The following is a 72,089-nucleotide window of genomic DNA, read 5'->3' as shown; positions in this document are numbered from 1 at the left end:
CAGTCTAATTATGAAATTCAGATATTAATTATACAATTCATGATACACTTATACAATGACATTTATTCAACATACATGCATGTATATATATATATACACACACACACACATATATATATCTGCGTCAAAGAGACATTTTTTAACTGCCAAAATGAACATTTTGGACAGCAAGTAGTAATTTCTTTTATGAGGATCTAAGTCAGATTCAACCACAATCAGTGATATTAAAGAATGCTCTGCCTATTTAAAGTTGGCTTTCTGAGAAGAAACAAAAAGAGACATAAAACACATAACTGAGATTTTCTTGCAGCTGAAATAGAATTAAATCCAGGACTGCTACTGGTGTCACATCTTCTAAACAAAGTGAAAGACATCTATGTTCTGTCACACCACACCGCAGTGGAACTGAAAAGAGTACCAAATTTATTCTCTTTCAAAGGAAAAGCTGAGTCATGGTTGTGTTCACTCAGGAAGGGCTCTGTCTGGGAAAGAGCTGATGCAAATGCAAGCTGGAGTGGTTTCCTACGGCTGAAAGGCTTCTTACAGAGAGTGTAGGGAAGTGAACTTGAGCTGGTGTGAATATAGATGAGCTTTTAGATATTTCCCCGCTGGCCTGACTGATGGCCAGCATCAGTCTAGTATGTCACGGCTTAGCAGAAGAGACTGTCTCCCAGGTGAGGATGCTGCAAGAAACTTGTACTACAGATGCATAACAATTTCAGATGCTGAAGTCCCTGATGGGTCAAAGGGCCGTGAAGGAAAGGAGCACTGTGTGCGCTGGTGGATCACTGACGTGTGCGGCTGTTGGTATCGGCCTTGTGCTCCCCGCAGCTGGGCATGAGCCTTGCCCCGGCTGAGCGGGGCTGCGGGAGCTGCTCGGGTGACACGGGCACGAAGGTGCGAGCGATTCCTGACGGGAGGTGTCCTGCTGGCGTGTGGCTCCTCGCTGACTCCCCATACGAGCATCGCCATTCCTCTGCAAATACACACAGGCATGCAGAGCCATGCTGCCAGCAACATGCCCTCAGCTTTACTGCAGTGCATAAAGGTTTTATGTGCTTTATCCATAAATCTCTCTTTGTTAGTTCTCTCTCTTTTCAGTTCTCTGTGGGGGAAGACTGCCTAGCAGTCATGCTGCAGAAGACTTGTAGCAATACAATGAAGTAAAATTCCTGTCTCTTTGAGAAGCTGGTTATTTCAGTATTTTTAAAGTAGCAAAACATTTTCCTACACAATCTTTTAGTTTGGGGAGTTTCACCTGTAGATAGAGCGGGTATACTGTACTATGTCTGCATTGGATACCACACAAAAAGAAAGAAGGGTTCAGATCTGAATCTTGGTTGAAATGGCAGGAACTTGAGCTGACATTTCAGCAACTAATTATGAAAACCCTGTCCTTTTTTATTTTTTTTAACTGGATTAAATTTCTGATGGTATTACACTGTGAAACTTGATTGGCAAATTGATAAAATAAGTAGAGAAATATGAATTTTCATAACAGGAACAAAGACTCCATATTAAAGATGAAGTTAGAGAATGAGTTGGAAAAAAGACTGTTTCCAGTTCAATAAGACTTTGATTTATTTTGGTGTGATTTATTACCTGGATAAATTTGATGCCTGATATTAAACTCACCTATTCACCATACTATAAATACAGACACAAAACTCTCTTTCTTTTGCTTCCTGTTAGCTGTCAGTTGCACACGGATTGCCACATTCATAAAAATTCTCAGATCTGTGCTTCAGCTATGTAATTTGTGGGGCCTTCTCCCAAACAGGAGCACAGCACTTTAACATGCAGGGATATGAAAACACCACAGATGTGGCAGATGTTGCTGAAGAAGACAAGACGATTATCAATTGCATTTTCCAAGAACACCCTCTACTGTGTGCCCTAAACATTGACAAAAACCTTGGTGAATTGTTTCAAATATATTCCTCTTACTAGCACCCTGATAGATAAAAAAAGTAATGCAATGTTTGCAAATACTCAGTTGTTTCTTTTTCCATTCCTTTCAGACTTGCAGTTCACAGAAATATGAATCACCTTATGTTTCACAGAAGGAGAACAGATTGTGGGAGACACCAATTAGCCATATCACTGATTATCCATTCTATAAGTTTGAATTCTAATTTTCTTAGCTAAAATTCAGTATTTCAGTTGGCATCCTTGTTCTGTTTGGTGTGTTTCTTTACAACATTTTCTGGAAATAAGTGACAAAGGCAAAATCTTATCCTGATTCCTCTAATGAGGGAAAAGATTGCATATGAACCCTAGGAACACAAAAAAGCAGACGAAAAATACAAAGAACAAAAATGTTATTTTGCTTTGCAATCCTATGATTCTTTGAGACCTGACTTGTGGTTGTGCTAAGCTAGGATTTGGCAATGATGTGCTGGTTCACTTCTTTCTCCCTATTCTCCATTCTGTGCTTCTCAGAAGTGTTTCCAGGAGAAAGCTTCTACTTGTCCACTTTTGCTTTGTCAGATCAGCTTTCCTGCCTATACCCTGTTCTTGTGGCCACAGTGGCCCCACATTACTGTGTTCATCCTCACGGTGCTTCGAGGCTGTGAGTACTCCACCCCCAGGCCAAATGCTCCAGGGTGGGCTGGAGCAGTTGTCCTCTGACAGAAAAGCATCTGAGTTCTCCTCTTGCTTGTAGTTGGCTTGAGCTCACATGGCTCACAAGTCCCATCTGCGTCTGTGGCAAGAGACATTTCTGTCTTGCTCCAGATGTTCTTGTCCTGTCTTGACCTGATAAAGGTCACAGGATATGTTTGCACAGGCAAACAGGCCAGGCAGAGGCTTTGCAGAGACACAGGGCCATGCACTGCATGGAAATAAGTGTGCCTTTGAGTGCACTTCAATGCTTTTGGGTGCACATAAAGTTCATCTCTGTGAGTACCAGCTGGGCTGCCCTAGAACATGCCCTGAAGGTACTTCTGCAGGCAAGTCAGATGGATAGGAGGTGGCCTGGAGCCTTATCTTTGTGATACTGCTGTACCCCAGTGGAGTTGAACTTCAAAGAATAAGGGCTAGACTGATATTTAGGCTGGTATTTGGCTAACCTGACCTGGCATGTTCCTGAGATCATCAGAACCCCCTGCACAAGGTCTGCTTAGCTTGAGAGGCACTTGGTGCCCTTTGGCATCAATGATGACAAAAGTAAAGGCTATATATAATGCACCTATATTTTTGCTGTCAGCATGCATACATGCCTAAATGTCTCTGAGTTGCTAATACCTGCTTATTGAGTGCATCCACAGCTCCAAGTGTCTCCACCTTGCCATGCAATCTGAGACCACATCTACATTGCACCTGTCCTGAAACATGAGAAAACTAAAAAAAACCCCAAACAAACAAAACCAAATCCCCCCAAACCTCACACAGAGATGCTAGAAATTTAAATCCTGATCCCTCTGGGTCTAAACCCAGTACTCTTGTAAAAAGTGCACAATTCAATAGAGTAGAGGGCAGTGGGACTCAGCTCTCTCAGTACTTCACTAGATGAGGGCTAGACTGTTCATCCCAGATCAATGTTTTCTAGACATGATCTCACACCAGGGTGAGAGAGTATGATTTTTTCCTCTCTGGCCAAAGAAGCATTTCAAAATTCTGTGCAAAGCAGTGCCATTGATACTGAGAGCCTGTGTGGCTTTCTTGTTTAGGAGACAGAGACCTGAAGTTAAATCCCTGCTCTAAAACAGGCAGAAGAGAAGGTATCCAAACCTGAATCTTCCACCTCCAGGGTGAGTTCTCTTGCCACTGGGCTACTGGGTGTCGTCTCTGCCACTACATCCTCCTCCTCTTTCTGTGTACAGTCACTGACCTGGTTTAGCTTGCCTCTGATTAGAAGAAGGAATTTGTTTGCAGCCTGGACTCAGGCATCATCCCTCTCCTGGCATTTCCTAGGTCATGTTCAGCATCTTTGCACGCATGCTGCATGAGCTTCTCAATCTTCCTGTGGGTCAAACAAAACTTGTAAAAGACACTGGGTGCCTCCATGCCAAAGGGTGAGAATGAAACTTAGATATTACATATTTATCCCTCAGTGTTTTGCCTAAGCCACAAAGCATGTGTCTGATAGTGGAGGGAACTGCTAGAAGTTCTCACAGATCCCATCTGAAACAGGACCATCTAGCTCTCTTCTATCTCTGGAGATCCATCTCTGTCTTCAATGCCTTCCTGTGCTCATCTAAGCAGATCCCCATGCCTGGATTGTTCCTTTGTAAGCCTTTGGGCAGAGTATGTTCCATATTACTATTACCATTATTACTATTGATATAACCTGATTTCAACAGGACCTGATGGACTCTTCTGGATATGCTGAAGTTCTTGCAGGATAGGGCCATGGATAATAAGTGTATGTGGCTACTTACTCACGTGAAGCTGGCCGATTACCATGTCCATCCTGTAATCTCTTGGTTGTCCCACATACCTGTATTTGGCAGAAGCAGAGCTATTGTTATCCAGTCAATATTGCTCCACACAATATCATAAATGAAAGATTTCTCATGAAACTTCAGCATTTCTGTTTCTGAAGACAATCCTGAATCAACCCTCACAAACAAAAGGGCTAAATTTCAATCTGAAGATTTCTGGTGTGGTAAAGAAACCCAATGAGATGGGAGATGGGCTATATAGGGTAGGGCGTCTCACTGCCTCTTAGGGACGGGAGGATTGATGTCCCAGCGCCAAAAGCAATGATTTATTGAGTGAGCCGTGGCTGCAGGGGCTGTGAATGATGCGTATCCTCCATGGATTCATCATATGTCTTTAAGTACTGTTTGTGAAAGACGTCTCAGGCAAAAGGAACTTGGTATTAAGGACACCTAACTTCTGGTGGTATGTAGAGCAGGGGAGAGAGAAAACTCCCCACAGCTTCCTCCTTAACATCTGTCATGATCAGGAGAGCCTAAAAGCAGTGTTCTGGAGGGTGGCCTTATACTCCAAATACCAGCTAAAATCAGAGTGGAAAGATTGGTTTGAGTAGATTTTTCTCTTCCAGGGAGTGACAGATGATGAATACTGATATACAAAATCGGTTCATTTTTTTGTGTCATAACTGGAAAGCCCATAGGATTGATGGTGAAAAATTTAAAGCAGATTTTGCAACTGGTAGTGAGACATAGTTACAAGTTTTCTCAGAAGCTTGAAATTGGCATGATTATTTTAATTTTTAAGGTCAGTTGCCAAAATGCAATGTTGGTTACTAAGCTTTCTTTCAAAACTAGCTGGCATTTGGCAGGGGAAAAAAATGCTAAAAAGATTTTTCTTCTGTTTACTGCAATGCTAAAGACAGAAATATCCATTGTCCTTTTTCATGTGTTAGTTTGTGATGTTTTGGGAATGTCAGTCCGCTGCCTATACTGGCCAGGTGGTGTAGGTGGAAAGAGGGGCATTGGTGTTTGGCTCTGGATGTGCCATAGATACTGACAAATATAAATTTTGTGGAAGTGTGTGGAGACAGTGAACAAAAGCCAGTGTCCGTTGACTCAAAACCAGAGTAGGCAAGAAAAAAAAGTCAGAATTCTTGGAATTCATTTACATTGTATTGGCCAGCAAAACATAAGATTTGGGCAATGCATGACAAATGGGACTTTTTGATATGCATGTTAATACCACGTCGTGTTAAGTCGCTCTGAATCGCATACTTTTCTTTGACAAGGGTTTTAGCCGCAGAAAGAGCAGGAAGTCTCCCAGCCGCGCTGTTTTCCCCGCTGAAGGCCCTCGGGAGAGCGGCCGCGCTGCGCCCGCCCCGCGGCTGGGGGAGCGGGGCCGGCCGCCCGGGAGGCAGGGCGGGGCAGGGACAGGGACGGGGACAGGGGCGGGGACGGGGACAGGGACAGGGACGGGCACAGGGGCAGGGACGGGGACGGGCACAGGGATGGGCACAGGGACAGGGCGCCCCGGGGCCGGCTGTGCCCGGGGCGCGGGAGGGCGCGGGCGCTGCCGCCGCGCCGGGCGGGCCCCGCAGCCCCGGCCCGGCCCCGGGACCGCCTCACCCGGGAGCGTTCCGGGCTGCGGGGAAGCAGTTCTGTGCTGTCAGGAGCGGGAGGAGAAGTTAAACATTGAAAACAAGCACCCGGCTAACTGCGTTCAAGCTGGTTAGCGGAGTCCTGCTGAGGAGTGGCTAATTGCTCGCATGTTCAGGGATTCCTGAAACTCCGGAAGAGCTGGGAATCCAGAATAATTTTTGGTGGATAGAATAAGGCCTATTGAAAATCGTGGGCAAAAGAATGACGAGCTCATTAGGGCTAAATTAACGAATAATAAAGGAGAAAAATGCAAATAATGCTAGTCATCATTACTATATGGCAAATAAAGTGATACTGGAAATCTTGCCATCTTTTTTATGAAATGGCGAATTAGTTTGATAAGTATGATGGAAATGATCAAATTTGACCTAACATCACGTGAGACAGCAGTTAAGAATGCCATTTTAATATAAAATTAACGTGTGAGTTAGACTGATTGAATGCTGGCCAGCTGACAGGCCTTGGAGTGCAAATGTAGAATCATCACAAAATCATTTTGGTTGGAAGGTACCTTTGCAGGTCACATAGTCCAGCCCCTTCCTCAAAGCAGTACTAGAGTCAGCAGATTAAGGAGATTGGGGTCTTGTTCAGGTGAGTTTGCAATAACTGCACAGGTGGAAACTTGCACAATCTATTATTTAGTGTGAAAGTTTGTCTTCCTTAAACAGATTTGTTATACCAAAGTTTTTTTGAGAAATTGTTCTGTTGACACACAGAACTAGTGCAAATGGAATTTTCAGAGGACATTAATGGTGAAGAAACTAACAAATGTCAAAGCATTAGTATTATAATTCATCTGACCTTTGATTGCTTGTTTTAACATGGTTGAATGTTCAGTCATTGGATAGAGAACAAAAATCTTAGGTCATACAGATGGCATGGACCAATCTTGGCTGGGGAAGAGTGATGTTCAGAGGGACATGGTAAACAGGGTGAATAACTGTCTGAGCATGAGTTGGTGGTGTGGATCACTGAAAAACAAACTTCTGTGACCCTTGAACTTAAAAATATGAGGAAATTGATTAGATAAGTTTATAAAATCTATATCTATGCTAATCAGTAAAGTGGGCCATGTACAGTTCTCTGTCTTTCTAGAAAAGTGGAATAGCACAACTTGCCTCCATACACCTGGATTCCCTTGCAAAAAGTGGCCTCACCGATACCCCTCAAACCATGCTAAGACATTGGCTGGCAGAGGGCTGGTTCACGTATTCCCAAAATGTGCTGTGGAAATAACCATGACACAGTGTGGACAAATGTGTGCTTGTACTTGTGTCCACCTTTAGTTTTCTCATGCACACACTGCTATTAGTCTTGTGCTTAGCCAGTGATTTAACAGCTACTAGTGTCCAGTGTTCAGTCTGGATATTCACAGGACAGGAAGAATGCTACTCAATTAGCAAGGGTGGAAACTCCTGAGACATGGCAAATGCGCCTCATGATTGCCTGGGAGAAGATAAAGGAGGGATCTGGCTACAGTCTGTGAACAGTGCAGATAGGTGGGAGACTCTGATGGCCAGAAGCTGAATTAAAACAAGCTTTGACATGAAAAACCATCTCAGTTTCATAGTTCTACTCTTACAAGTAGGTGTATTCCTTGTTGATGTTCTGTAGCTTAAGATGGGATTCATGCAAATCCTATGGACTATGCTATGTAGAGGGGCAGGATAGATGATCCCAACAGATACATAAGCTTTGAATCTTTGAATTAATTAATTAACTCAATTAATATTTTGAGATATGAATGAAAGTTTGGCACTTGAATTCTGTTGTTTTGCCAAACAGGGGGACTGATAGAGCTTGAAGGCTTCACCATTCCTCACTATCTTATATGACTATATACCAACTGGGATGGTTTCTAGCACAAAATAGAAAGATTTAGTTAACACTTTTGTATACTGCTTCTGATAATTTACCATTCTCATCTCACAATATGTTATAGAGACACTGTAGAACCTACCCACTATAGATTTTTCTTCTTCAGAACATACTACTTTTTTGGTCATTGTGCTTTTATTTCTCTATTAGTCCCTATCTGCTACTTTCAAATAATTATTATCAGCTTCCTCTTCCTTTCATAGCAGTTAATGTAATACCACCCTCATATTTCCTTCCTACAGGAAAGAATGGTTGCCCTTAGCACTTTGAAACTGTGGCTTATTGAACATCTACTACAGTTCCTCAAGAATTTCATAGAATCATTTACACATTTGTCCTTTTGTATCACAAGCTGAATAGATTACTGGTTTGGACTTAGCAGTCTTTAAATGCAACTCATTATATATAATCCCTTGTGCCAAAAATACAGTTTTGCCATCAAACTCTCTTCAATCCAGTTCTAGTATAGATTTATTTAATTTTCAAATTAGGAAATTGCCTGTACTTTTGCATTTGTTTAGTGGCAACAGAAGACATCCAGCCAGCTTCATTCAGCTAGAAGATGTGAGTGAGAATGTGTTTTTCTACTCTGGCACCACAGATAGCTCATTATGGATCTAGTTATCTGATTTGATTTGATAATCTGCAAAATAGACCACCTCTTCACTTATCTTGAACTTCATAAGTGACAGTATTAATTCATAGCCTTTCACAATAATTTTCTCCCCTAGTTCCAGCAACTTGGAGAGTAGATGTAGGAGGGCACACCTTTAACAGGTCTGCAATAAGATCATCTTGGTTGCAAAGAGAATGCAGTGGTTGGGCTGAGCACACAAACTGAACGGGCAGATCTTTGTCAAGCTCTTTAGTTGTGTTTGTGAGCTGCACACATGCAGTGATGCACCTTACATGATGTGCAAGGCCATCTCCCCAGTTCCCTGTGTCTATGCAGATCCTGGCAATTTGCTTTAACATACTTACCACGCTGGGTTCTGTAACACATTGCTTGTAGTTGTGTAACTCGCTCTCATCTGTTATCCAGCTCTTGGTGATGATGATTAAGCAATTATGTTTTTCTTCTTTTTGTGTTCTCTGGGCTCATGACTAATTTTGTTCTCAACATCTTGATTTTGATGACTGTTCTTTGAGTCTCCATTTCAGTCTCTTTTTGTAATCAATTTTCAGCCTTCCTATCTCATACAGTGCACTTTTCTCCTAAAAGTAAGTTTTTCTGCAGGTGTAGACGCCAGCTGAATGCTCTGCCTCTTCTCTCTCTGTTCCACAGTTTCAAGCCCACTTATTATTTACCTCTGTAGAAATTAGGAATCTGTTTATTATCTGTTCTCCTGTGAGCATTATATGTCAAGAATTTGCAACCTTGCAACTGAAAATGCAACCTTCTCTGGTTTATCCATCTTTTGTTCAACCTCCTGAACTGACAGCAGGTCAATCCTTTTAAGATGGGGCAATGAGAATTGCTGGTAATTACTGCTTGCAAGTGTAAACAATCATGCTCATGTGCTGAAGGGACCAAATTAATGTCAGCCAATTATAAGCAATGAGAAGAAAATCATAGTTGCTGGGCTGGCGTGAATGCTGGCAGCCAGGTAAACAAAACACTTCACCTGGAAGAACTGAGCTGACTAACTCTCCTTTTGCTCATGTTACATGGCCTCTTTTGAATGCTTTCAGGTGTTCAAAGGGAGTCACAATCCACAATTTGAGAATCGTTGCTGGAGTATGATGAACTTCATGGGAGACTTGTCATTAGTAGGGAAAACATATCAAAGAGCTGGCTCAGTACTTGTTAAGGAAATTATATTTCTAAAATCACTCTGGATCATAACTCATCAAAGGACAGTTTGAAATAGACCCACTTGCTTCTTCACACACAACTGACAATAATGCCCCATACATTCTGATAGAGCTCTCTTTTAGCCTGGAAAGATATTACAAGCCATCTGCACTGCATTAATGAAGTGCCAGTGTTACTCCTATTAAAGACAATGGCAGCTCTTCTGTTAGGTGGAAGTTTGCAGTGGTTTATAATTTTAAAAGCATTAGGATCCCACAGTGGAGGGTATGCTTTATAGGTTAAACTTTCTGCATGGAAAGCACATGAAACAGAGCAGAGGGCTTTCCTTGCCTTGCTGGATAAAAGAAGCTTGGAGCAAACCCTAGGCCAGTGTACACTTCTGTTGGCACTAACAATTTTTGAGGATGGCATAATTAAAAGAGGAATCCGTGAGTGGAAGTGCACATGACCATTTTTCATCAAAGCTTTTCAGATGGGTCCCACACTGCTGAAATCAATGGGACATTCACAGGACAGGATGGAGCTTTAGTGGTTTGTTGGCTGCAATTCTCCATTGACATTTTTCTGAGGCTGCCTGAGGTCAGTGCAGTAACTAAGGATAAAGAGCAGCAAACTTCAGCTATCTAAGTAGTAAACTCAGCTACATTTTACTGCAAAACTTTTAATACTGAAAATTTAGAAGAATTGTGCAAAATTTAGAACTATTGGATTGTAAGTAAAGTTTTTGCTCAACAAATACATTCCTTGAACTGTTGCTAGGTGTGGTTTCAAAACAGTTGTAATTCTACCAATATATTCTCTTAAATAACAATAAAACATGACTCTTCAAGGAATTAGAAATGTGTTTCAACAGTATGCCTTCTGCTGGCATAGCTTTGTTGGTTTGTTATGTTTTGTATTAGTACTTTACATACAAGTACTAATACAAAGATACAAGAAAAATATTCTACTTAATAAAAATACTATCAAGAATGATATTTAATACAAATCACATTAAAGCTCTCCACCACACACTGTCAATTCTTAGTGATTTAATAAAATGTCCATCATCTGTTCTGTTCAAATTTACAAATTTGCAGCCTGTATGCAAATGCCGTATATGAGTTATTGCATTGAACTGGTGAGGCCAATTACAATTTAGAATTGCAAATCATCTGTAGACAATCAGAGTCCTAAATTATACATTGTCCTTAATTTAGCTCTGTAAATCTAGATATTTTGCATTACTAAAACAGAGAAAAACCCGCCATATATATGGCCCATATACTGAGTCTATAAACAGACTCTATAAATGGTTTTGTTATTTTAAACTAACAGAAACCTGGTAAATAAAATATCTTAGTACATTTTATAGGAAAATTTTTAAGCAAATAATTCTGTTGTTAGTATTAGATGTAGCCTTTTAAAATATTAGCAAAATGCAAAGGTTATGGCTTTATTTTAAGAAGTTTATTTTTATTCAATAAACAACATATATTTGCAACCAGAAAGTTTTGATATAGTCTAATAAATTAATCAATTAGTCTTAGAGATGTGTGTGGATGTAGATCTAAGAACATTTTGGAGCAGATTATTCTTCACAGTGATACCAACCATAGTGTTTTTTCTGGATCACAGTTTCATAATTTGAGTTCATTAAGGAACACAGCATGATACAAAATCAAATCAAGGCCTTTCCTAAACCTGGAACACCAAAAATCAAGACAGTACTATTTTAAAAATAAACTCAGTTTTTGCTTGCAGCATGGTAGGTAGCTCCCACATTTCCAGGGAGCAGGAAGGGATTAATATTTTCTCTGCAGGTGGGAAGGCAAGTTGACACCCTCTGCTCTACATCTGCCAGTGCAATTCAGGGTGGAAGGAGGGGAGGATATTCTGATGGATGAAATAAAGAAGAGAGGAATCAGGGCTGGAACTCTGCTGCTGTGTTGAGGGATAATGGCTGATGTCTAGGACAGAAATGACCTAAGGAGATAGCCCCAGGTTATGATTATATTTGTTAAGGCATGAAGAGTGGGCTGAGTCAGTTTATTTTTTCTTGTAGCAAAATTCTTGGAGGAATTTTAACAGGAATTTATTTTTGGGGTTGTTGATTTTATCTGAATGATTTAGCAGGTGTGCCCACCACTCCCATGAATTGCTTTAAATAATTTTTTTCTTACCCAATAAATTTGTTCCAAAACACTTTTTAAAAATCTGTCTCTTTTTAATTTTGAATCCAAGAGGTGGTGGGGCATGTTGCTTTGTGTCCTGCTTTAGATTCTTTGTGTACATTTTGTGAATGGAAACTGAAATAAAGTTTGGTTTTATTATTCCTTGCACAGCTTAGCTGTAAAAAATTATGGCATGCTTAGGACATCTCAGTGAGATTTTTCATTTTGGAAGCCATGCTGGTTTCTTGAACAATGAGAACAGGCTTCATCTGTGGCAATCTCCACAGAGGAGCTCTTCCCCTGTTATCTAGTTTTTCCTGTCTTGAGAGAGTTTCACAATGAACACTTAGTGTGAACAGTAGTGATGTAATCAGGTAAACTGGGCTGCACCAGGTGTAGGATCAGGGATGGTGATGGTGTGTTTGCATGGGCAGTGTTTGAGCTGCTCATCACTCCTGTTTCTTGGGGCCTGGGCTTCAGAGTGCACAGAGGTTGAGGAGAAGCAAATGTGTGCAAACGTCAGCCAGAGATCTGAACTGACATTGCCAGCCCAAATGCCTCAAAAGCCCCACGTTCCTTGGTTCCTTGGTTCTGTACTTTTTTTGTGGGTTCCACAGCAATTCCCTTTCTTCCCTTGAGAGCTACAGCCCTGGCTTTTTATTCCTCCCCAGTGCTATAGGAGGAGGAAAGCACAGCTTCTCCCGTGACAACTGATCTAGAGGCAGCCCATAAGGAGGACGAGCACTGCGTGAGGAGATTTTGGACACTATTTCAACTTGGCTGCTTTACTCCAGCTCCTCTGGTAGCTCCCATGCCTGGTTTCCACAAAGTGTTGGGCTGTGGTCATTAATTTTGTGTTGGTAATGAAAAGCATGAGTAAAATCCTTTAAAATAGAGTCTTTTTTTTTTTTTTTTTTTTTTTGTCATGAAAATGTTTAAAACAGGTTTATACCATGCCAGCTGCTTGTAGTGTGTTATATTCCTCTGAGATTGGGTTCATATTTTACCATTTCTGTCTGGAGTTCCTTGTGATTTTACTGCTCTGTGAGGACAGTGGCATCCTAGGGCCACAGAGACGTGCTTTGAACACAGAGTGACAGCCTGCAAGCCCCAGGTTAGGTAGATAAATAACTCTGTATGCTCATAGCCTATGAAGTCCCCTGGATTTAATGCCTGTTGTGGAAGCCCTAGAGGTATGTCCCTTGTGTGGGACTCCTCAGCTTCCTTTTGTTCTTTTAAGAGATACATACCAAGTGCATACTGCATCTAGTAGAACAACATGAAGCAACTAAAGAAGCATTCAATAGCAAACACATTCTGTAGTAAATCTGGTGGTAAAGCACATTAGCTAACTTGCTGTGACTAGATTTGACTTGCTTGTAGGGAGCACCAACTCAGACACTGTTTTTCTGCTTATTGAACTTCTTTTTCCAATTTTCATCCTGAGCACATTCATAGCCATACCCTGGGGTGGTTGCACAAATGATGTTTTAGACATTTAAATCTGACTAATAACACATCCACCCATGGCTGGCAACCGAGCACAGCACAAATCCTGACACCAAGGGATGATCTAATCCCTGGAGGTATCTCTGGCCTGAAGGAAAGCAGGGAGAGAAGGGTGGTTTCTCCAGTGGGTGGCACTTAGGACTTGCTCATCTAGCAAAGCACTGGGAGAAGTGTGGGCCTTTCCACAGCTATGTCTGGTTTGTGAAGCACCTCCTGTACCATGCCTGCCTGCAGTGGTAACAGGCAGTGAGTTGACTCCTCAATCTGGCACTGCACTTTTCTGGATTTCCAGAGTCTCCTTCATTTTCCATAAATCCATTCAGGTTTCTAGATAGGCCAGTTAAGAAGCTGAAATTTTATCTTTCCCCCAAATGACTTTTCCCTGATCATCAGGAATGACCATCTGAAGGGGGAGCCAGTAATTTGCTCCAGCAGACACCACTGTAGGAACTGTCCTCAGCATCACAAATTCTGTGGCAAAGTGATGTCTGAAAGTGACCAGGCACATTGTATGTGCAAATCAGGAATATCTTCATGAAAGTCAGTAGAGTTAAAAATCTCAGGCCTGTTAAGTTGCATCAGCCTGTCCAACCCCTCAGATCACCATCCAAACTAAGAGAGAAGAAATATAATTTCTGGTTCAGTTTCTGGTGTTGGTTTTCAGATTTGACTAATATTAATGTAGAAAGATGGAAGAATCTGGAAGAAAGGACACACAAGAATACCAGCCTTTTGGAAAAAGTCCTTTGTTGTCTATCATCGATGTCTTGTGACATGAGGTCAGTGTGCCAGGCTTTTGCCTTCATTAAGCATCATAACTGAAGTTGCACTGCAGTGAGCAAAATAATGCTACTCTTTTTTGTTCATGGATTGAAGCTGTGCTATCATGTATTACCTCCTAGGAAACTGCACAGCTCTGGGAACTTGGCCATAGGTACAATGAACTTTACTTCCCTAGCCATTTTCCTCCTTCTCTTACTTTTTCCTTCATGCACATTTCTTCTTGGGTTTATCCTCCTAATAGCAGGCGGTGATGCTGGGCGGGAAGCTGGCCCCAGGGATTTGGGATGGGAGAGCTTGTGTGCAGCCTTTCCCTCCCTCCAGGACTGCCCAACCTGCTGGCCGGGGTTTGGTGGGGAGAGGCTTCTGCTACACCCTGTTCCTGGCAGGTACGCTGTCGTTTAGGGCAGTGCCTCTGGCTAACAAACCCCTGTTGCCTGTCAGTAAGCAACACCAGCCTCTGCTTTCCTGCCTCCTCTGTAGTAATGCAGAGAAGAAAAGGGCTCCCCAGTTTATTTTACTCTCTTGTGTCCTCTATAGATGCTGTGACACTAAGCCAGACCTCATTTACATGTAACTCACTGCACTTGTCCCTTTAAATTATAAAGGCACACAACTGTCTGTAAAATGGCTTAACAGGTACCTACGGCATATAATTAGCATTGCATGGGCTCCTCATCTGGGCTAGTACAAACAAGCACGGCCTTCTGGATACTGACAGCTGGCACAGGCTCTCTGAAGAAGAAAGCTTCTGTATGTGAGAGGCAAAGTGGACAGGAGCAAGCCTTTGTTGTTGCCACGGGGCTAGCACAGATCCTCCACAGATCTGAGTGCCCCTGAGAACACCTCATTTTCCTTGCAGACATGCTCCTAGGCAGAGCCTCAGGGTTTTTACACTGGCCCAGGGTTTTCAGCCAGTAGGAAGCCCTACTCAGTGACTGATCCTTGCCTGAGCTGACATAAATCTGGAAATCTGCACCGTTTCTACAGCACATGCAGAGATTAGCAACCCAGTATGTGCACAACCTGAAAGTCCTGTGGATTTCAGAGAGTGTTGTTCTGCTTGTGTGAGTCTCCAGTCTATATAAATCTGAAGTGTTCTGGATTCTAGATTTGCCCTGCTCATGTTATTCAACAAAATTGAGCATGCACACTAAGCCAAACATGTTCCAGAGCTTCCAGATCTATTGAACATCCACAGATCTTTTGTGCAGAGAATGTGCAGTCAGTTTGAATGCTTCCTGAAATATTTGGTTTTTAACACATGGTCTACAGAGCTCATTCACACATATTTCCAACTGGGACATCCCAGAGAAAGGGTTGTAGCAGTCTGAGGGTTAAATTAACGTTGTTTTTTATCCTTAAGGACATCTCAACTTGCCAGCAGTCAGAGTTTTATCCTCTGGAAATAAATTCCAAAGTTATATTTGGCTAACCTTAATTATTTGTCAATTTAGTGTTTGCTTTCTCTTGTTTTCAGAGCAACTGATGTGAGCATGCTCTCAATACTCAGGAGTACCACCAAGCACCCAGAGGTAAATGCTCTTCTGGTTTTCTTCATCAGTCTGTCCATACTTTTCATATCCATACTCTTCATATCTATCCACACTTGGTTTTTTTCCTTGAATTTACAGGACTCATTTAAAGGCTGTCTGCCATTATAGTAGTAGCCAGTTAGGTGAAATGCTGGGAGACACTGAGAATTGATTCTGCCTTGAAGAGGGAGTCACTTGTAAGACCAAGTTTGGGTGGTGACCTCAAGTAGTGTGATGCCATCACTACAACCAACACAGGGAAGCTCACTGCTGTATCCTACATGGGGACCTGAGGACACTGGACTGTTTCCAGTGTTAAATATAATATGGGTGAATTCAAGGTTGTGTGTCATGTCATGTCATGTCATGTCATGTCATGTCATGTCATGTCATGTCATGTCATGTCACACAAGTCTGAGTGTGAATCAGATGATATTGCAGTGAGAGAAAAAGCTGCTTTGGATGCCCTTGAGAAGTAGGTGCTGTGAGACCTGGGTGCAGATATAGTTTCAGGCGGGGGTGCAGTGTGTGAGGAAATTTTGTTGCCCAAGGGCAAAGTAGGCAGTCCTGAGTTTTCCTAGGGCTAGACAGAATGCTCTGCCTGTGTGTCTGTGTATGTGTGCACAGATTACATGGGCTGCCATGGTGGGGGGCTGTGTGTGTGTGTGTGTGTGATGTGGGCAGGGATCAGCTCTTCATAAGTATGGATGCTGTGCAGCAAGAAACTCACAAGCGTATCAAGGGAGATCCCCAAGGAATGTGGGATTTCTCCTTGCCAGAGGAGGTCTTGCAGGAAAGCCCCATGGAACAGAACCTCATCATCAGTGCTGGATGGAAGGGAAGGGGATGGTCAGAGGGAGGTGGCATCCCCTCCCACCTGTCACAGGGAAATGGGAGTCTACCTTTGCCTGCCCTGTGTGTTTAGATTTCAGGCTTTACAGGCAGGCCCTGTTCCTTACTGTTTGTACAGCCCTTGGCCCAGTAAGTCCTGATCTTTGCCAGGGCACCTGGGCACCTCTGCAGTATAATATTAACTCTACAGCAATCCCTGGCTACATAGTCAGAGAAGAACAAGATCAGGAGGGTAATTCTAATGTGAAGCAAGGAATGTAGGTACCCACTACTGAGTGTCAGAATGTTGGCAGAAAACAGTTTTCTAGAGGCAGCTGAATGAGATTTGACCAGTAACTAAAACATAGTATAGAGATGTTTATAGGACAAGGAGGGCATCTGCCAACTGGTTTCTCAATGTCTGTGTAATAGGAAGAGTTTTTAAAACACCAAAGTTTATATCTGGAATAATGAGGAGTGGCAATTTGGCTGAGGAGTGAAAATGGAAGATAAAAGGTTGAGGAGCCTGGTGGACCCCAAGCAGTCAGTCTCTTCCTCTGAACCATGGTTTTATAAAAAGCTATTTTTTGTACCTCTGAGATAACAGGTCAATTAGATTCATGACATATTTGAAGGGAACTCCTGGCAGTGGGAACTCCAAGCCTTTACTTGCAATGGCCCTCAAAGAAAAGTAATTAACACTTTGCTCAATTTCTGTATCAGTATTTCATAGAATTAATGAAGTACCTCTCTACTGAGTGTGTAGGTACTCTGCCCTTAAGATTAGCTCAGGGTAGAACTGATTGCTGCTCCTCCCAATAGTTCAAATTCTCTAATACTTTCAGAGGGTCTTTGTTTCTCTTCCAGCTAAGTCAAAGCAGTGTGAATTCAGTGAATTAGAATAAGCGAGACACTCCCTAGTGCTATTTTCAATCACTTTTGAGATTAGAACTAGTTGCCCTTTCCTTTGAAATTAAAGTAATGCATTTTTATGTGCTGGTTGCATTCTATATTATTAACTTGAGAAAATCAATATCAGGGCAGTAATTTCAGTGTTCTGCTTATTATAGCTAATGCACTATATTCTCTCATTGAGGGAACTTAGAGGTTTAGATTCTTAAGATGATGATAGAAGGCTCTTGAGATGAAATTGAAAAGCAGGGCAGAAAGCACAGGAAAAAAGGTGACTGAGGTCAGGTGCTGGCATTATTTGGCATGTTTTCTAAAAGTAGTTTTTTGACCAGGAGGAGCATTTAGACACTCCTGATTGCTTTAATTCTGTTCTGTTCCCATCCATCCATCAATCCATTTTACATTTTTTTTTTAAATCTAATGTGCACACCCTTTTTAATCTGTTGTTGAGTTTAAGGTCTGCTCATTAAAAACCCTAAAAATCCATCATTTAACACCACGTGGAGGACAAATGATAGCTTCAATCCACTGGAACCATCTGAAATGCCATTCCTCATCCTGTCTGATTTTGGGATACTTTGTTGTCCTAGTCTTAGAAATTTATCAGGCAACAAGCATCAAGTCATTGGCTTGCTGACTTTTCAACTCGATACTGAAAGTTCCCTATCTGGGCCCTTTTCCTTTTGATCTCACAATCTGGGTGTGAGACCTTGTTAGTCTCTTGTTATCTGCGATTTCCCTAGGGGTGGTGGGGTGTTTGTGTTTTGTGTTCTCCTTTGCATTCTTTGTGTACATTTTTTAAATGGGAACAGATTTTTGTGGGGTTTTTTGTTTTGTTTTGTTTTGTTTTGTTTTGTTTTAATAGGAGACAGAAGACAGAGAGTGCCTGGAATATCACCTTAGACATGAGTCTAGGAACCTGCTGATTTGTCTCCTTTTTTGAAAATATTCTGATCACATTTCCCTACATAATCTGCTCCCCAACAATGATAACATTCTGGGGTGCAACAGAGTGTGTTACAGCATTGACTACTCCTGTTATCTTGGCTGCATAATTATAGGAGAACAAACAATCAAACAAAAAAATCTACACCTGAATTCAGTTCCTTCAATGGAGAAACACTGTGGAATTCAAGATGCTCTTAAAAGCAATGAAGACACCACCATTGCATCACAGTGGTCCTTCTTTACATCCTTCCTGTTAATCACCTCTGTTTCTTCCTTATTCCATTTCAGATATTTATTGAACAATCGGATGGTTTACTCTTATTGTTTGGTTATCTTTGAATGAAAGACACAATTCAGCTTTCACCTGAAGAAACTAGCTCCTATTTCTGTCTCTTTTTCCTCTTCACATTCTTTAGTATGGCTGGTGGTTGCCATTCCCTAATATTTTTTTTCCTCCTTTTTTGCTTGTGTCCTAGTATATTTATTTCCTTTTGATGTAGATAAAGATATGTACCAAAGTGCTTGGAGTAAGCTACTTCAACTAAACCACCTAAAACAGACACATGTTTATTAGAGTTACAGTTGTTTTCAATAAAGAGAAGAAACTTCCAAAAATCAGCTTTTTGAATTTTATTAATTGTTACCATTTTCTGAAAAACATGGTTGGATCCCTTCCTTGTGGGCTTGTGAGAAGGAAGGAGATGTGTGTTTGAGACAGAAGAAGGAACATTTAAAAATGTCCATTATTTTATTTTTTTTTCCAACAAAAGCAAACAGTCAAAGAATATCCAAATGTGGAAATTTCAGTTAATATTTGAAAAGCATATTTTATCATATAGACTGCAGTTCTTGGCGTTTATTTGCACTTGTCTTGAGTGAAGAGCCTTTTTCCTGGCAGTAGAATCATATGTCATTGGCAGGAAGAAGATGAGCACAGTTTTCCAGTAGTACAGCTGGATACCTGGATGATCTTTCTTATCATTGGTCAGGAGTACTTTAGGTCTTGCTGTAAGGACCAACACCTGGGTGCAGAAATCATCCCTGACTTCTGGTGCTTCAGGGATGAACTGCAGTCTGGTCCCTCTCTGGCTCAGCTCCACTCTTCGGTGTTACCACTTCTGGGACAAGGATGGTTTGGACCACCAGGTCCACACTATAAAATAGCAGGCCAATCTAGATGCTTCCAGCCTCTCACCTTCAGGGTGGAGGGTGTTGGGATGCCATCAACAAGCACCACAGACCAGAGTGGGCTGCATGATTTTCCTGGAAGAGCAGGTGGGAGACATGGAGATGGCTGCACCAACTCAGCGGTGCCTTGTGCCTTTCTGTAAGTGGGTGTGTGCTTGGCCTTGTGCCGGTGGCTAGAGGGATGAGAGATGCACCCTTGCCCAGCCCCAGCAGCCCCTCAGTACCTCAGCTCTGTTCCTGTATGTCTGCTTGTGTGCAAACTTGTCAAATAGAGGCAGTGCTGGAGCACGGAGTCGCAGCAGGCATTGGGATCTCCCTTGCAGAAATCACTTCAAGGTCAGCAGGGTGCTTTAGTCCCACAAGCTAGTTCCCCACAGCTGTAGGATATGTGACATGAGATAGGGTCAAGAGGAGGTTAGGTCAGGAGAAGGGTAGTATTGCAGATGGGACAAGAATTAGTTGTCACCTACAACTAGATCTGAAGTGATGGGCCATGATGAGTGTGATTGTTTACAGAGCTACCATGACAAAGCAGAGGAAGTAAGGAAAAAGAGTACAGTAAGACTAGGAAGTCTTGCAGTTTGGGTGACTATACTTGTTCTTTCTTCAGTTAAAAGCACTTTTCAAAGCTGCAGCTACTGGTGACACACTTTTCTGGTGGAAGAACAGAACCTCCTGAAGGGTTTTGGTGAAATAAAGGTCAGTAATTGCCATGACCTACCCATAAATGGGGGTTCTTCCAGGAGTAACAGATGAAATGGAAAGGCAGAGCCTGGTTCTCTTCAGCCTGTGACATATCCACGGGCCAAAGCTATTGCTGTTCAAAGCACTCTGAAAAAGTCAAATCAGTACAGTGGTAACTTCTGTTTTGTGCAGAAAAAATTATGTTCCTGCTTTGAATTAAACCGGATGGCCCAGGTTTGAACTGGGAAAAAAAACCAAACAAACAAAAAAAAACCCCACAGAGTTACTCTTCTAAATTTGTTTCTTCTTTCAGGAGACTGAAAACTGGGTGTGAATTTCAGGGAAAGGGTTAAGTAAGTGTATCAGGAGATTGTCAGCCATTGGTCTGACTTTAAAACAAGGTGCCGGAGGGCATATCTTAACTTGACATGTTGCATTGTTAATTTACAGTTTGGGTGTGGAGGGACCTGCCTTCCCTTCTTTGTAATCTATGCAGGTGCGCACAGGACTTCAAAGCCATTTGCAGTGGAGCTTATGTCTGTGAGAAAACCTCAGCCAAGCAAAAATGTGCTGGGAGACGTGAACCCCAGCTCCCTTGTGCAACTGCCCGTAAGTCAGTTTGTAAATGTGGATTTCTGCTGGATATTGTTTATGCAAAAGGGGTTTAAGCCTTTTCTCTATGTCCCCCTGCTGCAGATTTTAGGTTCTATGCTGCAGTGAGATTTTGAAATAATTTCCCACAATGTGTCTGAAGTTGCATGAGCACATTAGTCACTCTAGGATTTTTTTTCTCTGTTTCCAGATAATTTGTAAAATTCTCTGGACTTCTACCACTGTTTAATTTAGCACTATTTTGAGGAATCTTAGAAGAGTTTTAACCCAAAAGATGATCACACTGGTTTTTCACACTGAGAATTCATTATTGATTATTTGTCACATGCAACTGGCCAGTAAAAATTATTCTACTGGGATGTACCTGTCAAACCTCTTTAAACCTGTATTACTTCAAATGCACAGAAACAGCCTATACTGTGTGGTGAAGCACAAGTGCTCGTGCTCTTCCAGAATATGTGCAGTCATTATTTGTAGGAAATGAGCTCTTGGTAGGTTTGGCAGAGCAGGGATGGCAGTTTTGACAGCACAGGCACACATGTACTTAACAATTAACATTGCACAGCTGAGCAGGGCAGAGATCAGTCTATCCCATTTTTTCTCTGGCTAGCTGGAGGGAAGAGACTTCAGCTCTGTATGAATTACTAAACTTTTTTTACCCATCTTTGACATTACCATAGAAAAGTTACAAGGAAATTAGGTGTGTCAGTAAAACTGGACTTCACAAGTTTTCCTAACTTATTGAATGGCTCCAGTACATCATTATTGCTTATTATTGTGATCACAATTATAGAAAGAGTAATAGTGATGGGTCCTTATGGCTCTGCTTTGGTGATCATGTTTTCCCTTATCCATTTTTTTGGACATCCTGAATTGAAATTCAGCATTGCTACATAGGAGAGAGTATTTCAGCTGCAGTTGTACAGCAGAAAACCTTACTTCTTGTTTGTTTTTGTTTTTGTTTTTTTTTTTTTACTTTTGGTTTTGGTCTGATGCAGAATGAGACTTGCACCTTTCAAATGCTTTTGGAAGAATGCAGAAGGACAGCAGTCTCTGCTGTCTAGGTAGGCTGGTACACTCATTCTCCATGCAGGTGAGGCACATCTGAAAAAGGCCTGTGAGATGCTTACTAGCTCCAGTGTTGCTAATGCCTGACTGCAGTTGTAGCTGGGAGTTGGCAGGAATTGCCAGCATTTTTAATAAAATGTTTGTAGCTATAAGAGTAAAATTCTGAGTTTGTAAAACAATTGTTTTATATAACTTTGTTATTTTTCTGCAATTTCTCTCATCTTCTAGCCACCAAAGATTAATTGAATACATAATGGTCTGTGAATTTTTGTTTTGCTCATTTTGCAGAGGTTGTAAAGCCTTGTAAATGCTATGCTAGTGTTTGGAGTCCTCTTTTGAGACAGTAAAGGGCCAGGCTGAACTTACGGCTTTACCACATTAAAATATTTTCCTTGTTTAGGGAAAGAAACAAACCCCATGATATATGTATCCCAGGTGAATATTCAACATACCAAGCTATTAAGTCTCCCCAGCATGAGCAGTTACATTTTGAATTAAATAATCATTACTCTAGAAAGAGAAAAGGGTTACTCTTCCACCAGCATTCAAACACAAAATGTCCCTGAAGCCTCTGCTGTTAATACTCACCTCATTACTCAGGAATGGGACCGAAGAACAGATTCCTTGATCTACCCAGTAGGTCTTACTTTTGTAAAAAATTAGCTTCTTCCTGTCTTTGAATCTCTGGAGAGTTTATGGGCATCATATCCTGCTAAATAGTTTTAAGAAAGTAATTTCTGTGAGAGCTTGGATCACTGACCAGTTTCTTGTGGAATTTTATGGATGTCTGGAAGGTCAGGAGCAGAGTTTTAAATGGAAATTCAGCATGGAAAACAGAGCAGCTGAAATGACAACCTTAAGAGGATGAAGGTGGTGTTGCTGAACTGGTCTGGAACAAGAAAAGTCTGCCTAGAAAGATAGGTAAAATAAAAATAAGATGTGGATTAGGCTCTATAGCCTGGTGTTTTGGGGGAGTTCAAGTTATCACAAAACCCTACATTAAATGGTGCAGGTATCCTAGGTGGAACAGATGGCAGCTGGTGGCTAAGGATGGGTGTGCACAGCCCACCTGGGAAGGTGCCCAGGCTCCAGTTGTGCATATTCATATCTCTTACATTCTGCTGCTGGTGTCAGATGAACTTGTCTCATTTACAGATGTAATCCAGTGCAAACAATTGTGTGACCTTTATAAAAGAAAATACTTGCAAGTCCCTATTTTTTTTTAGCTTCAGAAAAATTAATCCAGAACCAAAATAAAAAATATGAGAAGGGAAATTAAGAGGAAGATCTAGAAGAAAATATAGAGAGACAATGTGGAGAGAGAAGCCAAGAGAGAAAAAAAGAAAGAGGAAATTAATTTTTATAACTACAGCAGGTCTTTTGCTCCCCAAATGTTAGCCATTTATGCCAGAACTGTAAAGCTTATAGCTTTTTTGTTCAATGTCTGCTAGTTGGCTTTTAAATATGAAAAATAGGCAGAATATCAAGTTACAATGGGAAATAAGACTAAATTTAAGCTTGACAGTTACAACACTGAATGGCCCTGTGGCAAGCAGACATAATTTTTTTCTTGTGTCTTTTTATTTAGATGAAGAAAAAAAAAGTGTCTTTTTCTCTTATCTTTCACTCAGAGATAGCCACAAGAAATGAGGTCCTGGGTGAAGCAGCAGAAAGCCTGCAAGGAAAGGGAATAAGAAAACTTGCAGAGTGAAGTGAACAAGAAGTTCTTTTTGAATGGGATCCTGGATTGAAGCGAGAGGCAGTTTGCTGCAATGTGATAGTGGCAGCAGAACATTTCCATGCCTCTGAAGAGAGGTATTCGTATGGGTACCAAGGGACACAGATTTTTTGGATTTAGAAAGGGAATTTCAGTAAGAAAGTTGAGTGGAGATAAAGATGCAGATGGAGAACTTTGGCAGAGGTGCTAATGGTGACAGAGCACAGTGGCTGGACTACATGGACCTGTGGATTTCTCCTTGGGGACCTGCCCTTTAGCTCATCTCTGGTTTTTCCTTCTGTCTGCAGGGCTCACAGGGTTCAGCAGTTCCCAGGACACTGAGCACATGTGGCCCCAGCTGACTAGGGTAGCTCAGAAGATGAGTATCTTCCACTGGGTGCATTATTTATTTCTTTGCTCACCAGCAGTTGCACATGAAAGGTGAAGCCTCCATCTTTCTTTGAAATTCCCTGCTGTGAGCTGTACTTTGAGGTTACCTGCCCACTTGCTGCCCTGTCCCAGCTGCTCTTGGCTCTGTGTGTCTAGGCCACTGCTGAGGAACATCTCAGCTAGGATTAACCCAGACACATCTTGTATTCAAAAATAATTTACAGATGTACAATCCCATGAAATTTTCTGTAAAATTTTGCAGACAAAAATCAGCAGTGAATTTTGCCAATACATGGAATAATATTAAAGGTTTAGGCACAGTTTTCCCACTGTGAACCTTGGAAGTTGATATGCTTTTAAAACATTTACAAGGTATTGTTCCCTCTGCTGTGACTAGTCTGTCTGTGGAATGTGTTTTCACAAGGTGCAGAGCTATGTTAGATGGGAAACTTATTTTAGTACTCAGTTTCCTTCATGTGACCCCTTTGACCATTTGGGAATTGGCCATGTGTGAAGATAGGAAATGCAAGTTGAAGTGCTTTAGCGGAGCAGCCAAACTTGAAATCTCTTTTTTTCTAGGCTTCCCTCATGTCTGTGGGTAAATGAGACCAAGAGGTTGGAAACTGCAGTGCTCAGCTTTACTGTTCTGTTCATGGTTATGGAATGTGGGATATTTTGATTATGAGTGAGAACAAATTCTGGAGGAACAGAATCTCCCATCAGAGGCAACTAGGTTTTAGGGAAAAAAACCCCAAGCACCAAAACAAAAAAACCCCACCCTAATAATAGCATTTAAAAGTTAATTTTCCATTGGAGAAAACAAAATAGACCTGTTTTGTTTTTGTTTGTTTGGTTTTGTTTTTGTTTTTTTTTTTTACCACAAGGCAAAATTATCAGAATGTTTGAACCTGTAATTTTCAGCAAATAGTCCTGAATTACAAGCCTAAAATCAGAATCAGGGACCTCAGAGTTTTGTAGGATGGGAGTCTGCAACAAAAAAACCCATTAATGGACAGTTGCAGGGACTGTCCTGATTCTGACCTAGGGAGATTTGTTTTTCTCTTTACCTCTATTGGATTTGTTGGTCTTACTGGTCTTCAAGCACTCTCCCATGGGCCTGGTATCTCCACTTGGAGCTTGGATGCTGCAAGGTCCTCCTGGTGTACTGGCAGTTTTCACCCAGCTATAGCTGGTAGCATGCTTACAGGTCTGGCAGAATTAGTCTGGCACTTAGTTACTGGCTTTGCCTTCTAATTCCCTTCTGAGAACTGGTCCCTGACTTGGATTGAGGCCACAGCCCAGTACAAATGGGAATGAAAAATAATAGATTTCTCTTAGGCAAATGCTTCCTTCCAGCAGGACTGACAGGCTTCTTAACTCCCCCTGCACCCAACACTTGATAACTTAAGAGGAATGTGGGACTTGCCATCTAGTCCCAGCTCATGGGAGTTTTCTTTTAAGGTTTTAAAATTTATTATTCTCTAGCTTTCTTCCTATACTTCCTCTATTTATCCTAGGTTTCTCTGTTGCTAGTAACTGTGAAGTCAAGGTTAATCAAAAACATAACTTTTTTTTTACCATGTTGGAAAACTGGTGTGAAAGTTGTCTTTTCTCTCAGCAGGGGACTAAATGGGCTCCTTGGCATCTCTACAAGGTGCCCCCTTTGCCAAGGTATCCACAGGCATACACTGAGCTCCTGGAGACACTGCAGCTTCCTCCAGCCAGGGCTGTGCAGCCAGGGAGAAGGTGGACTGATCATGGACTGGGTGTGTAGACTTTATAGAAAGCCCAGGAGAAGCTCTGGGCTGTGGCAGTCTAAGTACCTGTCTACCAAGTACCTGTCAACTAACCAGCCAAAACTCACCTTCAAAAGATGTTTTCCTCATGGAATTCCACACCCTGAAGACACAATGACATATGTGATAACAGCAATAAAAAATTCACATCACAACACCAACTCATAAAACTTATTCAAATGAACAGAAAAATAAAAGCAGTGCTGAATGGTTATTTGAAATGCAGCAAATAAAAAGGCATACATAGTTCTTATCCAAATGCTTCACCAGGTAAAGAAAAAAAAATTGCATGGTACTGCTTTGTGGTTTTATTCCCCTGCTATTAGGTCAGCACTTGATATTCTCTACAAGATTTTGGATAGTAATAATTGATATTATAATATATTAATAATATGGTAATATTTTGGTTTCCAGGCAAAGATTTTGCATATCGTGCAGTTGCCCAGTCTCCAGGAAGGTGGACATTCAAGCATATATGTATGCCATAGAGAAGTGCTGCATATTTGCTTGTTTGGGGACTATCCTGAACAGGAAACTCTGAGTGGCAGGGATTTTTGTTTGTTTGTTTGTTTGTTTAAATTCCACTGGAGAGTGGAAAAAAAAAAAAAGAAGTTGGTTTTTGTTGGTTGGTTGGGGTTTTGGGTTTGGTTTTTTGGTTTTTGGGAGATTTTTTTTGATGTTTTTTTGTTTGTTTGTTTGTTTAGGTTTTTTTAGTTTAGTTTTTTTTTTTTTAACAGATCTTTACTTGAACATACATTAAGAAAAAGCAAGAGGAGTCAAAAATGCAGCTAGGACACACACACATCATGCATCATTACATGTCTGTCATGCATCATTACACTAGAAATACATCCCCCTGACAGCAGAGCCATGGCTCTTTACCTGCAAGTGACAAATCAGCTGTTCTAGGGAAATAAGAGGCGGGGGAAATGGAAACAGGCTCAAGATATTTTACTACCACGTCTGGTTCCAGTTCTGCTACAATTATCACCCAAGACATCATTAATTAATTGAACCTAGAGCTAGCACCTTGTTTGGGCAGCAGCAGGGTTTTGGCAGTCTCCAGGGCAGCCTCTCAGAGTCCCAAAAAGCTATTCAAGGGGAAAAAAGCGGCTTTGCCCTTTTGTGCCTGGAATCCGGATGTCTGGCAGAGGGGCAGGGGCGGAAGGGAGTTGCAGCTCTGCATTGTCCTTCTGCTCCCGTGGCTGACACACCCCGATATCCTTCTGCCGTGCAGATCCCTTTCAGCTGCTTGGTCTTAGCACCTTGGGCTGTAGAAATACTGAACGCTTTCCCACGTCCATTCCCTGCCACTGCAACTGAAGAAATCTCATGCTCACAGAACTTTCTAAAATATATAGCCTTGATATTAATTTTGAATTTAAAGGTCTTGCGGGTTTAGACAATTTTCCTAACTTGAGCAGGCTCACCTTTGCACATCCACTCTGCCACAGCCTCCTGTGTGGCTTTGCTGTTGCAGGTGCTGGAGATCTGCTCAGCCCCCACCCACTCGTGCTTTGTCCCTCCTTCCATCCCAGAACTCCTGCACAGTTCTCACCAGCTGCAGAATCTGCTCTCCTTCACAGCTCTTCCTGCTCTGCCAGATCCCTTACTGGCATCACCCCAGCCCTACTCCAGTTCCTGATGGCCACTGAGATGTTCATTACTCTGTAAAATATTTCTGGGTGTTCCAGGTCTTCTGGACAGTGATTGCAATCTGGAGAGGACTTGAAGGGCACTTTAGTTTTGTGTACACCTCATGTTAAGGAGAGAATTCTCACACCTATGGGTGCACTGAGAAGACAGCCAGGACCAGGGCTCTGCAGCTCCAGTGGTAACATCCCAATGCTCATCAGCTTGATACACAGTTTTGTTCACAAGTCATTGGAGCAATACTGATGGAAATGAGCTGATGAAGGTTTAGTTTTAAGCCATATTTTGTTTAAGTTTTTTTTAGTATTTGCAAGGAGAGGTTGCAAATATAATTCTTTACTCCTGCCTGTGGAAGGGTTTATGAATTCTGCTAACCACTGCTTTCAGTCACGTATTTCCCTCACAGAGCAAGGACTGGGGGGGAGAAAAATTTGCTAAAGAGGCATCATCAAAGTGAAAACACCATCATTCATTTCCAGTCAAAAGAAAAACAGTGCTGCCCATGGCCTCTCAAGGGCAGGCAGTGATTCTGCAGCTGGCTGCTGCTGCTAGAGGTGGGGTACCCACTGCTGGCCAGTGCAGGCTTCTCACTGCTGAATGCATCCAGTATTTTAAATTAGTCTCTTTGCTCCCTTCTTTTCTAAACTGTGGGTTCTCTTTTTGGTTGTCTCTCTCTTACAAAATTTCTGAAAAATTTCAAATCTCTCTTCATACCTTCACTTTCTTTTTTTTTTTTTTTTTTTTTTGGCCATTCAAACAACAGTCAGAAGTGTTGGCCTGTGGTTTTAAAGTCTTTGTGTGGTAACAGGAATCTGTGATCTGTAGTGCCATGAGGATATTTCTGTATGGAGAAGTTTCAATGACCAACTCTCTTTAACAGTCATTATTTACAGATGTCCTGCCATGAGACACACCCTTTTACCCCTAATTTTACATTTCCTTTCATATTTTGAATGTTTTCAGGATAACCTTTTCAGCAAACCAAACAGATCTGTACATAAATGAAAGGTGACCTTTATGCACAAGGAAAGAGGTCTCATGAATTGCAGGAAGTAATAGACTATATGGGAAAAGCACCTTCTGTCCTTATTTTTTTTTTTTATGTACAGCATTTCCTCCAAAGTCCATGACTGTAAAACAGTGCCTTAAGTACCAATCTCTTGAGTATTTCATATTCAGCTTTACACAGCTCCCTGTCTTTGTTCTTTGACAAAAGGCTGCAGTCTATTAAATTCATCTGCTCAATTTGAAATGAAGACCATATTAAATACACTTCATTGTACACTTGTATAGATAGAAAATGCTTTGGGGGTTATCTGAATATCAGTTGCAGCCATCTACTGCTATTTGGTATAAGTAAATGCCTATTTAACTAGTCTTTGAAATGGAATGTGATTGACAGACTCTTTCCATACTCCCATTTCCATGATTTCACTTATTCACTCTGTTTTCCTAAAAAGTCATAAAATCCAGATTCCTGCTTCCAAGATATACATCCCAGGACTGCTCTTCTCTCTCACTGTCTCCAATGCCTTCCTGGTTTCCTCTGCTAACATGCTCTTACCTCCCAATAAGCTGACTTCCTTTACAACCGCTCTGCATTACAGGCATTCATTTACATCCAGTTAGGCTGTTTTTCTTCATCCTGTGATTGTCACCTTGGTGTCCAGATAAACCATTCCAGCTCTACCTCCCAAATGTTTATACCAAGCATAAATATTCTCCTTTCAGATAAAATGGCAGAAACACATCCCTTTTCTCCCAGGCTGGCAGGAAGGGGTCTCATCTATTCTTCCCTACAAGCACCGAATACCTGGAACTGTGTGCTTCATGCCTCTCCCTCCCTGATGCTGGTAAAATGTTTTCCATCTCTTTTTCCACCCTTCTAAGAGCCAAAAAATGTTTGAGGAAACCCTTATCTTTCTCTTTTCCCTATATGTATGTTGTCATGGCTAGAGCTTGTTGAAGTACTACTTCTGTAAAACCTTTTTTCCTGACCCAATACTCCCATCTGTTATTTTTGATGTGAGTAGAGAGACAGACATAAGAAGGGGGCTTAAAATGCTTCTTCTTTATTAGAAGGATGTTTGTTTATTTAAGGGCTAGGATATTTGATCCTTGGTAAATTGCTGTGTTTTCTACTGAGAATGAAATTTTCAGACAAGAATCACATTCACAAAAACTCTCCAAGTCCGGTAACAGAATAATGAAAAATGAGGAATATGTTTTTATTATCAAATTTGAAGATGTGCTTTTATTATCCACCTGACACGTATGCAAGGACAAAAGCAGAGAGGGATATTTGTGAAAATATTACAAGCAGCAACTCTGACACCTTCCAGAGTCACTATGCCATGATAATGTACTAGAACATTGCCAAAATTATTTGTTCTTGACTCCTACCAAGTGGCATTTTGACCCACCTACACCTGTGCCCAGGTGAAAAAGAGCCACATGTACCCGTGGTCACTGACTTAAGTAATTTTTCTACATGGTTTTCAGATGTATCTGCTTTTCAGATGCATTAATGTGAGGCAACTGGGAGAAAGTAGCAGTTGTTCTTGGTATATCAGATTTTCTAAATAATTTTAAAATAGTTTTCTCAATGTATGCGTATTATAACCACACTTTCCTGGACTCATTTTTCATGGCTGTATGCTCAAAACCTACCACTTCAAAATGCAAACTGGTCAGTGGCATAAATCTCCAGTTACACAGAATACAGTGGGGAATCAAGCAGAGTGGGACAGCAGAAAATCAAAATCAGATTTATTCTTTTCACCACAAAATGCTCACTTTCAAAAAGCCAACCAACTGACCAAAACCAAAGCAAAAAACCAAAAAAAACAACAAAACACCACAACTAAAACAAAAAAACAACCCCCCCCCCCAAATCCTACAGAAACAGAAGAAAACAAATCAAGCCAAGGTCATATTAAACAATTTCTGAAAAAAGTAATATAGTATAAATGTATATATAAATGATGTAAAAAGTAATATTGTATAAAACTGTTTAAAAATCACTTTATTAATACATACTAACAATATTGATCTGGGAAGAAATTGCTGGAAAATATAAAAAATTGGAATAGTGTTGTGGGAACAACTTCTTCTACTTTTTGCTAACATGCCTCTTAACTCAAATGACGTTAAACTTCTTCTAGTGTGATGATTTCCATTCCATTTATTTGATGAAGGTGTATAAAACCCTTGGTGATCCTGATTCAGTGAAAGGACTGATTCCTAGAAGACAATAAATAATGGCATCAGGCCCAGCAGATGGAATATTTTTACACACTTTGTGCAAAAGCATACACCTGCTATATTTAAAATGGCACACTTCTAGTTGTAATTTCTCTGTTCAGGGTTTTTTCCCTCCAGATGAAGAGTAAAGTGTTCCTGTTCAGTGATTCTTTATGAGGGCAATGTAATACTTTAAAATGGCTCTTTCCGTCTTGATGTTGTGTGCACACATTAATATGCCTTTTTCCCCCTCCTATTTAGCTTTAGCAAATATAGATTTTATTTTTATTCAACTTCTGAATCATTATTATTTATTCAATTATTTTTCTCTGTTTGCTTTTAACAAAGCAAATAGATAGCAAATAGCAACTACTCAAAAGTAAATTTGCATAAGATACAAAAATAACTAAAATTCCAACTTCAATCTTCTTCTGTAATCAGTCTTGCTACATTTAAAGTAAGATGACTACTGCCAGTGTAATACTTCTAACTGAAGACAATTCTTAATGTGAATATTTGCTTATCTGAAAATTGAAAAATTAGTCTTGCTTTTACTTACAGTCATTTTAATGTCTCCAGTGTTTTTCCTGCCTCTGATTTCCATTGTTATCTGTGAAATCAGAATCATCCCCATATGGATCCATTGATCCATCCTTTTCAGATACTGCCTGTTTTCATTGTGGTTGTGAAAGACAGCTTCAGTTTAAGAAAAGGTTGACATTATTACAAGTCACATAATTTCAGTCCCAAATTCAGTGTTATGAGAATCACTTTGACTTGTTCAGTTCATTTCAGAATAGAATAACAATACAGGAGTCCTAATGCTCAGCAAGATGAAACCAAAAATAATCACAAACTCCCCTGAACGAGAACAGCCAAGAATTGCTCTCACAAAAGCCTTTTCCTGTGGAACAAAGTAGAAGAAACAAAGAAAACACAAGGTCATCCAAAACTATTTTTTCAATCTTTCAATAATCATATTCTCAGACTTTCCTGGTTCATTCTGTGTAGTTTCAACTCTCAGTGACTGAATTAATGAAAATGAAGAAAAAAGCTGAGTTTAAATTGAGAGAGCTGTTGTACCAACCATGAATCAGTTCACAAACCCATGGAAATTCTGCAGATCATTTGTGTAATATATAAATGTTTAATAAAGTGTTTTGTATAAAACTAAATTGTCACTTTGGTTTCTTTTCAGTATCTTCGGTTCACTATTATTTTACTCCAGAATTTCCTTTAATGATATCTAAAACATTCAAAATGTTTGAGGTAGTCAGAATCTAGCTGAAATATTTTCATTAGCCAAAAGCATTTTGTCATAACAAAGCCTCCTGACTGACTTTCTGTGGTTGATTGTATTCTTAATTTGCCAGAACTTAAAATAGCTTTTTCAAACTTACATGGTTTTTTAGAAGCCACAATTGAGAGAAAATGACATCTTTGGTAGATTCAATTCTACAGAGGGATGTTTATATTAAAAGTTGTGTGGACTGATGGGATTCTGATGAGCTTTGGAAAATTACTGCTCAAGCTGGTGCTTGGTGTTGCTTATTTTCCTGAGGTTTGGGGAGGTGTCTCTTTGTATCCAGCTGCTGTAGGGGTACCAATGTTGGTGGAAGAGCAGGTATGCACTCTTGCACTGAGACCAGGTGGAGGCATCCCAGATGACAGGGACCAGAACTGCAACTCTGGCAATGATCCTCTCTCTTGCCCAGCCTGCACTCCCCTGTAGCTTATTTCTGCAGGCAGCCATTGTTCCTGCATACTGCTATGTGTTGAAACAGAATTAAACTTTACTTTATTCTTATTCTGTAACTGCTGGCTACACTACCCACATCTGTATTGTCCAGGATGTTTCTTATGTGCCTGTTCTCCCTGGCCTCCAGAACCCCACTGGAGATACCAGCCAGCATGGCAGTCATCAGGGCACATACAGTGCATAGCAGATTAATTTTGTATCTGCAGACACAGAATAAGACAAAACCAATAGAAAAGGTATAGTAGTTCACCATAGCAGTAATGGCAATGGGTTTTAGTACAGCTGATCTTTCCTATGCTAAATGATCCAGATCAGGCCACAGAAACCTTTTAACATGCACAGGGTTCATGGCCCTTGAGAAGAAGCTTATCCTTAGGAAAAGCAGCTGTGGATCTGAATGCATTTTACAGTATAACTGCAATCTGCAGATGTAAGGGAGAACTGCAGAGACAGACAAGGCTCAATTTCAGTCTGCACTTTGCAGGAAAAGCAGCGTTTTTGGAGAAGGTGACTGCCCAGACATCCAGCATTTGATTCCGTACCAGTGAAGAGGCACTTCCCAACTAAAGAGAAGAGCTGTGTACTTTGTGGTTCAAGGCCTCAAGAATTTCCTGTGGATTCATTACAAAATAATATAACCAGAATTGGTGTAACATGCAGCTCTTGTCCTATTTATATCTATTTTCAGTTTATATCTTTGTTATCTAAATGAAAGCTCCACTGGCCAAACAATCTGACTGGGACTGAGGCTGGAAGGGCTTCTACTCATCTAGATTTCCTCTAATTCCTGTAAAGTTACAGAAAGCTCAAAGTCTCCAAAAGGGCAGGGTCACTCTTCATGCTGCCTCCTTTCCCTGGGGAAGAATGGAATGCAGCTATCACCTGTTTTTTTGGTTTGTTTTTTTTTTTACTACCTGTAATTGCAGTCACCTCTGTCTTCTTTCCTTCTCTTTGCCTGGGCTTTCTCCTTTTCTGTCACAAAGCAGTAGATAGAATAATGAGAAAAATCCTCTTTTGAAAAGCAGAATCATATAGTTGCCAGACTGTCATAAGCACTGTCATTCTGGTGTCCTGCACTTCTTCCTCCTGTCTAAACATCCTGTGAAAGGCTTGTAGCTTTGGGGAGCAAAGGGTGCATGAGGATTTAGTTGTCAAGAACTGTTCATTTGATCAAGTACAGAGGCATGTGTATGTGCATGCAATGATTAATTAGGAACATATCTTAGCATGACAAAATGGTGTGGAAGTTCCTCTGATAGCTAAAATGACTCAGAGAAAATTGTTTTAATTTGTTATAGGTTTTACACTGATAAATTGTGTCTCCTTTGCACAGGGTCCTCCCTTTTTAATTCTTCTGTGCTGGAAAGTGTGTCTGGAATCTGGCTTGATAAAGACAGGAAATTCTTCAGTAGAGTAAAATGTCCAGTGTTGCTTGGTACCAGATGATAGGAAAGATGAATTCTACTGAAGGTAATTAAATACATCTTTTGACCAGCTGTTAATTTGTAGCCTGTGCAGAAAAAAATTAGTACACTGACTTGAAACACAAGAGAGTTGAAACAAATGTGTACCAAAAGCTATAAAAAGGGTCTAAGATCATAAAATATTCTTAATTGAAAGGGTCATCAAGTCCAACTCTTTAGTGGATGGCTTATCTGGGACTGGACCCACAACCTTTGTGCTATTAGCATCCTGCTGTAACCAACTGAGCTAATCTCAGGATCAACTAAAGACATAATTTTTTTTGTGTGTGTCCTTACAGCCACAACTTCTGACAGACCATTAAATCCACAGAGGAAGAAATATAACCTTAAACTTTGCATAGGAAGCTGGAAACATACTGCTCTGCAGTACAAATATTTTCCTCCTGAGAGCACAGTAAACTCCTCAGATGGCTGGATTCTGAGCTGTACAAATAAAACTCACAATACAAAAACAAGAAGGTTCACAAGTCTAGTCATCCTTTTTCTCCATGACTTTTTGGGTGGTCTCAGAAATCATGTTCTTAAGTTTTTCCATCCATAGCAGATGCAACACAGTATTGAATCTTTAAGAAACTTTAATTGTTTCTCTTAAAAATGCTTGCTGAATATTTAAGTTGAGCAAGTAATCTAGGAAACAAATGACTGACTAAAAGGGAAAATATATTCAACTGCACTGATTAAAAAATTCCCAGTAATTTTGTTGTCACAACTCTGAGAAATATTCTGAAATAACTCATAGGTGATTGGGGGTTCAATTTGTAAAGTGAAAAGTAAAGTAGGACATGAAAGGTCTACCAAAAGGTAATAAAATTAAATCTTTTAGTCCTTGTGATGTAAGAACAATAAAGGACTATAAAACCTGAATCTATCCACAGATATAAAATCCCATACCAAAATGGATTTCTTTTCTCAGCTTAATGTGGTTTCATTTCAGATTTATGTAGCAAGACCCAAATGCAGTGGGTCAAATGCAATGACTTGACTGAAAATATTGAGAATGTTTTACTGAATTCAGTGAACAGCCTTAAAGAAATATTTTTTAAATTTTTAAAATAACTTCTTTCAAAATTATATATTTTGGGCCTTTTTAAAGGAAGTCATTGAAGGTTGCATTTAGTTACATTTATTTTTCAAGCTATTAATGGAATGAAATAAATTATCATATTTTATGCCTACCCACTCTCCTACCCCCCCTTCCCAACTTTTTTTTTTTTTTTACTTTTTAGCCCATCCATAGATTTTCCTCTCATGTAGCACATCAGATACTGATTAATTATATCACTCCAGACACATTTGGGATTCTCTGCTCCCTGCTTAAGTAGAGAAAATAGTTTTCTTCTGGAAGCAGAAAGATGCATAAATTTAAGCTCCCCTCCTGAAACCACCAGTGTCATCTCAGATTTCAGCTCAAAGGAAGGTAGGATTTATCCTGTGCTATTGTTTTATTTTTGTAAGAGAGATATAACAAAGAGGCTTTATTGCATATAACAGCTGGAGAGAGAGTTCCAGGGAGTTTCAGTGACCCAAAAACATGTCCTCACTGTGATTAGCAGTGTTGTGTAGGTGGAGGGACAAGAGAGGTCCCTAGGAATGTGCTGAGCCCCCTGTGGCATCCCTCGGGCCCCTGTGTGCACCCCAGCCAACATGCATTCCATGCACATCCTTCCTGTGTTGTACACGTATCCTCTGTCCTCTGCTGCTGGGTGGGGAAGCAAGCAAGGCTGGAGGACATTAAAGACTCTGCACAACTCCAGAAACAAATCCATTTGACACTTACAGGGTTAAACCCAGAGACAGAGGAAGTGGCTAACATCTCCTCAAAGATTTAAAGGTAAGGTGACTTTATCCAGCTAAAGATCTGGTCAGTAGTCACTTGATGAATAGCAATTATAGAAGAAATATGGTTAAACTTTTCATTGCTTTACAGGCTGGGTTCTGTCTGAAATTTACAACATCAGGCAAATAAATCCTCTTTCTGTGAAGCAAAGGCAAGAGCTTTTCCTGCATCTCTGTTTATGCTTTACAGATCACAAAGCAGAACCATACCTGAGTGGTGGCAGGTTATGGGCATCACAGGCAGAAGGAATATATATGCTCAATGAAACTGAGGGTTCAGCTGCACTTGAGTGGGTGGGGGCAGGGGAAAAAGTAATTTCCATCCATTACTCAAAACACTTCAACAATTTGTATGGGGAAATAAGTGGAATTTTATTCTCAGCCTACGAGCCAGTCTCTACACAGTGCCTTTTCCTCATGTCCTGCTTGATCTGCACCTGCATGGAGGAGGGACAGGGGTAAGTTCCTGAACATTTTTTCTCCTTTTCCGATGCTGATGACTGGTGGACTAAGTGATCTTGAATGGGCATAGCCAGTCCAAGGCTCAGAGCTCATTCTGTTTTCTTTTTGCATGTGCAGAGTGGTTGGATGAGGAGAGCTTAGACTGTGTTCAAAAGTCTGTGTTGATTAGTCTGTAAAACAAATTTAACATATTTTCACTAGATAGACTGATAGACAGATTCACATATGTATATTTTTGCTACAGGAAGTACCTGTGACAACATAAAGAGAAACAGCTGAAATAAAACACCATTAATGCACTTTCTCTGGCACTCGTGATTTTTTTTTTTAAAGAGAAGTTTCAAAAAATGGTAGTTCTACAGTGTTTGGGAGATTGGCCCAAACTTGCACAATGCTAATGCAGCCTCTGACCTATGTTAAAGCCAGGCAGTTCTTGACATGATATGGGTGCTCAAGCAGGGAAGAGAGCACAGTTGTCTCCATCCTTTCTGGCTGAACACAAGGAGAGTCCTATGGCTGATGGAGCATAAAGACTGGAGACTTGGGAGGAGCACAAGGAGGGGGGTTGCAAAGGGATGGATCACTGTGCCTTCAAAGGAAATTCAGCTTTGGCACTCTCTAGGAGCGTATCACAACATCTCCCTGCGCCTATACAAGCTGTCTATGCAGACTCTACAACCCAAAGAAATGTCTGTATGTCATGATATACCATCAATCTGCAGAACTAGGCAGAGCTTGGGAAAAGTCTCACACTTTCCAGTCTTTCCTGTCGTTGGTTTTCCATTACTCTGCTTCTGGATGCCCCTGAAAAACCACAAGAACTTCCCTTCTTGTAGGGTTTCATCACTTTTGCCTCAAAATGAAACTAACCAAAATGAAGAACAGCTGGAGCAAAAAGAGATCTAATAAGAAAATAAGAAAACAAGCAGACAAATCCAAACCTTTAAAAATTAAGTTGCTTTTAATTCTGAATCTGGTTTTGGCCAAACTGTGTATTAATTTTTAGATCTTTTTCTTCCGGTCAGGTCCCTCCTATCTTCTTTGCAAGAAGAATCATATTTGGTTTTAGTCTCCTACCAGTCTCTGATCTGTATTTCTGTTTTGCTGCCACTGGGTAACTGCTTTGCCCCTATGTTCCTGCTTATGTCATGGGATCATATTACTGGTGATTTTTGGCTTAAACTTAAGGTTTTGGTCAGCACCTGTTACGAAAAATATGCCTTGCTTCTTTTTATTTAGGATTTGAAATACTTTTGTCACTCGGGTTGATGTTACACAGAGACAGTTTTCTCTAAATCCCCTGGAAAGCTTTGTGTCTCTACTATCCTGTTAACCAGTTTACACTTAAAGGCAAGTAAAAGGATGGTTCTAAAAATCTCACTTGAACAGAGGAGAATACGATCAATCAATAATTAACACTGTTCACATCCAGTAAGTCAAAATTCCTGCTTACAGGATGTTTCTCTTGGCATATCATGCTTGTCGGCTCCATTTTCAGCTTGAGCTGCCCAGCCAGTGATAGCAACACACTGTCAGCAGGCGCTCTGCAGGTTCTGTATCTGGGGTGGTACTTATTTTACGAAGTAAGGACACAGGAATAGCTCAGAGAAAACAAGAATTCCGGAGCTGGACTGCTGGGACAGGCCTCTGGGTAATTACTTTTAATACAGATTATTGAAAAACAAACTGTGCTAAAGGAAGGGTATTTAGGGGTTTGAAAGAGGAGGCAAATTAGGCGCATGGAAAGGACAGGCGACTGGAAGCTGGGGAGCGAAAGAGGATTTTTCCAAAGGAAAGGCAGAGGCTGACGAGCTTTTCCCGCACGGCTGCCCGTGAGGCCAGCCTCGGCGGGGCAGCGCGGCCCGGCCCCGCCGTGAGGAGCCCAGCGCCGGGGCCCGGCCCCGCCGTGAGGAGCCCAGCGCCGCTCCCCGGCCCCGCCGTGAGGGAGCCCAGCGCCGGGGCCCGGCCCCGCCGTGAGGAGCCCGGTCCCGCCGTGAGGGAGCCCAGCGCCGCTCCCCGGACCCGCCGTGAGGAGCCCGGCCCCGCCGTGAGGGAGCCCAGCGCCGCTCCCCCGCCGTGAGGAGCCCAGCGCCGCTCCCCGGCCCCGCCGTGAGGAGCCCGGCCCCGCCGTGAGGAGCCCAGCGCCGCTCCCCGGCCCCGCCGTGAGGGAGCCCAGCGCCGCTCCCCTGCCGTGAGGAGCCCAGCGCCGCTCCCCGGCCCCGCCGCGAGGAGCCCAGCGCCGCTCCCCGGCCCCGCCGCGCCCCGCCTCAGCCTCTGCTTCCCTTGTCCCGCTGCCAGCCGGGCAGACAGTGCGGGCAGTCAGGGAGCGGCTGCCCGCCGGAGCTCGGGCAGGGCTGCCGGGGCACAGCCAGCCGGCGAGGGGGTGAGGTCAGGTGAAACATTAGCCACGTTCCCTTGGCTTCCCGCCAGGGCCTTTCAAATGTTTCTTTATGTGCTGCTGATGCTGTGCTGGTTTGGCATTTAAAAGGTGTGCTCCGACAGGATTTCACAAGGAGCTGCCATGTTACGGTTCAAAACACATGCGACCTTATCACCCACGGAAATGTGTGTCTCCATGAACCCCTTCCTCTCCCCTCCCTCGGGGCTTGCGGCGGAGCCACTCCGGGCAGATCAATCATGAGCACTGTGTAAGCGGCTAAAAATAATGCAAGTCATAAAAGTCTGTAAGCTTGCTGCTGCTCATTTTGAGGTTTGAAGAGTCCAGCGTCAGTCAATACCAATGACTTGCTATCTGGACAGTACTAGGTAAGGGCCAGATGTTCTTCTAAGATGATTCCCATGACTTGCAATCCCCTTCCTCTATGTCTCTTGCCAAAGTGTGTCTCTTCAGTTTCCCAGGTTGCAGGGAACAGGCAGGTCTTGACAGTTCATCACAAGCAGAATTTCATCCTAGATTCAGAAAAATAGTGTTGGAAGAAAGAATGAACTAGCCTGTATCCTGCATCCTGGCAGATGCCAGTCAAACCGGTTCTTAAAGGCTCCACCAGTGCTGCAGGCAACATGTGCCAGTGCTTCCTTGTCCTTTCTAAAGCTTATCCAGATGGGAACATGGGCTAGGTTTTTTATCTACCTGTCTAGCAACATAAAGGCAGAGCAGCATGTTGCTACACTACTGATGACTTGCAGAATGTCCTATAGACAGTATTTCCTCCAGGTCAGGGTGGGGATGGTGAGAAGGATAGTTTGATAAAGCCTGGGGTGCAAATTCAGATGGCTGAAATACATCTTGTGCCCAGGATAAACAACAGAGAGATCAGAGAAGTGAGCAAACACAGTCAGGAGCTTTCACAGTTTGTGTAGGGTTGTATCGTAATTTTTGCTGGGATTTGTAATATAGTTGTCAAATTAGACTAATACACTGAAGATAATTCTAATGAAGTGCTATTCTTTAAAGAAACAGGAGATTTGGGTACTCAGGGGTCAAATATTTTGTTTAATCTGGATTGGCAATTTGACAAATTTTGTTGTCTGTATGCTAGTGCTGTGTTAATGCTATAAAATGGGCAGAAGGTTTTTTTAAATTATTTGTAAGGAATAGATAATATTCTGATTACCTTCTAGGCAATTTGTACTGGTTTTTAGCTCATTTTTCTTTTTAATCTCTGGAAGATATGCAAAGAGTAGCTCGAGAAGAAACACACACACACACACACACACACACACACACACACACACACAGAGAGAGTTTACCAAGAGTGGTCACTGCAACATCCTCGGTGGATGCATTCACAAAGGCATGAGACAACACTCTCAAGGTTGGTCAGAGGAGACCACTGCTTGCCTTTTAGGGTCTGGATCTCACACAGCACTCTAAACCCTAGAAGTGAAGAAAACTGTGCATTGTTCTAATCATGGGAATGATTTTAATACCATGAGGTATTTTTTTTAAAGTTTATGTTTCTTTTCTTTTTTTCTTGTGTCTAAGAGAGAAAGGCAGATACTGTGTGTTGTTCTTCTGGATGGACAGAGTGATACCCTCTTCTGTCTGGCCTCCTGAGAGTAGGAAGTTTCCAGCTGGCCCTCAGACTCTTAATTTCTAATTAATTTATTCTAGATCCTACCAGCCCACATCTGCACTCCTCTCTTGCTCAACAGTTATGCAACCTTAGAAAAACATGGTATTAATTCCTGAATTTCCAAGCTCCGTTCCTGCACTGAAATCTTCTTGCCTATCTCTCCCACTCCTGCTGGTCCTGGATTCCCTGTCTCATGGTGGAAGAAGACATTGCTGGAGATGCTTCACTTGGCTGCCACTGCTCACATGACCTGGTGCTGAAGGGTAGAGAGTGAAGGGGCAGCAGAGCGCAGCATGACTGCTGGATCATTGACTGATATCCAGAATTAATCATCTCACATGTCCTTCTGCATAACATGGATCAAAGTGTTTCCCAGCATTTGTTCTTGTTTGAACTATTGATTTTCTTTGCATAAACCAGCCAAGTTTAATTAAATTATGCACAGTGATAAAGAATCTACCCTCTGCTTCATGTAAATTGTTCCAGCAGTTAATTTCTCCTCTCTGCTGAAACCACATGCCTTATTTCTAGGGCAGATTGTCTAGACAGATGTGTGCAAGAGCCCACTCCAAAATGTTGCTTCAAATACAGGTATTCCTAAATTACACCTACACAAGCCTCTCCCTTTGCTCTACTGAAGAGCTTCACCTTGTGGAAACTCTTGCAATAAGATGCATTTTCCAGTCCTCAGTCATTCAATAAACTCTCATCTGAAACTTTTTGGCTTGTATGTGTGAAGCCAGAACACTTTTAAACTGAGATCAGTTACAGGCTTTGTCCACAGCATCCAGAATTCCCAGGTTCATATGCACAAGGATTCCCTTTGTTGAAGCAAACATTTCCTCCTGTTGGGTTATCTGCTCTGGCCTCCCTGCAGACTCACTGCTTCTAAGGGCTCCATTAACTCGTGAGGATGACCTCAAAGATTTGTCCTCTAATGAATGACTTTACTTTTGGCTGCACTGAAGTTCGTATCAAAAATTTGTTGCCTATGTTCAGTTTTCTAAGCATGTCTCATTGCTGCTACTCAGGGACCTGATTTTCTTCTTTATTGACTGCTTATCATTTAATTTGAATTTGGGTGTGTCCATGCTCACTGAGCTATGCAGAGATTTCAGATAAAATTCTTAAGAGGAATAGAAACAAAGACACCCCCCCCCCCCAAACCCCCATCCCACCAGTGCTCCTGAGGCACAAGGCTGAATCTCATATTTTAGACTTACTTTAGTCTGCCTAGAAGAGATAACAGAGCTCTGGAGGAGAACCTCTAGCTCATCTCTCCTAATGAATGAGCAAATGCCAAATTTGCTAGGCATGACTAACTACACCAGTGGCTTGTAGGCTAATGTCAGCCCTAGTGGCATTGCCATCTGATTTTTCTTGGAAGAGATGGGGAATACCAGTAGAACTGTTCCTGTAGGGAGCCTTTCTAAAATACCACATGAAGCCTCATGCTGCTGTAATGCAGACTAGAGAGCAACCTGCAGCTGCAGCAGTGGTACCTGATGATGGATGAGGGTGGAGGCAGCTTTTTGCATCAGGGGATGCTGTCTGCTCATGTGGGTTGTGCCACCAGAATTAAGTACCAAAGCTGATAAAAGCGAACTGTTGGTTAGTATGAAGATAATTGGACTGCTCTGCAAGGCACAGGATGCTGTGTGTGGTGTGCTACATGAAATTCAATGATGAGGTGTATTCAGAGTGCATTGACTAGACAACCCTTCAAGAGACCTTTATGGTAGGATTCCTGTCTGGAGCTGCCACTCAGCTGATGATGAAGTAGGTACTGAGGTCAGCTTGTGTGAGACAGGGGTGAGTGTGGCACAGAAGCCTAGGAATGCTGAGGTTTGATAGTGAGGTACCAAATGTGTATGGGAAATACAAGGCTTGCTTGCAAGTGCCTCAAGCAGTTTGAGCATTCCTCCTCCTTTTCCCCCCGCCAAGACACCTATATTCTTTATAGGATCTAGCCATGGTGATTTTGATTGCAGACATTAAATATTGTTTCTATCCACACCAGGGCTCTACTTGTTCAGTTTTTTCACCATCCATTCCTCTTCAGCCACTTTTCATCACTTCACCCTTTTACCTCAGAGTGGTCCTACTATTTCAGGCCTTCGTTAAAGTTTAACTGGTCATGACCACAAGTCAGGTTGCGATCTCATTTACTTCTGATACCTTAATAGAGTTTCTCTGGGCTTGTAGTGATGCACAGGAGAATGAATAGAACCTTAACCCTACTGCATATTTGCTAAGTGCTAACAGCATATTTGGCTGAGTACAGAATGTGGACAACAAAAAGACTGAGGTGTAATAGAGAGCTGTTTTCTCAGCTGGTTGCACTGAGCACTGCAGTTATGACAGGGTCTCTTTCCACAGTGCCCCTGCAGCCCCCAGAGTAACTGAGAATTTTTTTCCTTTAAATGCCCTGCTAACTTCTAGGTGTCTTGCTGACTTGCATGCAGTCAGAAACGTCAACATGCTGTTAATATGTAACAATTATCATCGGGGCCTTTTCACACCTTTTCCTTAGAAGATACAAAGAAGCCCAACACCCACCTGTTCCTAAATCCCTGTCATCAGTTTGAAGCAGATTCAGGTGATATGTTGGACCTTTATCAGTTATTATCACCTGCAATAGGCCCTGACACAGGACTGCCCTAAAATATGCTTTTCCTGGAAGCCTTCCAGATTTCTCCAACTGCAATCTCCTCACAAGCCAGAGAGAGCTTGTATAGTGCAAAACAAGAAACAGAAAAACAAAAGCTGAGAGCATAAAAAATAGCTCAAATGACTCAATTTCTGTTTTAATTCCAAGAATGCATGAGGCCCCTGATATTTCCCACATACAGCTCCTTTCTCTGCAGCACAAAGAGGATATATTTTAAACAGTACTGTTAAATGAATTATATGTTGCTACTGGATAATGGTCTGCTGTGGAGAGATAATTGTTGAGACAAAGCTGAGGTATTTATTGAAGATAAACATTGAGACAAAGCCAAGATGTTTATTTTCTAAGCACCAGACCTTACTGCAGACAAAATGTAATATCATTAGCATTATTCTTAATGTGTTGGAAGCCTGAGCATGCCCCTTCACAAACACTTGTTAACTTGGCAGTGGCAGAACTGAGACTCAAATGAGAAATTCACCCAGGCTGATCCAAATACCAATGCCAGAGGGCAGCTCTGTTGAACGTAGCAGGGGCAGTGCCCAAGTGTTGCTCTCCTTGGCCAGTGTCTGCCCTTCCGTAGCTCAGGGAGATGGTAAAGTGCTGCCTGCAGACCTGACCACTCACAGGTGAAGCATCAGGAAGAATACATTTATTTTTCATTGGTTCAAGAGAAACTAAAGCAAAACATTTCCTGATTCTTCAGGTTCATTTGAGGTAATGAAACCATTGGAGATATTACCAGCCTGTTGTCTGATCAGTATTTTACAGTTTTCAAAACTAATTTTACAGATACCTTTGAATAATTCATGCACAGGTTTGTATCTGAACATTGGTGAAGTACAGGCCCATACAAGAACATGGGCAGCTTCAAGCAGAAGCAGGGCCTGATCCCACATGGTAATGGAGAAGAATGGGTTCTGTGATACACCTGGATGGTGTGTGCAGCTGCCTTGGCATTTTGGGTGTGGTGGGGCTCCTCTGGGTACGTGCTGGTGCAGGTTTGCTTTTGTGAATGTCCTGTGGAGACTGGGAGCCGTGGCTGTGTTGGCTTCTAGGAGAAGATCCCAGCAGGTGAGAGGTGCCCTTTTGTCCTAGCTGTATCCACACTGTGACTTGCAGCACCACTGAGCAGGGTCCCAACCTTGCAGTTCACAGCAGTCACTGGTTTTGGCTTTGCCCTCGATAGCTGTAGAAAGGTGTATCAACAGACTGTTTTCCACCATTTTGTCCTGACTATGTGAAGATAGTTAAGCACCCACTCCTACTGATTGCATCAGTCTTCAGACACCTACATACATCTTGGGCATGATGACTTGAGCATGATTTCCTAAACTCATTCAAAGAGGGCTGCAACATCACTGACTATTATATCATCTGAACCTGTTTCAGATTGGCTGTAAAGTGAATGTGTGTACCTACAGAAAATACCACATGCCTCTTTATTATATGGAGCAGAAAGATGATACAAACTTCTTATGAGTATTCTACTTCTCAAGACTGTAACCCAGATCTTTTTAAAAAAAGATAACTGAAAATGAGGCCCTAATCTGTCTCATGTCTGTGACCTGATTTTGAAAGGTACTGAGCATCCAAGATTGTCTATCACCATCAGCTGAAGGAATAAAAACTTCTGGGATCTCCATTCCTCTAGAGAAATGAAACAATTTCCAAACAATCCATCCTTTCTGTATGCACACTGATATATTGAAAAAACCCAAACCCTAAAGAAAAACCCCATGTAGTTCTTTATTTGGACTATGATGGATGGCTCTGTTATGTCTCTATCATCAGCACTTTCCTCACTAAACCCAAATCATAGCATTGTCCTGAGAACTGCTGATTTGGTTCATGCTGCTCCTGTGGGATTAACTACTGTGTAGCCATTAGTAGCTCACTACAGACTGGCTTTGCTCCACAGTGATCTGCTACATCTCCTCTTCTGATGGTTTTGTGGTTTCCTCCAGTAAGCCAGGCACTAAGGGGGATGGTGATTCCCCAGGGCTTTCCCTAATGCACCCTCATGTCACAGCCAGATGTCCCTTCTGGACCAGCATGGAGGGGTTTGCCAGACCTGCCCTGTGGAGTTTATTCAGTATTACTGAGAGCTGTGAATTAATCCTGATTTTTTGCAAGGCTCTTTGCAATGTTTCCGTATAAAAATTTGGCCGTCACAGAACTACCCAGGGAACATTATGTCATTCATGTTTTTACAAGTGCTGTGAGATAAGTTGACCTTATGGTTACAGATGAGTGTATTTCTGGCTTTTATTTTAGTTTTGGCAAACTCCCTCAAAAGTTATAATTCTCATTTTAGTTCTTCACTGAAGAAGTCATATCTGACAGGTAGATATTAATTATTATTATTATGTATTTTTCAGTATGTTAGAAGTCTTCAAGAATATCAACAAAAGTCACTATGTAGTCATATACACAACAGCTGTCTTAAACTAACTATAGTTGTCAACAAAAAAAAGAGTGGAAAGATAATGATATACAAGCTAAAAAAATTTAAGGTAAAGTAAGGTTATTCTCATGATTTTGGCATTTCTATAAATATTCATATATTGAAAGAAAAAATTCACAAGAAATATAGCATAAGAATAAAAGTTGTATGGGAATTTCTGGTACTTCTCTGGGTTTCAGACCTTATGACTGCTTGTAGTGTGTTATCTCCCAAGTCATCTGTGCCTGCCATGCATTTGACAATACATGTTTTGTCAAGTCAAACAGGCTTCCTTAGAAACAAAGAGGTGACATTACTGCTCAAGTAGGATTATCTGTATTTAATGCTGAGGTAGTAAAAGTTCTGTAAGGATCTTACTAAATACAATTCACATAATGTCTTTCAGAAATGCATTTACAAATAAAGACATAAATGTAAGTTAATTTGCTTTTGAGAACTCTCAGGGTTGTTTTGCTGCATCAAACTGCAATCAATTGTCAACTGCATCAATGAACTCAGATTTGAAAAGGAAAACTGTAATTACTGGATTACTTGGTGCTGTAATATTCAATATTATGGTAATGAGGAATTAATTAAATATGCTATTGGACTGAGCAATCCCTGCCTTCTAGACTCAAATTCATAGAGCCTTTAATTGGGTATTTAGCAGAAAGCATATGGATATATATTAAGGCACTTGCTTAAGTTGTCTGACAACATTTTGCCTAATTCTTGCAGCTTCCATACCACAAAAAGTAGATGTGAGTCTTGCCATCTACTCCTGAACTGCATAGATGGAAAAAAAAAGAGTAAAAATAGTTGTCATTTAGGTGTGACCAATATGCTATAATATATATCCTTTTATCTGTCAGTGTTATAAAAACTGTGCTTCAAGTAAGACAAATGTGGTGATAACTTTTTCAGTCCTTCCTCAGACAACATTGATTTCCCTCATGGGTAGCTGAAGATGGTGAACAGCAGAAGTAGCACAGTAGCTGGAATTCTCTAGGAGGGACAACGCTGTACTTTTATCATTCAAAGTTTGCACATTTAAAGAATACATGCATATTCTTATTGGCCCCTTCAGGATATTTGCAGTTCACATATACAGCTTGGTCTTCCACTGAGTCTCAGCAGTGTGCTTTGCAGCGGTAGTGAGTCTTCTGCAGCAGTCTCTCTTGGTAGGATACCAGCACTTTTTATTATTGTTAGAAAGTCAAAAACAGTTGGAACAGGAAGTTCTGTGGTTTGTGGTGGTCTTCAGCTTATTGGAAGTTCATTCTTGAGATTCAGAGCTCTAAAAAACAATTCTACTTTTGCCCTAAATACCTTTTTCTTACCACAGTGATTTCTGTACCTCAGAGGACTTTGAGAGCACTGAAGCTGATTGTAGTCTTCACTCTGCAACTTGCTGTGATCTTTTGTAGTGGCCATGAAGGATCTCAAAGGTAAAGAGCCTCAATGATGCTTGAAATGCCATAGATGACCTGTGAGTAGGGAACAGGTCAGATTCATTCATAGCCACCTGTGTCAGGTGGAGTTTTCTTGTAGGAAGAGAGTCTGGCAAACATTCCCTGCAGAAGCTGCTCTGTGTGATTAATGTCAGTCAGGAGTTCAGAGCTGCCACCAAATTAAAGACTGACTTAGTCAACAGTGTGCTTCAATACCATTAGCAATAGCTGCACAGTGGCTACAAGCCCTTAAAAGGTGTTTTCCTCCATTTATCAGAACCTTCTCTTCCACTGCAAGTCAACATCAGACATCTGTTTTCATATACACAAAGACTGCTGATGTCACAGCTGAGGTCAAGAGGCATTTTGATCTTGATTTTATTAAGTGTGTGTTCTAGTACCTTTGCACATGCTATTGTGCTACTTCTTCATCAAGACATGAATACAATGTTTGCTGGTTTTGAAAAAAGTGTATTAATTATGTGAAAGACTGAGCCCAGCCCAAACATCAAAAACACTTTTAGGTGCTCACCTTCTTACTGGAAGTTTGCTTGACAAAACCAGTGGTCTGTGCCTTACCATGCATGACCATATTCTTTGTGCTGGTTTGCATATATGTATTAGATCTGAAATAATTACAGTTCCCATACTTGTTCCACAAATTACAAATTCCAAAATGCATGCTTTCATAGCTTCAATCAATAATAGAGTTGTTTTCATTATTTGCATGTTGTGCTCTGGTGATCATAAAATGAGAAAGATGCTTCAGTTCAAGGAGAGGGAGTGGAAAGAAGGACAGATCAGAAGTTGTAAGAGTTGAAGGAAAAGAAAGAATTGTTAAGTCTTTTTCTTCAAGCAGAAAATGATTTATAAATATTTACTAGAAGGATTCATAACAGATCTAAATGAACTTTCACAATCTTAACAAAGTCAGCATTTACCAAGAAGAGGGGCACTCCCCATTTCCATCCACTTTAAGCCTACTGAGAGTAGTGGCTGTGTTTCTTACTTACCTGTTGTGAAAATCTGGGGCACAAAACTTTCTGCTCTGTGTCTTCTAGGGGTTTGAAAAATCACAGAATGAAGCAATTAACAAAAGTGACTCCAGACTGCCTCTGAGCTGTGGGAAGACCTCAAGACTCCCCTCCACCTCACCTTTGAGCTCATTTTCCAAATTGCTGCTAAAGCTGCAAAGAGGCTAAAAGGCTGAAATGAAGGGACTGTCTCTTTTTAGAAAATGTAACATGTTGTAAATAGCACTCTGCATTGTTGACACTCTTGTAAGCACCATTGGGGGCAATGCTTTGGATACATTTGTCTCCCTTGAAATGAAATTATTGATAGCATTAGCTGATAATTTATTCTAAGTAACATCAATTGCTGAAAATTACAACATTCCAGAAGTCTTATTTAAAATATAGTGTATTGTGTAATTCTTTTTATTTGTCTGTTGCACAATCTATTTGCTGATACTCGTTTCTTTCCCTCCCTCTCTCTCCCCTAGGCTATCAAACAAAGCTGCCCAACCTTACACTCATCCATCATCCTTGAGTTATTAAGAGAGTAGCTGCAGAACATTTACAAGTGCACAGGATGGATTGCTGGCTGCTTTTCAAGAACACAGTCAGTACTACAAAAACTTTGCAAGATGGCAAATTTTCTCATGTTTCCTGTTCCTTGCTCTGCTAGAACCTGCTAGAAGGAATAGTTTCTTGAATTTAGGGTTACTAATCTGGATTGATGCCAAAGCTGTTACTCATTCATGTCTAGTACCAGATTTTTATTTTATCTAAATAAAATATTTATTTTTTGGTAACTGTGTGTTAAAGAGGTATTGGGCTATAGTGGAAGGAAGGAAGAAAGGGGTCAGGATATGGAGGGCAAGTGTTATAAGACTTTCTCAAGATTAGGTTTAGAAAAATTAATGCACAAAAGTAGAGGTTAAGAGATTTTAAGTGTCTCTTACATGAGGAGTGGAACCAAATGGAGGTCAAATGGATCATACTGCATGATGACTTCTTAGTGATGATAAGAGAGAGGCTGGGATGAAGTGTAATAATCTAAGACTCTGATCAACTCATTAGGGTGTGCACAAAGGTGTCTATGCTGGTGCAGTACAATTTATTCCCAGAGTTTGAAGAGCTGGGAAACACAGTGCAAAGGCTGCATGCAGGCCAGCACTGAACCAGACACGATGTAGCCCTGAGCTCTGTGCCAGCTGATCATGATTATTCGGCCTTGCAGTCCCACTTGGCATATCTGCACATTTGCTGTGCTATGTGGACTTGCCAAATCAACTCAGTGCTAGCTTGGGGATCATGTTCTCTGCAATTTAAATGTACCCTTGAAAACAAAGCTAATCTGTTTGCCTTCTAGAGGGGAGAATGCTTCCTGACTAGCCAGCATTGGCATAATTAAGTGAGACGATTGGAAGACCAAAACTTGTCAGTCTGTACAGTGACTTTGCAGACAACAATATCTTGGCAGACACTGACATGCTGCTCCATCTGAGCATCCCATATTCAGCTCTGTGAAAAGCTCCAGGCTTTTCCTTGCTTGTTGCTGTACTTGCAAACCCAGAGATCAGCAAACAGTTAAGAAGTTGTTCCCAAGGATGCAGTCAGTAGTCAGGAGCTGCCACTGGGCACAGGACAGTGTGGAGAGAGGCTCTGGAGTCAGAGAAGCAGCCATCAGTCAGCCTTTGTGGGGGGCAGATGGACAAACTTATATAGATAACTATTTTGTTGTGGGGCCTTTTCCACTGTCTTGCCTTTGTTTTGAGAAGATCGGGCTCTGCTTTAGCAAGGCTGTTTGCTGATGGACACCACTATGCTGGTGGAGGCAGAAGAACTGAAGTTTTATCAGGACTGTGAGATAATTACATCTGACTGCAGGGAAGTGGAGACTGGGATAGTCATGGGGCTCTGTGACAAGAGACTTGGAAACTGGGAGCCTGGCACCAGGAGGGGAGGCATCTGATGGGATCAGGAATGTAATTTACACAATTAAAATTTATAAACTTGCATTTTTAAATTCTTTTCTGTGCCAGAACGACCACTGGCCACAAATTTTTGTTTATCATCTCCATTAAATTTGGCCTGTCAGAGGGCATCTAGTATCTGGAAAAGTTGCATAGTTTTGCTACTAAAACATGAGTAATTTTCAACAGCTTCACATTGTGAGTTGCCACACAATAACAACACTGCTTGGTGACTCCACCCTGCTTGCACAGCAGTTATCTGGCTTTTACCACTCTACTTCATGTTTTGAAGGACCTCAGCAACCACATAATAGAACAGTGCTAAGGGAGCATTTGCCAAAGTTGTTGTTTGTGAAAAAAATATCACAAATTGAGCCACAGTGACATGAAACACTGAGAATAAATTTCAGGGATAAATTCTTCTACACAGGAGGGAAGATGAATTGTGTAGAAGAAAACACCTGAAAACCGATGGTTCCTCCCCCTATAGCTGCATCCTTCTGCTCCCTTTTGTCATTTTGTTGCAGATCTTCCCTCTGACTTTTCTTCTTACTATATATTGCTGTGATGTACATCACAGCTGATACCAACGAGCCTTAGCAATTCCTTGCCTTACATTTTGGCTCTCCTCCTCCTCTTCCTCTCAGTGACTTTTATTTTTATCCAGAGACCCCATCTCACTAATTTGGCTTCCCTCTCCATTCTGGTGTGGCCTTCACCTCTAGCTCAACAGTTTCAACAAAATCCCTGGTTATCAACCTGATATTCAACAAGCACATTTTGCTTCTCCTTGCTTAAGTCTCCTCCAGTACAAGTTTTAACCTTTACTTTTGCTTTACTATTTACTATTTTACTATTTGGTTCTTCCATTACTCTCAGACCATGAATTCCCTCAAGGCTTTCATAGTACTTGATCTAAGTCTTCAGTTGTTGTTGTGGAGCTTCTGTGCTGCACTGACACCCTGAGTGCTGACTATAACCCTGACCATAATCTAAGGAAGAATGTGTCGACAAGAAGCACTGAATGTTCATAGAAGTTTACCCTGATTTTAGAGACAGTTTCCAGTCTCTGGTTGGCACATCTAATTAAAAGAAAAATCAAGTACTGGTTGCTTTCAAATTTGTCTTCTACAGATTGTTTCAGTTTATCCTTAAGCAAAACATTCCTGTCTTTTTCTTTACAACACTCTGGAAGTAAACCTATTTTATTGGATTATCCTGCTCACGCTTTGATTCCTAGGACAAATTATCTGTGCAGGCAGCCCAAGAAAAGTCTGCCCTCCTAGGTTAGCACCAGCTCAGGGACCAGCTTCTTAGACTTCACTTTTTTGCACTCTTCCCTTGTCAGGTTCTTTGTCACTCAGTTTCATGCTATCATCACCCACACAGCAGCTAGTGGCAAGATCACTGTGAAATTGATACAACTGCTTTCTTACAAATTACCCTTTATGCTTGCCTCAGTAGCAGTTCCACATACCGGTGCCTAGAAAGGTTGTGAGGCATATTTTTTTTCAGGACAAGACATGCCAGGCCAGAAGGGAGCAGTACATTTTGTTTTGTCCTTTGAATTTCTTAGTATATCAAAAGGATCTTATTCTGATATTATTTTCTGATTTTAAAAAGAAATCTACATTTTCCCTGTAGTTCTTCTCATCTTCCCCTTCCCTGTGAGGTCCAGAAACGTCATTGTTTCCCATATGGGCCAAATGATGCCAAGAGTCAGGAGTTGTGGTGGATACTAATCTGGGTCACACTACTTTCACTCAGTTATCTAGCCTACCCAGTCTTGACTCATTTCAGGTAATGAGTTCAAGATAAATCTCTAAGCCATTGAGAAGACAATATAACTAGCTGATGTCTTGTTTTCTCTGTGAACAGAATTCCTAGGAGCACTGATTTCCAAGCTGATATTAGTGGGTTTGAGTTTTTTTTCCATTATCTTGTAGACTAGAGCAGTCCCTTTCCATGCCAAACCAAGAATGCTTGCAGGAATTTCCTACAGATTGACTATTCACATTAAATAAATGCATCAGACCTCTATAAGAAACAGGCCTTTCTTGAAGGCAAAACCTCTCACTTGACACCTTGGCTGGAATCCTGCTATATGATGCTAAAAACTTCAACCACTTTCTACTGAAAGCTATTTAGAAGAAAACAAAGTTCTAATTCTCATTCTCCCTTCCTTGTTTTTAAGGTGAATTTAACTCTATTAGAGGGAGCAAAACTGAGAACATCATACAAAAATGAGCTGGTATGTTTTCTGAGAGTGCAAAACCCATCTTGATGTCTATCCTTGGAGGACAGAATCCATCCTTAGCTGGTTTGTACAGGTTACCATCAGAACTGTAAACTCACAAAACCTTACTGTCACTATGAAAATAAACACATTAAAATCACAAAACACTTGAATGGAAAAACACAAATCTTGATTTGCTGTCATCAGTCCAATGAAGTGCCTGATGCTGGCAGAACAGGTCTTTTAAAACTGTAGGCCAGCTGCTTAGCTCATGGAAATCAGCATAAGATGTTGTGAAGAGGAAAAACATTGGTACTGCTTAAAGGTTGTTTTAAAGAGATCAGTGAGTAACTAAGTGTTCAAATGCCCACTGGGATGTGCATGAAACAAAGAGTCTAATTTGCAGAGAAGATTTTAATTATATATGAAAAAAAGATAATCTAGTGGCTAAGCAAGAGGCAGGCTCCGTTGCTAATCTCCTTCACTGGGGTTCGTAAGAGCTGATTAGACCAACATCTGTACACATGGATTCTGCTCCAGTGGAGAGGCTGAACTGTGTGTGCTCTGGAGATTTCTTTAGTTCTTGCAAAGCATGAAGAAGTGAGCCTCAGCATTGAAACAGTTATGGATTAGCAAAACACCTTTGTCTCCTTGCTTCCTGTTCAAGACAGACCACGTGATTTACAGATTGGTTCAATCCCATGTGTTAATCCCTGTGTTATTCAGCCTGCATTTAATTTCTGAGCACAGCTAAGAGAAGAGACAGGCAATGCATATAAATCATTGTAGCAAATCCACTAGCAAATGTTAAATCAATCCAATAAAATTTTAATACTCCTTTTCATGCTAAAGTTAGCTATAACTGCTATTTAACTTTGTAGTTAACTACATTATATAAGTATCTAGTTATTACTGTGTAACTATAAATATATAGTTATAAAATTGTATATGGTAGTTACTTATTAAATAGCTGTAACAGTTATGTGGTTTTCATTCAGAAGGCATTTTACAGAGTCAAAGCAATGGAAAAAGTTCCATTTGCTTCAATGGAAAATTTATCAAAATAAAAGGAGAATATTAGTGTATTTTGACAATTGGTGGTAGGCACAGCAGAGCCCTAGTGGAGTCTTGGTGTAATTTTCATTTAAATGAATTTGTTTTCTGAAATTTCTTTTTTTTGTTAAAATTAAAATGTCTCCAAAGCAATATCAGTTTTGTCAAGAAGAGTAAGAGACAAAATAATTGAAGAAATAGGCACACATCATGTTCTGTGACAAGGGAATTAGATAACTTCATAGAGTAAGATTTTTGACTCATTCCCTGCCTTGCTGTAATGAAAGTGTCAAGGATAGAAGGATTTGTGAGTCCCACAAAAGAAACTTGGATGGAGATACTGGAAGACCAGTGCAACATATGTCTTCCAAAGTGGAAAACCAAGAGGTTTAGTCTGCAAACAGATGTCTCAGCACATTTCTGTCAGAAGAGTGAGTTGAAAGACATTATTTCAATTTCTGAAGAACAAAATCAAAAATAATTTTAATACTTAAATGTGGTCACAAAGAACTTAGATGGCACATTTGGTCCATTCTACTTTTGCCATGGGGTTGTAGTAATGCTCTATTGAAACAAGTGGAAAATAGTAAGAAAGAAATTATAGCACATGGTGTGTATGGCAGAAGGCAAAAGCTGAGCTGCAGAGAAAGTCGGGGTCAGAAGCTGGTAGAGGCTGGGGCTTTTTTCTCAGTCTAGATCTGAAGTTATTTCTATTAGTTACAGGGATCTGTCAGTCCCTAGGGGTCCCTCTGAAGCAGTCTGTGGGTCATGTGGGCTATGTTAGCAATTGGAGTGCCAGGACCACCTCCAGTCACACAGCCAGTGTGAGCTGCCATGCCAGGTAGGTCATGCTGGGGAGCTGTATGGAGAGAAAATTCCCACTGAAAAAGTATATGGAGAGCCCAGGCAGAGGGCATCATGGCAGGAAAGAAAGGACAGTAGCCTAGGACAGTAGGTTTAGTAGGAGAGAGAAGAAATGGATTACAGAGCATTCGAGATGGTGGCACAATGCCCAAAATGTGATTCAAGAAGAGCAATGGATGCAGGCATGGAAACTGTAGGTGTGTAAACTGGCTGTGTCACAGGGCATGTCAGGCAGCCACCAGTCTTCAAATCAGAAACAAAAGAAAACTCTGTGCATCTGCTCCCAAAGGCTGGGGCAGCCTGTGCTCACAGGGAGGTTCTGACACAGCCTAGGCACCTCCAGCTCTGCTTCACTGCTTAGCCAGAAGCACCACAGCCCACATGGCTCTGTGGTCTGTGCTGAGAAGGACAGGATACAGGAAGCTGGCTGCTCTCAGCCCCACTCCCTCAGGGCCCATCCCATTCCCTGTTCCCAGAGCACACCTAACACCCACGGATGGCATTTGGCTGCCTGCAGTGCTCAGCAAGGGCCAAGCTCTTTGAAAACAGGCCCTGGTTAGGATGGAGGATGTAGTGGGGATGGCACAACCATGTAGGGTTTTTTTAGTTAATGCCGCATGGTGCTTAAGGGTGCCTGCCCAGGTGAACCTCAGTATTAGGTCTTCCTCAGCCTGGAGAAGCTCAAGTGTACATTTCCCAAGAGAGCAGCCTAATAAGCAGCCCATCTCTGGGAGGGGAGGAAACTTGGAGCTTGTTGTTGAAGCTGGATCTTGGCAGAATAAATTATACATGAGCCAACGGGCCAGAAAAGTAGCAGCCAAGGCATTGTGACTGCAGCCTGGGGGCTACAGCAGAGCTGGGAAGGAAATGAAGTCTGGCACATCCCCGTCTCAATGGCAGTTTCTCCATCTGAGCCCATCCAAAAGACAGTCCATAACCTGATGTGAAGATTGGAGACCTTACTTCATGGAAGGAGAAATTAACCTTTCGTCATAGGCCTAGGCTCCTTCATGTCCCTGAGCCTTTCTTCAGAATCCTTATTTCTCAATGGCTACCCTGTACTTGTTTGGACCCCTCAGGTCACTAAGGGTAGCCATTTATTGGGCAAGCAGGAAATCATATAGTACTTGGGTACTGGCATCACCACTGTCATGAGTTTTAAAGGAAACTGGCGATCTTGCTTTTTCCTTTTTGAAGATATGGTTACAGGACTTTTATTTGGGAGAGGCTTCTTGGGGATGGGTTCCAAATAAACAAATATTCCTAACTGCATGGAGAACCATGAGCATCCCAGACACAGGACAGGGGTCCACAGAAACACAGAACAATGTAGGTCAGAAGAGACTTCTGGGTGTCATCCAATCCAACCTCTTCCTCAAACAATTATCAAGTACAGCAAGTTCTCAGGGCCACATGAAACTGAGCTTTGAATAGCTGCAAGACTTGAGACTCCATGACTTCATTGGGAAATCTCTTCCAGTGTTGGATTAGTCTCGCTGTAAACATTTTTATCCTCATCTAGACAGAATTTCCTTTGCTGCAACTTGTGATGATTGCCATTGTCCTTCCACTGTGCACCTCTGAGGAACTGCCCTACCTTAGGTAGCTGATGGCAGGAATTAGGTATCTCCATGCCAGGGTTTTGCATTGACATAACTCCCTGCTAAGCATTGCCATTCAGAGCAGCCTCATCTTCCCTGGTTTGCTAGCTAGCACACCATCCTGCTGGTGGTCTGGGGGAGCAATCATCTATGTCTTTGCTGAATTTGGCACTGCTGTGCCCTAATTATATCATATGCCATTGAATTTTCAGCTATGCTTTCTGTTCCCTTGCAGTTTCCCCAATTCCTGTTTAAATTTGCAACATTGCCTGAGTAAAGAATCATATGGAGTGTGGCCAGCTATTATTTTTTATTGAAAGAAGCAGATGCTGTGGAACAATTAAAAATCATTCTCAACACCATAAATGTTTCCAAATATAAGCAGATACTCAGGAATGAATGTACAGAAAAAGAGAATCTGTTTATTATGTTGTCATTTTATAAAGCTAAACCATTTCTTTTGTGCTTTGTTTACACTGAGATATGGGTCCTTTGTAGGTAGCAGTTGTACACCAGCTGTGTGTACAGTTCCCTCTATAAAGATTACAGAAGGAACACACAGGCTGCAGTCCGGAAAAGGAGTTTCTCCTACAAAGTAAAGAAACAAAAGATGTGCTAGAAGCATTGTCTGTCTGTGATCCATGCAGAGATTCCTCATCAAATGTAATGTAAATGTGATCCGTCAACTCCAGTGCTTCTGAATGGGTTACCTGGTCATTCAGTAAATTAACTGTGGTTTCAGGAGTGCCTCAGGCTGGTGTAGGCTGGTCCAGAAAGGTCTTGACTGAGCCTGAGCTAACAAATCCCAGTAAACCCATGTCTGCTCTTTGTTGCCACAGGAGTGGTGTTATACAAGGGCAGCTACCAAGGGCTGACAGCACCACCTGGGACCAGCCAATGTAAGAGTTCCTCAGCCTCCTGCTTCTGGGCTGGAGGGATCTGCAGGGGGTTTGGCTGCCTTTGAACCTCTCAGCTTATCATTTACACACTGTTATGTCTGAGCTAAAAATCCCTTTCCTCAAATGCTTTAGTCCTTTTCCATTAAACCTCCCATTTAAAGTAATTAATGATTAGACATCTCTGTGACATGAATAGTGGAAAGTTCATTGTCTGGGCTTTTTGTTCTTATCTCCTAAGCTTTATCCTATAAAATAAGCTGGAAAGCAGAAGAAAATTTCAGGGAATGTGCCTCTGTTAAATGGGAAACTACAACTTGATGGAAGTAGCAGCAATAGTTCCCTTAAAGATAGTGGAGCTGCTCATGAGAGGAAGAATTTGAGAGTGGGAGCCTAACATAATTGTGGATCTTGTCCTACCAGACACTGTGGAGATCCAGACAGAAGGTGGCATATCTCACATCTCAGCTGCTGTGGAGTTTTCCAGCTGTCCCACAGCTCAGCAGAGCTTCACCTGCTGCAGAATACTCAACCAGAGTACTCCTTTCCTCCCCTTAGCTGCAAGGTTAAAAGCCAGTTTCTCTGCCAGGTGAGTCTGACAATGCTCACTCCCAAATGATTTTTATCACCAGTTTCTTATACTGTGAAGAAAAAGATGTATTTGGTATCATATAAAAAACAAAGTGAAAATCACAAAGTAGCAGAGATTATGAGGAATATAAAAATTACCAGATCAAGACCCCTATACGTTATACATACACATGGCTGGGAGTTAGAAATTGGTGGTGAAAGCAAGACAATGCAATCATTATGACAGCAAATCCATCAATAACATGTAGTGCTTCTACACTTAGTGCTTCATATCTGGTCTGTTTCTTTCTTTCTCTCTCTTACATGGGCTACTTTGCTAGTGTTTGCTTTAACAGTTTTCTGAAGGCTTTATCAGCAGTGGATTAAAAACCAGATTATATGGCATGCAGCATTGGCTCCCTTCTTGTGGTATTCAGTGGATGCTCTATACTAACAAGGCCAGGTCTAACTTAGAATATATACAAGCACTCAACAACAGTCTTTTCTTCAGAGTCTCTGTGTGAGGTAATTTAGCACTAAAAGATGTCTCTAAGAGTCTAAAAGTCTCTAATAGTGCTTTTTTCTTCTTAAGTCAGAATTTTATAATTCCTTAAAGAAACCCAATCCCATATTAACGTAATACACAATTACAACTGCACATACCTGATATACCATGCTGAATGTGTGTAATGTTAAATTAGCTTTTGGGGTGCTTAGAGCTGTTGCTTGGGCCTATATGGTTCTCTGGAGACACCAGCCCTGCTGGTAGAGACAGAGCTACTCCAGCACAAGATCTGACAACAGAGCCTACTGTCACCCCTCCTTGTCTCTGACTACCTACATTTCTGCTGGTGACCCAGAAACCTAAAGCCTATGCCAAATATTCTTAGTAATGCCTTAAGACTGGCTACACACATTCATTTGCTGACCTTGAGAACTTCCTAGAAGAACTACCTCAAGAATACCAGAATGAAATACAGGACAGGCAAATACCTTTTTGGCAGTAAGAGCAAAGCCTGCTTTGTTTTAGAGAATCAATTCCTAATGTGGTATTTGCAGAAGTTATTCTGCTATTCTTTTCTAAATTAAACTGTCACCTGTGTGATGTCTTAGGTTTTAGCTTTTGTATTTTTCAGATTCTGTGCTGCTTTAGTGTGTAGTTCTGAGCTTCATACTAAGGGATGGTAAGCTCTCTTCACAGAGTAGCTAGACAAAACAATTGCCACCCTAGCTTGGGACCAAGGACAAACGATCCAAATCTCAGGCCTAAGAGCATAAACAAGGTGGAATGAAGAGAGAACAACAAGAAGGATGGGACTTCATAACCTAAAGCTAAAATTGGACAATTAACTCCAATATGCAAATAGACTAGAACTTTTAAAAGTGAGAGACCTTGTGACCAGTTGTCCATTTTTGTGACCATTTTGGGTGTAGCCCTGGCTGGGCTCTTGTACTGTCCAAGGTGTATCCATTGAGGCTTTTTAATAAATATCTACTTTATTCTTTTACTCTGTCTAGCCTCTGTCCTAGGTCAGCCTTCTCAAGGCATCAGTGCAGCTTCCTGTACCAATACACAGTCGTTTTCTCAGGAAATAAGTGTTGAATGCAATTAAAATATCAGTTTAAGAAAACAAAGACTCTTAAAAAGGAATTGGATATACAAAGTAAAATGTTGTAAGGCCCACATTCTTTCTAAAGGTAACATCTAGGCTGCTGATGATACATCAGGTTAGGAAAATAATCAGCCACATCTCCAAGGAATGTTCCCTTCTTCTTCATTTGTATAATACTTTTTGACCTACATGTAAAGACAGGATTTAATTCTTTAAGTCCAGAAGACCGGCTGACCAATCTTACTTCTCTCACTTAGTGTTTTAAGTCACAAAGCCACAGGACCCTGGCATTGTTTTATATTTTGTTACAAGACAAGGAGAACTTTTGTGGACATGATTTTTGGGGGAATCAATTTCAAGTAATATGTGTTTAAAAGTTGTGGTGAAACATGCCCAGATGCTTTCTTTGTGTACTGACCCCTGCCATTTCAAAATCAATATACCTTGAGACAAAGGGCTGGGGTACCTGTTAAAGCAGTAATATCTTTCATTTTACCTGGACTTTCATAAAAACAATGGGAAATTATAAATATATTATCAAGGGTTAATTTTGTATCTCCATGGGGACTCCTCCTTAATAATTTTTTTTCCAAATTTGAATGATAATCTAACAGTTCTTAATGGCCCTATAGCACCTTCTCTTCCTCCCTCCTCCACCCTCCAAATATTTAGATTGTTGCCAAGCTCTGTTTTGTTTTCACTGAGTGCATTACTCCTCAAATTTCCTTAATGTGGCCCCTGGCATTTGCTAATGTACCTCACCTGTTCCTTTTAATTCAGCCAGGAAATCTGCCCTGCTCTTCTCTCAGCAGCTTGTGCCTCTGCTGCAGAGGGCTGTGGCTGCTCAGGAGCAGTTGCTGAGCTGATATAAATTAGAGGTAGGTGTACTAGGGGAAATTGAAATGGATCCTGGTTTCCTCCAGACTTGAGTTGTGCAGGAGCTTCATGTGCTGCTGAGCTACCCCTGAAGCAAGAGGAATAACTAACTACCAAGAGAAAACAAGGGCAGAAAGCTGGGAGTGGAAACCACCAATGTTGTCCCAAACTAAGCCATCATTACTAATGAATCACACGTGTTTAATGATGTTCATTTGAAAAAAAAAAAAAGTAAAATGCTGAGTGTTCAGAGGCAATAAGGAGGAAAAGTTTAAAGAAATTAGGCAGAAGTTAAGGAAACAGTTGCATTACTGCTCATGTGAAAGCTGGAACCACAGCTCTAATTAGAAATGGATGAAAAATGTTTTTAAATTGTTTTGTAAGACACAAAAGAAACTATTTATGGTATTTTTTTCTTTTTTTCAACTTGTCAACTTGTGAAAAATTTGGCTCAATAGTAGTTTTTCTCTTTTAGTTTCTTCTTTTTCCAGTAAGAAAGTAATAGCAGGCATGTTATTACTTTTTCCCGTCTCACAACATGCAAAGTACTGTTCTCTCTCATTCTGTACTCCAGAACTTCAGTCATTGGATAAGGTAAGGATTAGGTTTTTGGGTTTTGTTTTTGCTTCCCCTCCCCATCCCTGAATTTTGAAATAAAGTTTTCTGTCTACTTACTGAAATTTTGTGGGGGTAAGCTGTGAACTTTGAACATCACATTTGAACATTGCAGCCATATGGTGCAATAACAAGCATTGTTATTGTCACAGTGTGAAACTACTGCAGTGTATGAAGTAGTATTTGGAATATCACATGCACTTATATCCAAAATTGTAACATTATCTCATAGATTAAGTCAGTATAATTCCTTCCCAGTGCCTCCAGAAAGCTTTGGATAGCTTAAAACATTCACTTAACTATGTAATTTAAATATAACTGAAAAAAAAATGGGAGGGACAAAAACCTCCAAAACTTCAACAGAAGAAGAGGAAACAGAAACAAGCTCCAGTTACAACAAAATCCCTATTTTCATCCTCACTTTTCCTCATTGTTCTCACCTTGGTTATCATAGACACAGCCTTAGCAATGATGCAAAATTTTGTTTCTGACTTTTGAAACCAGTCTAATATTCTGTTTTACAAGATAACATCCTCAGACTCCTGTATCTGTACTTTCTGAGAAATTTGTGGATTTGAATATGAGGGAGTCAATAGCCTGAGAAAGACTGGGCTGTTAGTGAGTCAGAAGCCTCTTTCTCAATATTTCCAGTCTAACCTGAAATGGATGGGACCAAAAATTGCAGAGGAAAGTCTACTCCTAAGGAATTTCTAGAGAGAATTTGCAAATGGAGTTTAACTCCTAGAAGACTGAAAAAAAAGCCCTTTTCCTGTGCATGCTTTGTCTAGAAGCATTTTAGGTATATCTGTTATAATTTTAAATCTTTCTGCTACCATTCCTTGTGACCTTCTTGTATTTCTCTGCTTCAAAAAACTAACACTAGAAACTTTTCTTGATTTGTCCCTTCTGGCAGCAAGCAGAGCTTTGCACTGGTTTGAGGAGGAAGAAGAGGTACTGCTGTTCCTTTCCAAATAGCCCTGCTCTCACATGACCTGGAATCCTGTGGGAACACTCCTCAACTGATTCAGTATTAGCTGAGCAGCATTTTCTTATAAAGTCCTGATATTCCAGAAATCTTTACACTCAGCTTTTATGTCACCAAAATTTGCCAAAGAAAAAGTGGCTTCTTCTATTATTGCCTGAACTCAAGCCCCAGGGAATTCAATACCTGCACCTATGTGAGCCAGTTCTCATCTTGTGATGGAATAATGTTTGTATCTGGTACTGTTCATTCACACCCATTTTGAATAAACAATAATTCCCACTTGTTTGTTGAGAAGAGCTTCTATGATAAGATAGAAGAGTAGTTCAAAGAAGAAAAAGAACTAATTGCAATAATCTATGGGAAGAGAGCTCACAGCTGGTCCTGCAGCAGTAGGAGATATTCCTGTTTTTCTCTAGAGATTAGCACCAGCCTCAGGCAAAGTCTATTTCCCCTGTCTTACAAATACTAGTTGAGTATAATATTGTACCCGTGGTGAAACTTTTAAGACAGGTACCTATGGCACAATAGTTAAAGCAGCTCACTGCTTGGGAAGCCTGGGAATGGTGACTACACTTCAAATTCAGTGGGGAGTCTGCATAAGAAACAGCATCAACCTTCTCAGCAGCCCATACTGGTCTGTGACTGGGCTGCTGTGTTACATCAGCTGGGATTTCTTCATTGTATCAGGGGCAAAATACTGGGAATCATGGCATGACTAGAGGCTGTCTAGGAGGTTTTCTTTACCTCAGTGATGGAAAAGGCTTATTTTCTTGCAGGTGAATTCTCAGCAATAAGGGAAAGCTGAGAAGATGTACATTGTTTTGATGCCTTAAAGGCTGCAGAGCTATGAAAAGTAACCTCTTTGTCAAAGACAAGGACTCACAGTGCTTCCATGAGAACATATCTAACATTGAAAGAACTGAGACTATGTGAGGAATTAATTGAGACAGGAGAAGTAAGATTGTCCCAAAATACTGTTCTCAATAAGGATATCCTCATTTCTCTGTATAGCTTTCTACATGCATTAGGTTTGAATCTTTTCTACTGAAATGTGTTGAATGCAAAATTGTTTTAATAGGAGAAAAATTTATCATATTCTGTGGATTCTATTGGTCTTCATAAAGAAAAACCTGAGGGTATGGCATAAAATTGTGGAAGTCAGTAATGACAAATCTGTTTTCCTGTTCAGCTTTTTCAAAAAGTATTTATGAGGACAGATGGTGGGCAGCAGCAGAACATATTCAGTTTTATCAAGACATTTGGCTAACAAGCACAGACTGAAATACATTTCTTTCCATCTCAACTTAATAATTTTAATTAGAGGCAAAAGGTGTGGTATGTTCATTGTCTGGAGGCGTATGTGCAATATTGTCTTGGTTGGGCAGGACTGGGTGGGAGAGAATATCACTGCCTCTAATGAAGGGTGGTGCATATCTGTGCAATCTCAGGGTTTTTTTATTGTCTGGTAATCTAAAAAATGCAAATTCCAAATGTGCTCTTGCACAACATACACAGTGATACACTGAGGCTACGCTTTCAGTTAGTTAGAGAACAAAAACATGGCTACAAAATGCGTGCAAGTAATACAGTGCCACTGCAGAAGAAAGGCTTTTTAGCAAGTGGTGGGACATACATTTATTATCTTGAGGGGAAGTTTTCAAAGCTACCTGTGTAACTTAGCGGTCTCTGGAACTCATTCACTATTCAAATGCTTGTGAAAATCTTATTAACAAGTCATTTTGAACTTCATATAATCTCTCTGTAAGGACATCAAAGTGTTCTGGAAGTGGTAACTAGGGATCATATGCTCTAACTGGGTCTAATGGTGTTCATTTACCCTACTTATCTCTGGCCCTATTCTAGCTTTTTTGTGAGGCTGCTTGTGCAGATGATGTGCATTTTGTCATTTAGCAGCTCTCCAAGCCCTAGCCCAGGAACTGCTTCGCCTGCCTTTGGGTGCTGCAGTGGGAGGCATACCAGCATTGGGCTGGCCCCAAAAGGAAGCACTGAAATGGGACTCATGGCCTGAGAAGCTCTGGCATGACATTCCTCTGTATCCCCTCTCTCAGTATGGATTATGGAAATATTCAAAATGCCTTCATCTCACAAACATCCTTTTGTTAAGACCTGTGTGCTCCAAAGATTTTCTGTGAGAAGCTGTCTTGCTTAGTCATCATAGTCCTCATTAAAATGTCTGTCTGATATATCTGCTACAAAGAAAGGTTATAGTATTTATGCATAGTACCTTCTAACTCTATTCTGGGCTGCATCAAAAGAAGTGGGACCAGCAGGTTGACAAAGGTGGTTCTGCCCCTCTACTCCACTCTTATGAGAACTAAGTACTGTGTTCAGGCCTGAGGACCCCAACATAAATAAAAAATGGATGTCTGGAGGAGGGCCATGAAGATGATGAGAAAGATAGGCCAGTTCTCCTAAGAGGAAAGGCTGAGAGTTGGGCTTGTTCAGCCTGGAGGAGAAATGGCTCTACAGAGACTTTGTAGGAGCCTTCAGGTACTTAGAGGGAGCCTACATGAAAGCTGGAGAGGGGCTTTTTATAAAGGCAAGAAAAGATAGGGCAAGGGGCAAGGCCTTTAAACTGAAAGAGAGTAGGTTTAGATTAGATATTAGGAAGAAATTCTTTGCTATTAGCGTGGTGAAGTACTTAAACAGGTTGGCCAGAGAAGCTGTGGTTGTCCCATCCCTGGAAATGTTGAAGGCCAGGTTGATGGGGGGCTCTGAGCACCCTGGTCTTGTGGAAGGTGTCCCTGCCCTTGCCCCAGGTGTTGGAAGTAGATATCTTTAAGGTTCCTTCCAATCCAAACCACTCTGTGATACAATTCTAAGTATAAATCTGCCTCTGATTTAGTAAAACTATTTGTTTCCTGTGACAGTAAATCTGTAAACCAACAAAATAATTTATTTTGTAATATCTTCTTGAATATTTTCCCTTACTGACTGAAGTTCACATCTTGCGAACTATTTTAAGCACTGTTATCAGCCTTGTGGCTGTAAAAAGACAACACTTCTATCAGTCATTCTTTTACTGCCTTTTAGTTGCTACTGTTTAGAGGAAAGTTCAGTTCTCTGTGCAAGCTACCAGAATTATGTCCCTTTATGTCTAGAAACTTGTATTTGTGTCCCTTGTGAGTATAAGTCTCTGAGATTTGCAAATGACAGGGTGCACTGCTCTGCATTTCATCACTGTCCAGTGGGAACAAATCCTCAGCGGCGAAGCACAGCCTGGATGGCCCTTGCCCAGATTCTGCATCTCAGGGCAGGAGCTTGAGCAATAGGAGATTCCCTGCACACTGTTTAAATAGGAGAATTGCAGTTTTGTGCCCATGCACAGCTCACAAATTGCATCAGCTCCCTAGCAGGATTAATGGTCTAGTCCTAATAGTCTCCCAGGCAAATGATAAATGGCCCAATAAACCATAGTGGTTTGTTATGTAATATATACTTTCAAATTTTAAGTACATAGTTAGGTCTTGTCAAGGAGGATTGATAAATTGCCTGATTACTAGATATATCAGAATAGTGAAAGCAAAAGAATCAAATTTCCGTCACTTCTTCCTTCCATCATAGGCCTTTCTGTGATACCATATCAAGGCTGACCTAGGACAGAGACTAGACAGAGTCAAAGAATAAAGTAGGTATTTATTAAAAAGCCTCAATGGATACACCTTGGACAGTACAAGAGCCCAGCCAGGGCTACACCCAAAATGAACCCAAAATGGTCACAAAAATGGACAACTGGTCACAAGGTCTCTCACTTTTAAACGTTCTGGTCTATTTGCATATTGGAGTTAATTGTCCAATTTTAGCTTTAGGTTATGAAGTCCCATCCTTCTTGTTGTTCTCTCTTCATTCCACCATTGTTTATGCTCTTAGGGCTGAGATTTGGATCGTTTGTCCTTGGTCCCAAGCTAGGGTGGCAATTGTTTTGTCTAGCTACTCTGTGAAGAGAGCTTACCATCCCTTAGTATGAAGCTCAGAACTACACACTAAAGCAGCACAGAATCTGAAAAATACAAAAGCTAAAACCTAAGATGTCATCTGAAATTCAGGTACATGATTGAACCTGTGGAAAGAGGCAGCTACCTTTTGTTGTAATGGCAGCTTTTGGGAAGCGCCAGTCCTTGACCTCTGAAAAAGACACATGACCAATATTCCTAATATAAAGCCACCTGCATTTACCAAACCATAACAATACTGTGTAGCTTACCTGTGTTGGTTAACTAAGTTAGAGATAAATTATAACAGAAAACAAATTAAAGACAGATTAGATAGTATAATAACAACTTCTGACAATTTCAGTATTGGTTTACTTTGCTTGTTTTGAGAAGATATTATTTTAAAAATGGCTGTATATTAACACATGTGGAGGCACACATGCTTTTCTCTGTTGAAAAATTTTAGATAAATGCCTCAGATCCATCAAGATCCTCAGTCAAAGAACGTTTCTTTGTGATTCTAGATCAGCCAGCCCTCGTGGTTTACAGCAGATGAGCTTCTCATTCTCTGAGGAAGTATTATGGGCTGGTGGATGCAACTCCAGCACCAAACTAGGTAGGGAGGTAGGCCTGAATTCTTCCCTAGTGTGCTATCCCTTGGTCTGTGTCTTCCTTGAGAGGCACAGGGCCAATCTCTGAAAAAAAATTATTTTACTTGTGGCTTATTTCTGTCGCTTTCTGGATCTGAACTCAAGGAGAGTAGAGCTGGGCAATCTCAAATAAACTGTACCACTGTTCTGAGAAGCCCACAATTAGCAGGAGAATTCATTAAAAATTGTTAATTAACAATCTAATTAACAGGAGAATTAAAAGGACAATTCTTTTGAACTGTGTGTTTGTTCATTACATTTGATTGGAAGACCAGGTCAATGTGCTAAAACAATGTAAATTTCAATAATATACTATAATTTCATGTTTTATAATGCTTATAGTGACTATAATGCAATTTTTTTTTGATGGAAAGCTGTTTTTCAGACAACATAGCCTATGTTTTATGGTTCTTCTATTTGTAACTCTGTAAAAGTCACTCTAATACGTGAAAGAGTAATTGTAGATATTAGTGTAGATATCCCTGTTCTAGATAATAAAAGCCCATGTTCAAGTTCAATACATTGCTCTTAATTGAGGAAGTGCTCCTGATTTAAAGACCCTTGGATTCATGACTGTTGACAAGGGCAGACTTTCTGCACAATATGTTTTCTACATGTTTTGAAGGCCTACTTCTGTAAACAGGAAACTTCACATTGCTCCAGTGCTTTACATTGCTATAGGCAGACCAACACTTGCATGGAGGTTTGTAGATCTGATCTGAAACAGCACAGCTGGCACTACTCCACTGCCTTGAGAGGAGCTACTTTGGTTTACATGTGGTGAGATGCTGGCTCTGAGCATCCAGTGTGGTTCATGAGATTAGTCTAAGATGAAAATGTAGATTTTACTGGTTTACAAGAGTAGGAAGGATGTATCTCCTACAGGGTGTGTCTGATCAGTTACATTTCATAAATGTTGTGTACTGTTTTTGCAAAGACAGATAAATGCTTTGCTAGTAACAAACCTGTCTCATCCCATCTAATCACCTGGAAAAAAAGCTGTTGAAAAGAAATTTGATCGTTCCTGTATGCCAGAGTATCAACACAAACCTTAACCTTTCCTGGGAATACAGCAGTCTTGTCATCACTTGTTCTTGTTGCTTCTCTTACTGATTGTGTCCCAGTATATCAATAAATAAATATCTTCCCAACCATAAGCTGATTTATAGGTAAATAGTCAGATTTTGCATGGCCTCTTTCCCTGCCCTCATGCCCTTAATTCAAGCAATATAGCACTCTGCAAATAGATCCTCTAACTTCATACCACCATTACGGATGTGTCAGGTCAGCAGTGGAGGCCAAGCTAATTCACATGCTGCTATACAAAAGGCAGCATGTGAATTGCCTGTAAATTTATTTTATCTAAGCTGTAATCAACACAAATCAACTGTTTTTGTTTTAGGTGATAGGAAAATAATGGATCTTCACTGTTTTGGGGGATGTAAATTCTGGACTTTTGCCTTTCTGCTGTTGCCTGGGGCTGACTAGTGGCATGGGAGATGATCTGTTTCAGTGCTGTGAGAGCGGTGATCTAGTAGAGGCCATGGAGCATGTCCTTTAAGCTGCTAACTGCACCCTGGTACTGCTTTGTGGGTTTCACAGAGGTTCTACTTCTTCCACTGCTGCTAAAGAAACACAAAGGCTCTGAAGTTCCTGTTCTCTGGCCACCTGTCTTCCTTGGTGCTCTGCTTGGTGCTCTGCTATCTAAGAGCAGCCCTTCTGAAGTCCAGGGCTCCAGCTGTGCAAGATATCCTTCTGGAGACCTTCCCACCTCAACTCTGAAAGCAACAGCTTGAGACTGAGCTTGTTGTCTCCTTTCCACCCCATTCGTTCTTCCAAACAGGCTGACAGGAGAGCAAAGCCCGCAGAGGATGGTGTTGAATAAACAGTTTTGGAGATAAAGAATTCTTATGTGCCTGCATGTTGACAAGTATCAGGTAAAGTAGTTGTCTGTGACTTGACAATGAGCCCTACATAATGCAGGGAAGGAGGACTTCTAGCATGGGTAATGCTGTGCACTCACATGACATCATCTTGAAAGGGAGCAGGATAACAGCTGGACATCATTCCTTTAAGGAGAAGAAAAAGGAAAATGGTCAACCCTGCAAGAAACCATCAGGGTAGAAACCTAACAAGAACTATCTGAACACAATGATTAAAGACAGAAAAATGTTCATTTTCTCCTTTTATTATGACTGACAGAATTACTTCCTACAGGAAGAGTAGGGTTGATGCATGGGTGCAGTAGATTAGCTATGCCTCTTTCAAAAACTAGTACATTCAGACTCTGAAAGGTTCTGACTTGCTCATGCTCTCTTTCCCTCTCACTCATCCAGTACTGACTGTCAGAAATTCCTATTCACTCTTCAGTCTCTCTGGCTTCATCTTTTTTCTTGTACAATTGCTGTTTTTACTGCTAGTGTGCTGCAACTATTAGATCAGAGCACAGGCTGTTGGGTGTATAGGCAGTAGAGATGCTGACCAGGCATAAACCAGAACATTTATGTTCCACTAAGTACCACATCCCTAATCCACCCATGTCCATGCAACACATACTGTATGTGCAACTTCTACAGCACTGCAGAAATATTTGGCTCTCCTCGTATTACGTTGCACAGGCAGCTTTCCTTCTGCCATGATCTCATGTTTTATGCTTTGGAAAAACAATATGTGTAGGGCAGGACAGCTAACTGGGAGCCCAGAGGGGAGAATTCTACAAATTTGACTAAACTAGCTCTGAAGGATGAACAGTGAAAGCTGGCAGCTAGCTAATTTTTGGTAACTTGTACAGTACACACTAAAAGCTAAGGTAATATACAAAGCACAGGGCAGATTTTCCCATACAATTAAATTTTTGTATTAAAGTATTATTATTAAGACACTTTTGTGACTTAAGAGACTAAGGAGACATTTGTTTTATAAAAATGTAAATTCCTATATTCAGTTATTTATCATCCTTATTATTGTGTGATATATGAATGGCACGGAGAAGTCATATAAGGAGTGTTTCCTGGATTTTTGCACTCAGCTATATAATGTATATATACACATTTGCCACGTTCAAAACATTAATTATACTTTGTTAAGTACACTCTATATTTTAGGAGAGAGAATTTAACTTGAGTAAAGCATAATAGCCATTAAGTTAATTTCTGTAATTAAGAAAATGCTTCTTTCATGAAACCCTGTTGCTAGTACCCAAAAGAGAAGTGTAAATTATGTTATGGCAATCTGGTTGCAAAAGAAATTCCTCCCAAAGTAAGAAAAAATACAGGACACAATAAAGTAACTGGAACAAATAATCAAGTTTCGAAATGTATCTTACAGGCTGAAAATGTTAACCTGTATTCACTGGAAGAAGTTATCTGGGAAGACAGGGGGGGTCTCAGTCCTTGGATGCTTACAGGACTTGACCAAAGTCACAGCTGACCTATCAACCAGCACTGGTGGTAGTTCTGCTTCCAGGAAGGGGCTGGAGTTGATGACCTTCACAGGCCTCCTCTAACCAATGTTTCTGTGCCTGTGTGCCTGCCAGTGATCTTCAAGCAGCGCTTCAGCAAAGCCAGCAGTGAGCTACTCTGAGCATGACACCTTCATTACTTCATGTAGCTTAGTGCAGACACACGTCTGGACCCTGCTTCAGACTTAGGCCTTTGCTATTGCCATTGTCACATTCCTGACTCAACTTCAACAGCCAGGGCATGGGTGTAAGGACTGCTGAAGTTCCCTGGACTGCAATGGGCATCCACATGCCAGGAACTTAAGGCTCCCTCTTCCCTCTATTTATTATCTGCATCATCAAGGGGAGAGTGGGCTTCCTCAAGCCCATCATTGAGTCACTGCCCCCTCCCCTTGTGCAGGTTTGCAGGATAGGTCAAGGCTGGGTGGGGCACTGATCCCTGCCCAGCACCTTCCAGCCCGGTCCGTGCGCCTGCCCCAGCGCACAGCACACAGCACACAGCACACAGAGCACAGCACACAGCACACAGCACACAGCACCCAGCACACAGCACCCAGCACCCAGCACACAGCACCCAGAACACTGCACACAGCGCACAGCGCACAGCACACAGCACACAGCACCCAGCACACAGCACACAGCACCCAGCACACAGCACACAGCACACAGCACCCAGCACACAGCACCCAGCACCCAGCACACAGCACACAGCACCCAGCACACAGCACACAGAACACTGCACCCAGCACCCAGAACACTGCACCCACACCCAGCACACAGCACACAGAACCCAGCACACAGCACACAGCACACAGCGCACAGCACCCAGCACACAGCACCCAGCACCCAGCACACAGCACCCAGAACACTGCACACAGCGCACAGCGCACAGCACACAGCACACAGCACACTGCACACAGCACACAGCACCCAGCACACAGCACCCAGCACCCAGCACACAGCACCCAGAACGCTGCACACAGCGCACAGCACCCAGCACACAGCACACAGCACCCAGCACACAGCACACTGCACACAGCACACAGCACACAGCACACTGCACACAGCACACAGCACCCAGCACACAGCACCCAGCACCCAGCACACAGCACCCAGAACACTGCACACAGCGCACAGCGCACAGCACACAGCACACAGCACCCAGCACACAGCACACAGCACACAGCACACAGCACACAGCACACAGAGAACAGCACACAGCACCCAGCACACAGCACACAGCACCCAGCACCCAGCACCCAGCACCCAGCACGCAGCACACAGCACGCAGCACCCAGCACACAGCACACAGCACCCAGCACACAGCACCCAGCACCCAGCACCCAGCACCCAGCACACAGCACACAGCACACAGCACCCAGCACCCAGCACCCAGCACACAGCACACACCACCCAGCACCCAGCACCCAGCACCCAGCACACAGCACACAGCACCCAGCACACTGCACCCAGCACCCAGCACACTGCACCCAGCACCCAGCACCCAGCACCCAGCACACAGCACACACCACCCAGCACACTGCACCCAGCACCCAGCACCCAGCACACAGCACCCAGCACCCAGCACACAGCACCCAGAACACTGCACACAGCGCACAGCGCACAGCACACAGCACACAGCACCCAGCACACAGCACACAGCACACAGCACACAGCACACAGCACACAGAGAACAGCACACAGCACCCAGCACACAGCACACAGCACCCAGCGCACAGCACACAGCACCCAGCACGCAGCACACAGCACGCAGCACCCAGCACACAGCGCACAGCACCCAGCACACAGCACCCAGCACCCAGCACCCAGCACCCAGCACACAGCACACAGCACCCAGCACCCAGCACCCAGCACACAGCACACACCACCCAGCACCCAGCACCCAGCACACAGCACACAGCACCCAGCACACTGCACCCAGCACCCAGCACACTGCACCCAGCACCCAGCACCCAGCACCCAGCACACAGCACACACCACCCAGCACACTGCACCCAGCACCCAGCACCCAGCACACAGCACACAGCACCCAGCACACAGCACATGGTGTGTGACGCTGCATGCAGCCACACTGAGTGGCACTGAGCACCCAGATGTGCTCCGTAGGTTGTTTGGGCAACATCACTCCCTTACTGGAGGAAAGCTGTGAAGCAACAATGCAGCATACAGGAAATGATTCACCACTTTTCTGCAAACATCTCAGGCAATATTTGTGCTGCAACAAATACACCATTTAATTTTACCCTACAAAGTACTTATAAAATTAGCAACAAAGAAACACCATTTTTTGTTTCTAACTTTGAAGGGCTACAAATGGCTATTTTAGATTGCCCAGATACTGCCTGCATTGAGTTGTTTACTGCAACACAGTGTCTTATTCTTCACTGACTAACCTTCCTTACAGAGACGCCAAGCGCAAATTAGGTCAACCTAAGCAGCAGTGTGAAATGCAATTTGCCAAAAACTTCTCTTAATTAGTGCTGTTATTCAGGGTGGGGAGAGCTTAGCTCACAGTGAATTAGCGTAGGGTATTTTGATAGAGAGAGAGGCTTTCTAAAGAAAGGTGGATCTAACGCTGGATTTCTGCCCAATGTATTTTGAAATTTTGATTGCAATCTTTTATGACCAGAGTGAGGACTGTAATTTGTGCCTGTAGGGTGCTGCATAGCGCTACCAGACTGCAATAAAACAACAAATAACAAACTAATCATTCTTATGGACAACACCCTCTTGCAACTAGAATCAGTGATTCTAGGTCTTCATCGCTCTGTGTCAGTGCCACAGGAGTGCTGGTAAGAGACTGTTTCTCTTCTGCC

At 41.6% G+C, this 72,089-nt stretch overlaps 2 long non-coding RNA genes across 4 annotated transcripts; both read left to right on the top strand.

The window, feature by feature from the left end:
* Nucleotides 1–16,098: 16,098 nt before the first annotated feature.
* Nucleotides 16,099–53,136, top strand: LOC146767559 (uncharacterized). Of its 3 annotated transcripts, XR_014954761.1 has the most exons (5): nucleotides 16,099–20,290; nucleotides 20,772–20,884; nucleotides 21,886–37,946; nucleotides 46,795–46,897; nucleotides 47,962–53,136. It is a non-coding gene; the product is annotated as an uncharacterized LOC146767559 (long non-coding RNA). The 3 variants fall into 3 exon arrangements; XR_014954760.1 differs by having other exon boundaries at nucleotides 16,099–20,884; XR_014954759.1 differs by having other exon boundaries at nucleotides 16,099–37,946.
* Nucleotides 53,137–53,147: 11 nt separating this feature from the next.
* Nucleotides 53,148–61,468, top strand: LOC146767558 (uncharacterized). Its single transcript, XR_014954758.1, has 3 exons — nucleotides 53,148–59,591; nucleotides 60,065–60,183; nucleotides 61,118–61,468. It is a non-coding gene; the product is annotated as an uncharacterized LOC146767558 (long non-coding RNA).
* The last annotated feature ends 10,621 nt before the right edge of the window (nucleotides 61,469–72,089 follow it).

Source organism: Lonchura striata, chromosome 4 (assembly GCF_050655825.1).
Source record: "Lonchura striata isolate lonStrDom1 chromosome 4, ASM5065582v1, whole genome shotgun sequence".
Lineage (NCBI taxonomy): Eukaryota > Metazoa > Chordata > Aves > Passeriformes > Estrildidae > Lonchura > Lonchura striata.
This window is presented reverse-complemented; position numbering and strand designations above follow the sequence as displayed.